This window comes from Mustela erminea, chromosome X (assembly GCF_009829155.1).
Source record: "Mustela erminea isolate mMusErm1 chromosome X, mMusErm1.Pri, whole genome shotgun sequence".
In the NCBI taxonomy this organism is placed as follows: Eukaryota; Metazoa; Chordata; class Mammalia; order Carnivora; family Mustelidae; genus Mustela; species Mustela erminea.
Window position 1 is genome coordinate 114,066,699 of NC_045635.1, and position 72,089 is coordinate 114,138,787.

General features: G+C 44.9%; 1 protein-coding gene across 3 annotated transcripts; it reads right to left on the minus strand.

Moving 5' to 3' along the window:
• Positions 1–12,654: 12,654 nt before the first annotated feature.
• On the minus strand, positions 12,655–25,627 carry LOC116583267 (integrator complex subunit 6-like). 3 transcript variants are annotated; one of them, XM_032331335.1, is made up of 5 exons: positions 25,556–25,627; positions 15,540–15,720; positions 13,769–13,891; positions 13,303–13,396; positions 12,655–12,923 (listed from the first exon to the last, which is right to left on the minus strand). In XM_032331335.1, exons 2-5 carry the CDS (start codon positions 15,712–15,714, stop codon positions 12,824–12,826), a joined length of 492 nt encoding a protein of 163 aa, XP_032187226.1. In that variant the 5' UTR covers positions 15,715–15,720; positions 25,556–25,627; the 3' UTR covers positions 12,655–12,823. The 3 variants fall into 3 exon arrangements, with proteins under 3 accessions (XP_032187226.1, XP_032187225.1, XP_032187224.1); XM_032331334.1 differs by lacking the exon at positions 25,556–25,627 and adding an exon at positions 16,750–16,853; XM_032331333.1 differs by lacking the exon at positions 25,556–25,627 and adding an exon at positions 16,602–16,732.
• Positions 25,628–72,089: the final 46,462 nt, after the last annotated feature.

A 72,089-nucleotide genomic window follows, 5' to 3' on the forward strand; every position in this document is an offset into this window, starting at 1 on the left:
CCAAACTGTGTTTCAACAATGTAGCCCCCTCACCCTCTAATAATTCTGATGCACTCTGAATTTGGAGAAGAGCTGATGGAGACTTTTTGGCATATCTATGCCCAAAAAGGAACCCAGCTCAAACTCCCTAGCCTGGGCTGAGAGGAGAGCTTGGTGCACAGGAGGAATCCTGGTCTTTGGAATGTGGAGAACCATTCTTTGGTTCCCAGGGGACCAGGCAGCCAGCATTTGCTGGACATTAGACAGGTATGTTATGGAAGTCTGAAGTGCCTTTTCTTGGCCCAGACCAGATGAGCTTTACTCCATCTTGTGAACTGTCAGAAGCAGGAAAATCTATGAAATCATTCTCTCATGCTTTGTGCAGAATAAGAGTTACTGCCATATCTTGTTAACACCTGCAGCTGCTGGAAAGAGAGGGTTATTGCTACCAGTCACCAAGCTCTCACTCCCCAGTCTCCAGTGAGTTGTTTGCTGTCTTGGTTTTCCGGGAAACACAGTAACCTGGAACTGCTCCCACAGGGCCCTTGCATGCCTGAGTTTATAGTGAAAAATGACCAGAAAGGCAGAAGCATCACTGTGTTCTTTTATTCCTTCTGTCCTCATTCATTTGGGCAAATGTTTCTTAGGTGCTGTCCGTGCACCAGGCCATGTGTCACATGCAAACCAGACAGAAAGCTGCCTCCAGGATGCTCCTCTTGCAACATGTCTGTGGAAATTCAGAGCCCCGGGAGGGTCATGGGAAACTTAGCCCCCCATCATGGCTCTGTTCTCTCTAAAATGAGAAGATCAAGAAAATATATCCTACCCGGAGCCATGCCCACCAAGGTGCTGATCACATCCGAACTATCTTAGCCACAAGAGATGTTAGCAGGACTGGGAAGGACTTAGGATGGATAAGTGTGCCCAGGACCCAGTGACCTGCCATCTAACAGGACTGAGGTTGCTAGCCTGTGGACCCTTGGGGTGTCAGCAATGGCCACACAGTTTCCTAAGTAGATCGCTAAGGGCCCCAAAAGTGGACTTGCTGGGGGAGTCCAATACAGTTGGTGACCCTGGGCCAGTCCCTTCCAAAAAAGAGGGAAGAGAATATGACATATAAAAAGCAGGTTTGGGTCTTTTATGGAAAAATACATGCAAGGTTTCGTAGACTCCATGTTTCATAGGGCCCTGAGTGCTGGGCAGGGAAACTGAATCAGAAGGGCAGTAACATAGACCTGGACCATTTCCAGAAAAAGAGTCTTTAGGGACTGCTGGGAGTAGGTTAGGCTGCAAGACCCACCCCATGCGGCAGATGCTGGAGAAACTGGAAGGGATCATGGGCCTCTGCCCTGATCAGGCCTGCCTCTAGGATGGGCAGGGAGAACACTGTGGGTAGAGCCCAAAAAACATACCCATGAACCATTCAGCTACGACAGACTGACAAGTGCAATCACAGAAGGGGCAGTTGAAAAGAGCCATGCATGTGTCCAAGCATACTCAGGACCCCAGCGCTCCCCCCATCCCCGTGCTGCCGCCATCCCGGCCTCCTGTTTCCCTGCACGGGGCAGCCCATGCCCATTCGGGAGCCTTTGCAGCTGGACTTCCCACTGCTTCAACTCCCCTTCCCACGTCCTGTCACCTTTCCCCTCTCTCCCTAAATGCCACCTCCTCATTGAGGTGCTGTGTCACCCCATCTAAAGTAAAAGTCTCTGTAGTTCCCCCCTCCGCCCTTTTTCTGTCAGTGATATGACAACATGCAGACAACGGGTCCACTTCCTGGTTCTGCGTGGGTTCTGCGTGGGGAGGGACAGCCACCTGTCCACGCATGCGCACTTCCGTCTCCTCCTCACTGACGGAATCCTGACTTTGTCATGGGTGGCCATCCTTCACCCTATTGTGGGTGTCTGTCCTTCAATAAATACGCCCCTTCTCAGACTTCTTTCCTTTGAGAGATGGCCCTTTGACACTGTTCTGGACAATAAGATGTCAGCTGAGAATGGTCAGGGCAATCTCTGCTTTCAGAGCTTACATCTGCCTATTTCCATGGAGGAGTCCGGGTATCTGGAAGTGGAGAGCCCGAATTCCCCGTGAGCCGGTCATATCACAGCCTGAGGCTCAGAGAAGGTATGTGCCCCTATGTACATGTTTTATGAAATTTTATCATAATTATTTTTTCCCACAACATCAAAGTTGTTGAAAATACATTGGAAAAGTTGAAAATTAGGTGTACCTAAATTCACATTATTATTTTCAATTTAAATATTTTTTGTACCCTAAACAGAATTGATTCCAATTTTACGTTCTGATTTTCATAGTATTTTCAACATATACTTTGTCCATCTCATTTTTTAAAGTAGGATCCACACCCAGTGCAGAGCCTAATGTGGGGCTTGAACTCACAACCCCAAGATAAAGATCAAGAGATCAAGAGTCGGTAGCTCATCCAACTGAGTCACACGTCTCATTTTTGATGAGAGAATTGCCACCTGAGACAAATTTTGCCAAGTGATGAACTATAATGATTTCTAAGATATTTATTTTTCTTTCTTTTTTCTTTTTTAAAAATTTCTTTTCAGTGTTCCAGAATTCATTGTTTATGCACCACACCCAGTGCTCCGTGCAATACATGCCCTCCATAATACCCACCACCAGTCTCACCCAACCTCCCACCCCCCTCCCCTCTAAAACCCTCAGTTCCTTTCTCAGAGTCCAGAGTCTCTCATGGTTCATCTCCCCCTCCAATTTCCCCAACTCCCTTCTCCTCTCCATTTCCCCATGTCCTCTGTGTTATTCCTTATGCTCCACAAATAAGCAAAACCATATAATTGACTATGCTTGATTTACTTCACTCAGCATAATCTCTTCCAGTCCTGTCCATGTTGATACAAAAGTCGGGTATTCATCCTTTCTGATGGAGGCACAATAGTCCATAGTATATATGGACCATATCTTCTTTATCCACTCATCCGTTTAAGGACAACTTGGTGCTGGGAAAATAAATGGTGCTGGGAAAACTGGACAGCTATATGTAGAAGAATGAAATTCGACCATTCTCTTACACCATACACAAAGATAAACTCAAAATGGATAAAAGGCCACAACGTGAGGGGAGGGGGGTGGGAGGTTGGGTGAGCCTGGTGGTGGATATTATGGAGGGCATGTAATGCATGGAGCACTGGGTGTGGTGCGTAAAAGTTACACCAAGGAAGTAGAAACAATCATCAGAAGTTATTATCAACAGTTATATGCCAATAAGCTAAGCAACCTAGATGAAATGGATGCATTCCTGGAAAACTCTAAACTCCCAAAATTGAACCAGGAAGAAATTGACAACCTGAACAGACCAATATCTAGTAACGAGATTGAAGCAGTCATCAAAAACCTCCCAAGAGGAGTCAAGATGGCGGAGAAGTAGCAGGCTGAGACTACTTCAGCTAGCCGGAGATCAGCTAGATAGCTTATCTAAAGATTGCAAACACCTGCAAATCCATCGGCAGATCGAAGAGAAGAAGAACAGCAATTCTGGAAACAGAAAAACAACCACTTTCTGAAAGGTAGGACCGGCGGAGAAGTGAATCCAAAGCGACGGGAAGATAGACCCCGGGGGGAGGGGCCGGCTCCCGGAAAGCGGCGGAGAAACGGCGCACAAAATCAGGACTTTTAAAAGTCTGTTCCGCTGAGGGACATCGCGCCAGAGGCTAAACCAGAGCGAAGCCCACGCGGGGTCAGCGTGGCCTCAGGTCCCGCAGGGTCACAGAAGGATCGGGGGTGTCTGAGTGTCGCAGAGATTGCGGGTATTGGAACAGGAAAGCCGGCTACAGAGACAGAGCCGACAGTAAGCTCACAGCTTGGGGTTACCTTGAACCGGTCGCAGGCTCGGTGAGTTCGGAGCGCGGCCGGAGGTCAGGCAGACGGGAGTAACTGGGCGCTGTTCTCTGAGGGCGCACTGAGGAGTGGGGCCCTGGGCTCTCGGCTCCTCTGGGCCGGAGACCAGGAGGCCGCCATTTGTATTCCCGTCCTCCGGAACTCTACGGAAAGCGCTCAGGGAACAAAAGCTCCTGAAAGCAAACCCGAGCGGATTATTCACCCCGGCCCCTGGTAAGGGCGGTGCAATTCCGCCTGGGGCAAAGACACTTGAGAATCACTACACCAGGCCCCTCCCCCAGAAGATCAACAAGAAATCCAGCCGATACCAAGTTCACCTACCAAGGAGTGTGGTTTCAATACGAAGGAGAGCAGCAGAATTCCAGAGGAGGAGAAAGCAAAGCACGGAACTCATGGCTTTTTCCCTGTGATTTTTTTTTAGTCTTGGAGTTAATTTAATTTTTTTCTTTTTCATTTTTTGTTTTTTTTCTCGCCTTCTGGTAAATTTTTTTTTAACTTTTACCTTTTTCTTTTTTAACGTTTTTTAACTAGTTTATCTAATATATATATTTTTTCTTTTTTATATTTTTCTTTATTTTTCTTTATTTTAATTCTTTTCTTTTTTTCTTTTTTCTTTTTTTTTCCTTTCTTCCTTTTTGAACTTCTTTTTATCCCCTTTATCCCCCCTCACGATTTGGGATCTCTTCTAATTTGGTTAAAGCATATTTTCCTGGGGTTGTTGCCACCCTTTTAGTATTTTACTTGCTCCTTCATATACTCTTATCTGGACAAAATGACAAGACTGAAAAATTCACCACAAAAACAAGAACAAGAGGCAGTACCGAAGGCTAGGGACCTAATCAATACAGACATTGATAATATGTCCGATCTAGAGTTCAGAATGACAATTCTCAAGGTTCTAGCCGGGCTCAAAAAAGGCATGGAAGATATTAGAGAAACCCTCTCGGGAGATATAAAAGCCCTTTCTGGAGAAATAAAAGAACTAAAATCTAACCAAGTTGAAATCAAAAAAGCTATTAATGAGGTGCAATCAAAAATGGAGGCTTTCACTGCTAGGATAAATGAGGCAGAAGAAAGAATTAGTGATATAGAAGACCAAATGACAGAGAATAAAGAAGCTGAGCAAAAGAGGGACAAACAGCTACTGGACCACAAGGAGAGAATTAGAGAGATAAGTGACACCATAAGACGAAACAACAATAGAATAATTGGGATTCCAGAAGAAGAAGAAAGAGAGAGGGGAGCAGAAGGTATACTGGAGAGAATTATTGGGGAGAATTTCCCCAATATGGCAAAGGGAACGAGCATCAAAATTCAGGAGGTTCAGAGAACGCCCCTCAAAATCAATAAGAATAGGCCCACACCCCGTCACCTAATAGTAAAATTTACAAGTCTCAGTGACAAAGAGAAAATCCTGAAAGCAGCCCGGGAAAAGAAGTCTGTAACATACAATGGTAAAAATATTAGATTGGCAGCTGACTTATCCACAGAGACCTGGCAGGCCAGAAAGAGCTGGCATGATATTTTCAGAGCACTAAACGAGAAAAACATGCAGCCAAGAATACAATATCCAGCTAGGCTATCATTGAAAATAGAAGGAGAGATTAAAAGCTTCCAGGACAAACAAAAACTGAAAGAATTTGCAAACACCAAACCAGCTTTACAGGAAATCTTGAAAGGGGTCCTCTAAGCAAAGAGAGAGCCTACAAGTGGTAGATCAGAAAGGAACAGAGACCATATACAGTAACAGTCACCTCACGGGCAATACAATGGCACTAAATTCATATCTCTCAATAGTTACCCTGAATGTTAATGGGCTAAATGCCCCTGTCAAAGGACACAGGGTATCAGAATGGATATAAAAACAAAACCCATCTATATGTTGCCTCCAAGAAACTCATTTTAAGCCCGAAGACACCTCCAGATTTAAAGTGAGGGGGTGGAAAAGAATTTACCATGCTAATGGACATCAGAAGAAAGCAGGAGTGGCAATCCTTATATCAGATCAATTAGATTTTAAGCCAAAGACTATAATAAGAGATGAGGAAGGACACTATATCATACTCAAAGGGTCTGTCCAACAAGAAGATTTAACAATTTTAAATATCTATACCCCCAACGTGGGAGCAGCCAACTATATAAACCAATTAATAACAAACTCAAAGAAACACATAAACAATAATACAATAATAGTAGGGGACATTAACACTCCCCTCACTGAAATGGACAAATCATCCAAGCAAAAGATCAGCAAGGAAATAAAGGCCTTAAACGACACACTGGACCAGATGGACATCACAGATATATTCAGAACATTTCATCCCAAAGCAACAGAATACACATTCTTCTCTAGTGCACATGGAACATTCTCCAGAATAGATCACATCCTCGGTCCTAAATCAGGACTCAACCGGTATCAAAAGATTGGGATCATTCCCTGCATATTTTCAGACCACAATGCTCTAAAGCTAGAACTCAACCACAAAAGGAAGTTTGGAAAGAACCCAAATACATGGAGACTAAACAGCATCCTTCTAAAGAATGAATGGGTCAACCGGGAAATTAAGAAGAATTAAAAAAATCATGGAAACAAATGATAATGAAAATACAACGGTTCAAAATCTGTGGGACACAACAAAAGGCAGTCCTGAGAGGAAAATATATAGCAGTACAAGCCTTTCTCAAGAAACAAGAAAGGTCTCAGGTACACAACCTCACCCTACACCTAAAGGAGCTGGAGAAAGAACAAGAAAGAAACCCTAAACCCAGCAGGAGAATAGAAATCATAAAGATCAGAGCAGAAATCAATGAAATAGAAACCAAAAAGCAATAGAACAAATCAATGAAACTAGGAGCTGGTTCTTTGAAAGAATTAGTAAAATTGATAAACCCCTGGCCAGACTTATCAAAAAGAAAAGAGAAAGGACCCAAATAAATAAAATCATGAATGAAAGAGGAGAGATCACAACTAACACCAAAGAAATACAAACTATTATAAGAACATACTATGAGCAACTCTACGCCAACAAATTTGACAATCTGGAAGAAATGGATGCATTCCTAGAAACATATAAACTACCACAACTGAACCAGGAAGAAATAGAAAGCCTGAACAGACCCATAACCAGTAAGGAGATTGAGAGAGTCATTAAAAATCTCCAAACAAACAAAAGCCCAGGGACAGACGGCTTCCCGGGGGAATTCTACCAAACATTTAAAGAAGAACTAATTCCTATTCTCCTGAAACTGTTCCAAAAAATAGAAATGCAAGGGAAACTTCCAAACTCATTTTATGAGGCCAGCATCACCTTGATCCCAAAACCAGACAAGGATCCCATCAAAAAAGAGAGCTATAGACCAATATCCTTGATGAACACAGATGCGAAAATACTCAACAAAATACTAGCCAATAGGATTCATCAGTACATTAAAAGGATTATTCACCACGACCAAGTGGGATTTATTCCAGGGCTGCAAGGTTGGTTCAACATCCGCAAATCAGTCAATGTGATACAACACATCAATAAAAGAAAGAACAAGAACCATATGATACTCTCAATAGAGGCTGAAAAAGCATTTGACAAAGTACAGCATCCCTTCCTGATCAAAACTCTTCAAAGTGTAGGGATAGAGGGCACATACCTCAATATCATCAAAGCCATCTATGAAAAACCCACCGCAAATATCATTCTCAATGGAGAAAAACTGAAAACTTTTCCGCTAAGGTCAGGAACACGGCAGGGATGTCCATTATCACCACTGCTATTCAACATAGTACTAGAGGTCCTAGCCTCAGCAATCAGACAACAAAAGGAAATTAAAGGCATCCAAATCGGCAAAGAAGAAGTCAAATTATCACTCTTCGCAGATGATATGATACTATGTGTGGAAAACCCAAAAGACTCCACTCCAAAACTGCTAGAACTTGTACAGGAATTCAGTAAAGTGTCAGGATATAAAATCAATGCACAAAAATCAGTTGCATTTCTCTACACCAACAGCAAGACAGAAGAAAGAGAAATTAAGGAGTCAATCCCATTTACAATCGCACCCAAAACCATAAGATACCTAGGAATAAACCTAACCAAAGAGGCACAGAATCTATACTCAGAAAACTATAAAGTACTCATGAAAAAAATTGAGGAAGACACAAAGAAATGGAAAAATGTTCCATGCTCCTGGATTGAAAGAATAAATATTGTGAAAATGTCTATGCTACCTAAAGGAATCTACATATTTAATGCAATTCCTATCAAAGTACCATCCATCTTTTTTAAAGAAATGGAACAAATAATCCTCAAATTTATATGGAACCATAAAAGACCTAGAATAGCCAAAGGGATATTGAAAAAGAAAGCCAAAGTTGGTGGCATCACAATTCCGGACTTCAAGCTCTATTACAAAGCTGTCATCATCAAGACAGCATGGTACTGGCACAAAAACAGACACATAGATCAATGGAACAGAATAGAGAGCCCAGAAATAGACCCTCAACTCTATGGTCAACTCATCTTCGACAAAGCAGGAAAGAATGTCCAATGTAAAAAAGACAGCCTCTTCAACAAATGGTGTTGGGAAAATTGGACAGCCACATGCAGAAAAATGAAATTGGACCATTCCCTTACACCACACAAAAAATAGACTCAAAATGGATGAAGGACCTCAATGTGCGAAAGGAATCCATCAAAATCCTTGAGGAGAACACAGGCAGCAACCTCTTCGACCTCAGCCACAGCAACATCTTCCTAGGAACAACGCCAAAGGCAAGGGAAGCAAGGGAAAAAATGAACTATTGGGACTTCATCAAGATCAAAAGCTTTTGCACAGCAAAGGAAACAATTAACAAAATCAAAAGACAACTGACAGAATGGGAGAAGATATTTGCAAACGACATATCAGATAAAGGATTAGTGTCCAGAATCTATAAAGAACTTAGCAAACTCAACACCCAAAGAACAAATAATCCAGTCAAGAAATGGGCAGAGGACATGAACAGACATTTCTGCAAAGAAGACATCCAGATGGCCAACAGACACATGAAAAAGTGCTCCATATCACTCGGCATCAGGGAAATACAAATCAAAACCACAATGAGATATCACCTCACACCAGTCAGAATGGCTAAAATCAACAAGTCAGGAAATGACAGATGCTGGCGAGGATGCAGAGAAAGGGGAACCCTCCTACACTCTTGGTGGGAATGCAAGCTGGTGCAACCACTCTGGAAAACAGAATGGAGGTTCCTCAAAATGTTGAAAATAGAACTGCCCTATGACCCAGCAATTGCACTATTGGGTATTTACCCTAAAGATACAAACGTAGTGATCCAAAGGGGCACGTGCACCCGAATGTTTATAGCAGCAATGTCCACAATAGCCAAACTATGGAAAGAACCTAGATGTCCATCAACAGATGAATGGATCAAGAAGATGTGGTATATATACAAAATGGAATACTATGCAGCCATCAAAAGCAATGAAATCTTGCCATTTGCGACAACATGGATGGAACTAGAGCGTATCATGCTTAGCGAAATAAGTCAAGCAGAGAAAGACAACTATCATATGATCTCTCTGATATGAGGAAGTGGGGATGCAACATGGGGGCCTAAGTGGGTAGGAGAAGCATAAATGAAACAAGATGAGATTGGGAGGGAGACAAACCATAAGTGACTCTTAATCTCACAAAACAAACTGTGGGTTGCTGGGGGGGAAGGGGGTTGGGAGAAGGGGGGTAGGGTTATGGACATTGGGGAGGGTATGTGCTTTGGTGAGTGCTGTGAAGTGTGTAAACCTGGTGATTCACAGACCTGTACCCCTGGGGATAAAAATATATGTTTATAAAAAATAAAAAAATTAAAAAAAAAAAACCTTCCAAAAAACAAGAGCCCAGGACCTGAGGGATTCCCTGGGGAATCTGTCAAAGAAGAAGAAATAAACCTATTCTCCTGAAGCTGTCAAAGAAGAAATAACACCTATTCTCCTGAAGCTGTTTCAAAAAATTGAAGCAGAAGTAAAACTGCCAGACTCTTTGTATGAAGCCAGCATTACCCTGATCCCCAAACCAGGCAAAGACCCTACCAGAAAGGAGAATTTCAGACCAATATCACTGATGAATATGGATGCTAGGATTCTAAACAAGATCCTAGCAAACAGGATCCAACAGCACATTAAAAAGATTATCCACCATGACCAGGTGGGATTCATTCCTGGGCTACAAGGATGGTTCAACATTCGCAAATCAATCAATGTGATAGAACAAATCAATAAGAGAAGAGAGAAGAACCACATGGTCCTCTCAATTGATGCAGAAAAAGCATTTGACAAAATCGAGCATCCGTTCCTGATTAAAACGCTTCAAAGTATAGGAATAGAGGGAACATTCCTGAACTTCATAATCTATCTATGAAAGACCCACAGCAAATATCATCCACAATGGGAAAAAACGTGCAGCCTTCGCGTTGAGATCAGGAACAAGACAAGGAAGCCCACTCTCATCACTCTTGTTCAACATAGTATTAGAAGTCCTAGCAACGGCAATCAGACAACAAAGAGAAATAAAAGGTACTCAAATTGGCAATGAAGAAGTCAAACTCTCTCTCTTCGCAGATGACATAATTCTTTACATGAAAAACCCAAAAGACCCCACGCCCAAAGTACTAGAACTCATACAGCAATTCAGTAACGTGGCAGGATACAAAGTCAACGTACAGAAATCAGTGGCTTTCTTATACACTAACAATGAAAATACAGAAAGGGAAATTAGAGAATCGATTCCATTTACTATAGCACCAAGAACCATAAGATACCTGGGAATAAACCTAACCAAAGAGGTGAAGGATCTGTACTCGAGGAACTACAGAACACTCATGAAAGAAATTGAAGAAGACACAAAAAGATGGAAGACCATTCCATGCTCTTGGATCGGAAGAATACACATTGTTAAAATGTCTATACTGCCTAGAGCAATATATACTTTTAATGCCATTCCAATCAAAATTCCACCAGTATTTTTCAAAGAGCTGGAGCAAATAATCCAAAAATTTGTATGGAATCAGAAGAGACCCCGAATCGCTAAGGAAATGTTGAAAAACAAAAATTAAATTGGCGGCATCATGTTACCTGATTTCAAGCTTTACTACAAAGCTGTGATCACCAAGACAGCAAACCAGACACATAGACCAGTGGAACAGAGTAGAGAGCCCAGATATGGACCCTCAACTCTATGGGCAAATAATCTTCGACAAAACAGGAAAAAATATACAGTGGAGAAAAGACAGTCTCTTCAATAAATGGTGCCGGGAAAACTGGACAGCTATATGTAGAAGAATGAAACTCGACCATTCCCTTACACCATACAGAAAGATAAACTCAAAATGGATAAAAGATCTCAACATGAGACAGGAATCCATCAGAATCCTTGAGGAGAACACAAGCAGTAAACTCTTCAATATCAGCCACAGCAACTTCTTTCAAGAAATGTCTCCAAAGGCAAAGGAAACAAAAGCGAACATGAACTTTTGGGACTTCATCAAAAACAAAAGCTTCTGCACAGCAAAGGAAACAGTCAACAAAACAATGAGGCAACCCATGGAATGGGAGAAGATATTTGCAAATGACAGTACAGACAATAGGTTGATATCCAGGATCTATAATGAACTCCTCAAACTCAACACACACAAAACAGACAAGCATATCAAAAGATGGGCAGAAGATATGAACAGACACTTCTCCAATGAAGACATACAAATAGCTATCAGACACATGAAACAATGTTCATGATCACTAGCCATCAGGAAGATTCAAATTAAAACCACATTGAGATACCAACTTACACCAGTTACAATGGCCAAAATTAGCAAGACAGGAAACAACATGTGTTGGAGGGGATGTGGAGAAAGGGGAACCTCTTATACTGTTGGTGGGAATGCAAGTTGGTGCAGCCACTTGGGAAAATGGTGTGGAGATTCCTCAAGAAATTAAAATTACAGCTTCCCTATGACCCTGCCATTGCACTCCTGGGTATTTACCCCAAAGATACAGATGTCGTGAAAAGAAGGGCCATCTGTACCCCAATGTTTATAGCAGCAATGGCCATGGTCACCAAACTGTGGAAAGAACCAAGATGCCCTTCAACGGATGAATGGATAAGGAAGATGTGGTCCATATACACTATGGAGTATTATGCCTCCACCAGAAAGGATGAATACCAAACTATTGTAGGAACATGGATGGGACTAGAAGAGATTATGTTGAGTGAAATACGTCAAGCAGAGAAAGTCAATTATCATATGGTTTCACTTATTTGTGGAGCATAACAAATATCACGGATGACAAGGGGAGATGGAGAGGAGAAGGGAGTTGAGAGAAAGTGGAAGGGGAGGTGAACCATGAGAGAATATGGACTCTGAAAAACAATCCGAGGGTTTTGAAGGGGCAGGGGTGGGAGGTTGGGGGATTCAGGTGGTGGGTATTAGGGAGGGCACCAATTGCATGGAGCACTGGGTGTGGTGCAAAAATAATGAATAGAGTTACGCTGAAAAAATTAAAAATTAAAAAAAATTAAAATATATATTTTTTCCTCTCTTTCTGCTCCTCATGGCCCTCCCTCTATTAAAAGAAAGAAAAAAAGAAAGAAAGAAAAAGAAATGGCTGGTATAGAAGATGACAATAAATACCAAATACATACTTGTGACCTGCAGAGAACCTAGGATGTAGTGTACCCTCATGACTAAACAGAAGGAAAACAAACAAACAAACAATGCATTGAGACAAAACGCTTAGGGCAAAAGGCCAACTTTTACTAATAGAAACTTATAACATGAAAGTTGCAACGCTTTTCCTTAGCCCCAAGAAGACGATTTCTTAGCTAATCATGCTAGGAGCCATCAACAATATCTGGTCGCATTCCAGGACAGCCAATTGGCTCTGCTTTCTCATTGATGATTGCGATAACGGGATTAAAAGCTTGGGGAGCCATCACCTTTGTTGAGAAACTGGTCGCGTTCTATTTTCTCTAGTACCTTCTCAAGGTGACTTATTAAGCCTTCTCTTTTAAATCTGAAAATAAAGAGACAAGCCGTTAACCGAATGATACCCAAAGAACCCATGTTGTAGGACACACTGTGCAAAATACAGAGAGAAGCTCAGTTTACTGGAGAACAGAAAACACATCTGCATGGTATGGGACAATCCAGTAAATACAGAGTGCCAGTTCAAGGTCAAGGCCCACCTCAAACTCGGGTGTGAACAGAAGGTTCCTTGAGCTTGCAAGAATGAGTGAGACTCAGATAATATCAATCAAAATAAGTGGAGACAACATGGACTCTGAGTGAGGATCAGGGTTTGAGAAAAGTCAGGCAGGGCCCAAACCCACCCCTCACCCAGCAGCCCACTGGCCCCGCCATGAAACATTCTGAACACGTCCTCCTACACTCACTTTGCCGCTTCCTTCATGGCATATACAGCAAATTTTTTGTGCACTTCCGGAGGTCCTTGCACTCCCTCAAGCAATTTGAGGATTTTTTCATATTCTGAAGATATTTAGAGAGAAAAAAAAAAACCCTTCAGTATTTCTAAAGTACAAAGAGGAGACAGAACTCAGTCTTGGAGACTCGGTGATCATTCAAGGGCTAGAATGTTACAGAGTACCTGTGCGTTCCATCCTTACTTTCAGACATCCGAATATATCCACCAACGGAATCTAGTACACAATAACCAATTAAGAAATACAAAAGAACAAGAGAAAAAGGTTTACTGGGACATTTCAGTCAAAATAAAGACGAACGATTCTAATTGGGAAAACCCAGTTCTGGCAAAGGATGAGGTCAGTGGAATCTAGTCTGGATCAGGGAATGGGAAAGACTTCCTGTGGTTTCATGGACAGAAATGGTTACTCGACTTACTTCCTTCAAAATATCGGATTTCCTTCTTCAATTGCAGTTTTATTTCCATATTGATTTTCACTGGTATTGGCAGTTGATCTGGCACATCTTCCAACACAGACGTTGCTGTGCCCTTGGGCTCATCTGCAGAGAGACAGCTGGGAAAGATTCCTCCCACCAGGGCATCACTACCAGGTCTGTAAATCGGCCCACCCCTTGTTGACCCTGGCTAAGTCAGGACACAAAGAATCTAATTGTGTGGAATACCGTCTCCTGCCACGCTCACAAGCTCTGGAGATCAGATTTTGACCAGAAGCCATCAGGTGGGGATTGACCACTTCCCCTCCCCGCCCCGTGCATACTGTGAATGGCAGGTGCCCCTGGAAGCCTCACTGAATGAGGAGCTGCAATGATGGGCATTTCAGCAACCCCATACGCACATCCATGTGCTTCACAGTCTCTAATATTTCTTTTCGCAGCAGGACAATACACCAGCTAGATGTATCAGTACTGAAAATTTGACCTCATGAAAAATAATACAACAGAGAAGCCTCTTCTATTCTGGTCACTACGCATACACACAGAAACAGACTTGGACAATACAACTAATCAACAAACATTCACAGAGCCCTGGGACTCAGGATTCAATGTTCCCTTGATGCACTCTACAAGGAGAAGAGCTGAACGTGTCACTTGATGTCACTTGATGTCACGATGCCTGATATTGGCACTAAATCACTAGAGATCCCAGTCAGTAAATGATCTTCCTCATCTGGCTTTTTTTTTTGTCTCAGGAGATATATATATATTTTTTTTTACTCCAAGTCTGACACATCTACTTCATTCACTCATGCTCCTCTGTGCCAAGCATCAAGCCAGGAGTGGGGATCAGCAGTGAACCAGACAGAAGAACCCTTTCCTTTTAGAAGTTACAACCACTGTGGACATCAGAGAGTACATGTACAATGGGCAAAGGGAATAACATGGTTTGATTTTGTGTTAGGAAGAAGTCAGCAGGGATGTGAGCCAGAGTGGGAGAGGAGGCCTCCATGATGCGTGGTCGGGCAGGGCGGTCTGAAGAGGTGAGCCCTGGGCAGAGCCAGGAGCAGGAGACAGAGCCGGCCCGTGCACACACAGCGGAGGCGGCCTGGCTGCCATGAAGGCCATGCACTGCCTGTGCAAGGGGACAAGCCTGGGCCACAGAATAAGGGTCAGACGCAGAGAGAGCAAGGATGACACGGAGAGGACATGAGATGGCAGGAGAGGATGGCAGGGTCAGGAGGTGCACGGTCTGGAGACCAGCGTCAGGAGCTGAGACTCTGTTCCGAGCGCTTGGGGAATTAATGATGGGTTTCAGGATATGCATGTGATGATCTGATTTCTGTGTGGACACGGTCACCCTGGGTACACGGCAACAAATGGGCAACACACGTTCAGGCGGGGAAGCAGGACGCGAGCTCAGAAGCTCTGGAACACCTTGCTGAGTGATGAGGCAGTGTGGAATGAGGGACGGTATAACGGTGGGACTCAGGAACTGCGACAGTCTTAAGAGGAGAGAAAGGAGATCAGAAAGGAGAAGAACATCTGTAGAATGCAGAGTTTGGGGAGCCAGGAATGTCTCCATGAAGGACAGAGTGATCACCTGGTCCAGTGTGGCTGGGAAATTAATGGCAGCCTCACCCAAAGCCAGTGACCTTGATCAGAACTGACCCCGAGGCATGGAGGAGCCAGAGGCGGGGCTGCCCTGGGCCAGGTCAGGGAGAGGAGGGCAGGACGGGCAGGGCATCCTCACCATCTTCCGAGGACACGGCTGAGGCCCCAGGCTGGGATGATCCCTCTCCGTCCTCTCTCACTGACAGCAGCGGCATGCTCAGCCTTTTCTTAAATGGAGGCGGAGTGATGGATTTTCCAGAACGTTTCACTTGGCTTTTGGGCCCAACGGCGGACTCCTCTGCTTTATCACTCATCACTTCCTGAGGAGCATTAAGAAACATGTTCCATTAATGACAAAAAAAACAACCACTCTGAAAGAGGAAGGAGGTATCTCAGGACGTTACCATAGAACTACGTGATGACCCAACATTTGCAGTACCAGGTATTTACCCAAAGAACACAAAAACTGATTTGAAGGGGTACCTGCACCCCGATGTTTACAGCAGCATCGCCGACAGCAGCTGAACTCTGGGAAGAGCCAGACTGGTGACTGACTGATAAATGGAAAAAGAAGACATGGTGTATGTACGTCTACAGCAGAATAGTACTCTGCTGTCAAAAGCAATGAAATCTTGCCATGCACAATGATGTGGGTGCAGCTAGAGAGCAGAATGCTAAGCACAGTAAGTCCGTCAGAGAAAGGCAAACAGCAAACGAGTTTGCTCACATGCAGAATTTAAGAAACAAACAGATGACCACGGGGCGAGGGAAAGAAGGGCAAACCAGAAAACAGACTCCTAAGCGCAGAGAACAAACTCAGGGTCCTGGAGGGGAGGTGGGCTTGGGGACATGTGTGTGACAGGGATGAGGGAGGGCCCTTGTGTGATGAGCACTGGCTGTTGTACAGACGTGTGGAATCACTCAGTTCTACACCTGACACTAATAGCATCTCTGTGTTACCTAACTGGAGTTTAAAGAAAAATGTGAGAAACCATGCCAGCATTCCACCCGTCCAGACCGGCTCTCACAATCTTGCACCGTCCCTCCTCCACAATGTGTCCTGAGCCATCAGCCAGGCATTTCTTCAGCATGCACGTGGCTCCTTTGGGGGCTCTCTGCCTACACCCACAGTTGGATTGCTTCCTCTGCTGTCTAGGAGTGGCCTCCCTGTAGAAAGGTCCAGACCCATGTCTCCGCTCACCTGGCCTCTGGCCCCTGAGAGCTCGCTGCTGAGCATCTGGGCGAAATCAGCCACTGGCCCCTGACAGGGAAGACAAGGACAGACCACGAAGGAGGCAGGCCACTCCTGCTGGGTCCTGGCGGGTCTAAGAAGCAAGGAGCATACATACCAGGCTGGTCCCGGGCGGCCCCACGAGGAGATCTGCGCACTGCCAGGCAGGGCCCTTCCAGTTTATATAGTCGCCTGCGTGGGCTTCATCCCAGGCACTGTCCAGATGGGCCCAACAACACTCCCTCTGAAGCTGGAACTGTGTGACAGCTCCCACGACGGAGAGGAACTTACGTTCAAGGACAGGGGAAGGGATGAGGGCCTTCCGATAGCCCGCGGCCAACTTGGGGTCAACAGGAGGCCACGTGCTCTCAGAAACTCCCCCAACCAAGGCAGAATTCTGGCAAAAACTGGATACAAGCTAAGGAAGGGTAGGTGTGGGGCTCAGGAGCAATCAGCCAGCACAAAGATTCCCATGAAGGGTGGCGGCCAGGCGCAGGTGCCTTCTCCCGCCTCACTAGCCCCCAGCCTGCAGTACCATCCTTCATCAAAATGCCTTTACTCGGCAGAGGACCATCTCACGAAAGCGACGAGATGAGGGAGGGGCAGGTCACGTTAAGAGGGGTCAGAAGGAGGACCGAGGGACACTGAAATCCGTGGCCTGAGCCCCCAACAGCTGTGTTCCCCCACATTCACAAGGAACCACGAAGCAGGAGCCACCAGTGGAAAAGCAGTGCGGTCGGCTTGAGGCTACTTCCCTCATCCCACAGTGCTTCTTTATCTGTCTGTGTCTTCTGACCTTGCTGGGTGTGAATCCATTTTTTCTGAGAACTATCGCCCCCTGCCAACTTCCTCAGTAACATTTTAACTACAAAAGTTTCATTGCATTTCCCTTTACATGCAACATTTTCTTTGCACTGGAACCAGAAATGTTGATGGTCGGGGCCTGGACTAATGTGAGCACGTGAGGGTTGAGCAGCACAGGAAGCTGATTCGTCCTCAAAGCTGAGTCCGCTCCAGCCCAGGAGCCGCCCCTCCTTTAGTTTCCCAGGCTTCCCTCCTGGCATCCTCCATGGTACCCATCTACAGAAGGGCAGAACGAGCCCTTCTCCTTCTCACAGCTGCTCTGCAGGCTCTGAATTGTGAAAAGTGGAGCCTGTGCACCCTGGGGGAGCATTGGCAAATGGGACGTTTTTCACACTGAGATCCAAATCTAACAAGAACATTGCCGTTTTATGAGGAGAAGCCAAGCTTTGGGCATACTGAATGTGAAAAGTGGTTGTTGCCAGCTGGTACAATTTCTTCCATTCCCAAATGTGTCTTGTGTTTTGCTCTTTTGCTTGCCACCATGAACACTGTTTTGCATAAGGTGCTTTCAATCACAGGGCCACAAACCTCTCCTGTTTTGGCTAAAATGATACAAGAAGCCAACAGCTAAGTGGAGGTTACCATCAAATGAGCTGAATCCTGTATCAATAATATGACCAAGGGCCTGGTCCCTTCCCCAGGTTTCTCTTCTGCATTTTGAAGCCACGTCATCCGAGTTCTGGCTCCTCCTCATGATTGCAAAGTGGATGCCAGGGCTCCTCAGCTACCTGCTACTCAAGTCCTGTGTAGCAGAAGAATGAGGTTACATCCTCCTGTCGCATTCCCACAGGAAGTCCTAAGGTTTGCTGTGATGGAATCCTTCTGTGCACATGTCTGCCTCCAACGATCATTTTGCTCTACGGGGGGGCATCAATCAGAATGTGACAATTTCCTCGGCTCAGGCCCCAGACAGCAAATGCATAGATCGAAAGATACCACCCCTGATAGGGTTGACCATGGCCTCACATAGGATCCTGTATTCATTAATCAGAATATAATTTCTTTGATGAAGTCCCCAAAGTTTATTTTCGCTTTTGTTTCCTTTGCCTTTGGAGACATATCTTGAAAGAAGTTGCCGTGGCTGATATCAAAGAGATTACTGCCTATGTTCTCCTCTAGGATTCTGATGGATTCCTGTCTCACGTTGAGGTCTTTTATCCATTTTGAGTTTATCTTTGTGTACGGTGTAAGAGAATGGTAGAGTTTCCTTCTTCTACATATAGCTGTCCAGTTTTCCCAGCACCATTTATTGAAGAGACTATCTTTTTTCCACTGTATATTTTTTCCTGTTTTGTCGAAGATTAATTGACCATAGAGTTGAGGACCCATATCTGGGCTCTCTACTCTGTTCCACTGGTCTATGCGTCTGTTTTTATGCCAGTACCATGCTGTCTTGGTGATCACAGCTTTGTAATAAAGCTTGAAATCAGGTAACGTGATGCCCCCAGCTTTATTTTTGTTTTTCAACATTTCCTTAGCGATTCGGGGTCTCTTCTGATTCCATACAAATTTTTGGATTATTTGCTCCAGCTCTTTGAAGAATACCGGTGGAATTTTGATTGCAATGGCATTAAAAGTATATATTGCTCTAGGCAGTATAGACATTTTAACAATGTGTATTCTTCCGATCCAAGAGCATGGAATGGTCTTCCATCTTTTTGTGTCTTCTTCAATTTCTTTCATGAGTGTTCTGTAGTTCCTCGAGTACAGATCCTTTACCTCTTTGGTTAGGTTTATTCCCAGGTATCTTATGGTTCGTGGTGCTATAGTAAATGGAATCGATTCTCTAATTTCCCTTTCTGTATTTTCCTTGTTAGGGTATAAGAAAGCCACTGATTTCTGCACATTGACTTTGTATCCTGCCACGTTGCTGAATTGCTGTATGAGTTCTAGTAGTTTGGGGGCGGAGTCTTTTGGGTTTTCCATATAAGAATCATGTCATCTGCGAAGAGAGAGAGTTTGACTTCTTCATTACCAATTTGGATACCTTTTATTTCTCTTTGTTGTCTGATTGCCGTTGCTAGGACTTCTAATACTATGTTGAACAAGAGTGGTGAGAGTGGGTATCCTTGTCTTGTTCCTGATCTCAACGGGAAGGCTGCAAGCTTTTTCCCATGGAGGATGATATTTGCTGTGGGTCTTTCATAGATAGATTTGATGAGGTTCAGGAATGTTCCCTCTATCCCTATACTTTGAAGCGTTTTAATCAGGAACGGATGCTCGATTTTGTCAAATGCTTTTTCTGCATCAATTGAGAGGACCATGTGGTTCTTCTCTCTTCTCATATTAATTTGCTGTATCACATTGATTGATTTGCAAATGTTGAACCATCCTTGTAGCCCAGGGATGAATCCCACCTGATCGAAATCAAAAGCTTCTGCACAGCAAAGGAAACAGTCAACAAAACAAAGAGGAAACCCATGGAATGGGAGAAGATATTTGCAAATGACAGTACAGACAATAGGTTGATATCCAGGATCTATAATGAACTCCTCAAACTCAACACACGCGAAACAGGCAAACATATCAAAAAATGGGCAGAAGCTATGAACAGACACTTCTCCCATCAAGACATACAAATGGCTATCAGACACATGAAAAAATGTTCATCATCATTAGCCCTCAGGGAGATTCAAATTAGAACCACATTGAGATATCACCTTATACCAGTTAGAATGGCCCAAATTAACAAAACAGGAAACAACATGTGTTGGAGAGGATGTGGAGAAAGGGGCACCCTCTTACACTGTTGATGGGAATGCAAGTTGGTGCAGCCTCTTTGGAAAACAGTGTGGAGATTCCTCGAGAAATTAAAAATAGAACTTCCCTATGACCCTGCCATTGCACTCCTGGGTATTTACCCCAAAGATACAGATGTCGTGAAAAGAAGGGCCATCTGTACGCCAATGTTTATAGCAGCAATGGCCATGGTCGCCACACTATGGAAAGAACCAAGATGCCCTTCAACGGATGAATGGATAAGGAAGATGTGGTCCATATACACTATGGAGTATTATGCCTCCATCAGAAAGGACGAATACCCAACTTTTGTAGCAACATGGACGGGACTGGAAGAGATTATGCTGAGTGAAATAAGTCAAGCAGAGAGAGTCAATTATCATATGGTTTCACTTATTTGTGGAGCATAACAAATATCATGGAGGGCAAGGGGTGGTAGAGAGGAGAAGGGAGTTGGGGTAAATTGGAAGGGGAGGTGAATCATGAGAGACTATGGACTCTGAAAAACAATCTGAGGGGTTTGAAGTGGCGGGGGTGTGGGAGGTTGGGGTACCAGGTGGTGGGTATTATAGAGGGCACGGATTGCATGGAGCACTGGGTGTGGTGAAAAAATAATGAATACTGTTTTTCTGAAAATAAATAAATTTTTTTAAAAAAGAATATAATTTCTTCTCAAGCAGGCAAACATTGGCAATGGTGACACCGAAACCCCAATCCTTAATTTCTTGTAGACTATGATATCTAAACAAAATGAAATTAAAGAAGTACTTCTTGCCAACACAACAAAAGGTACTCCAAAAGTTTGTAACATACTTCTAAATCAATACTCACTATTGAAGTCTAAGAAAACATCACATGACTGATTCTGTGGGACACATGAAATGGCGGGGGGGGCAGCTTACAACTTCACATTCTGTTAGAAAAGAAACATTGCTGCAAATAAATGAGGTCTGTCCCTGGAGGAAGAGGCAAAAAGACTATAGTGAGAGCTATGCTGTGTTTTGACACTTGTGTCTCCCCAACAGCCTGTGTTGAAATCCAACCCCCCAGGGAAGCTGATATCAGGAGGCATCCGGGTCCTTTGGCGGGTGCTGAGGTGCAGACAGTGGCCCACTCCTGAGCTGGATTAGTGCTTCAGAAAGGAGGCTGCAGAGACCCCGAGCCCTCCCACGGGGCAGAATGAGGGCGCCTGACTCTGAACTAGGCCACGGACCTCCCTACATCTCCCTGGTGTCGGCAGCCTGGTCGTGGTGCCCCAGCCTCCCCAGCTCTGGACAACACATTTCTGTCCCAGTCACCTTCCCAGTTTCTGCCGTGGTGCTATGGCAGCCTGAACAGACCAAGATGGCTCCTTGGCATGATTATCAAGGACAACTTAGCCACAGAATAACAGTACTGTCCACCAAGCAGGAGACCGAGCCCTGTATCCAGAAGGGAGCTCTGTGAAAGACAGTGGGAACACCCAGAGTGACTTTATAGTAAATTTGGGAACTGAGACGACATAGACACTGTCCTAGAGCAAGGAAACATTCCAAAAGTCACCAAGAACAAACAGAAAATCTGAACACCCCTGTATGTGGTCCAACGTTTAGTACCAAATGATGAGCCTTTCCATTCTAAAGGCTTTCCTGGGGAGTCCCTCAAACATTCAGGGGGGATATAATACCAGTCTTACGCAAACGCTTTCGGAGAAGAGAAGAAAGGGTGCGAGTTCCCTACTCATTTTGTGACGCCAAGATAAATGTGTTACTAACATCTACCAAAAACACTGGAAGAAAAGGAAAGCAAAAGACCCAGATCGCTCTCCTGAATATAGACCCACCACTCCTAAACAACTCGTTAGCAAGTAAAATTAAACAGGACATTAAAAACAAACAAACAATCAAACCCTAAAGGTCATGGTGTAGTTGGGTCTATTGCTGGAAGGAAGACTGGTTTCACCCTGGGAAATTTATTCGTGAAATGTGCTACATAAACAGCAAAAACCGGGCAAAACGCACAGTGCCATTGTAATAAGTGGGTTGATGCTGGATACTTATTCACAGTAAAAATCCTCAGCAACTTTGGATGAAAGGCAACTTCTTTAACCTAAGAAAGCTTATCTTCCCCCCCTCCCCCACCCCCTGCAAAATGCACACAAGAGCTGTATTTAATGGTGACATGCCCAACTCTTTCTTCTTGAGTTTGAAATAAGACATGGTGTCCGCTGTGTTTTCAAGAACATACTGGAGGAACTGAAAACTGTCAGTAAACAATAATAAGTATACATTTTGGAGAAGAAGGACTGAGGCTGTCATTGTTCACAGTGGACATGTTCTATATGTAGAATATCCAAAAGGATGTAAAATACCGAGAATTAATAAGTGTACAGTAGCCAAGTTACTGGATGCAAGAGCAAGAATCAAAAAACCTGTGTATTTCTGTGAAATAACAATCCGATTAGAAAAAGATATTCAAAATACCATTAGAACAGTGTCAAGCACATCTAGGGGCACCTGGTTGGCTCAGTCAGTGGATGGTGGGACGGTTGATCTTGGGGTTGTCTGTTCAAGCCCCATGTTGGGTGAAGAGATTACTCACAAATAAAAAAATTTAAAAAAAAATCAAAACCTATAGAATAAAGCTAACCACAGGTGTGCCTAAGCACTACCCATGAAACATAAACCTGATGGACAGAAATCAAAGGCCTCAGTAAATGGGCCGTGTGGATACATACATACCGTGTGGATGGGAAGACGCATTATTAAGTCATTGTTGCCAATTCTGCCCAGAATAATTATTGCATCATGCTTAAATGTAAGTAATTTTTTATTTAAAACTTTAAAATCTCCCTGTTAATATTGGGGATAACTCATGAGCTGATACTACAGAGTATATGGATATCGAAGGGCCTAGAATAGCTGAGACCCTATTTAGGCAAAAGCACCAGGTTGGAAGATGCACACGGCCAGACAGCAGACGTAGGAGCCATGACAACGTTGTGGAGTTGGAGCAAGGGTGGGCGGATACACCAGTGCGACAGGACAGGGAGTCTAGACATAACTCGGGAAATCTAGCGGGTGCTAGATTGCTGACACTGGGGCCTTCAAGCCTTTGTGGTCCATTCAGTAAGTCCACCTGCTCCCTGCGGAGAACAGCAATTCTGCTCTGATCCCCTTCCTGTCCATATAACATTGATCTCCCATGAATAGGAGAGATAGAAGGACACGTAGGATATTACGTTCATGGTTTTAAAAGGTAAAGCTTTTAAAAAGAATGAAATCACTGACCATGATGAATCGGTTGACTAATTAGACTTAATTAAACTGAGAATTTCGGTGCATCCAAAATATACTAAGAAGGCAACGACTTAGGGCACCTGTGTGGCTCAGTTGGTTAAGCATCTGACACTTGACTTTGGATAAGGTTATGATCTCAAGGTGGTGAGATTGAGCCCCAACCTGGACTCCAACGGGGGCTCTGTGCTGGGTGGCCAACCTGCTTATGATTCTCTCTCTCCCTCTCCCTCTGTCACTCCCTGCTTTTTGTGTGCATGCCTTCTCACTCCGTCTCAAAAAAGAGAGTGACAAAACAAAACAGATCAGCAGAAGACACAGAAAATTATATTTTTAAGTATATGTATAAATATAAACATATGTTGAACAGCAAATCAATTTTAAAACTACAGATATCTCATAATTCAAGCAGAGGGAGTCAATTATCATATGGTTTCACTTATTTGTGGAGCATAACAAATAACATGGAGGACATGGGGAGATGGAGAGGAGAAGGGAGTTGAGGGAAATTGGAAGGGGAGGTGAACCATGAGAGACTATGGTCTCTGAAAAACAACCTGAGGGGTTTGAAGGGGCGGGGGTGGGAGGTTGGGGGAACCAGGTGGTGGGTATTAGGGAGGGCACCGATTGCATGGAGCACTGGGTGTGCTGCAAAAACAATGAATAGTGTTAAGCTGAAAAGAAATAATAATAAAAAAAAAAACTACAGATATCTCAGTAAGATGTGGATGCACGTCCTGGAATGTCTCTTCAAAAGACATACAGAAATGGCCAGTAAAGCACATTAACCAGTACAAAATGCACATGTAGAAGAGATAACGAGAGGCCCCCGCACACCCACCAGGGCACTGAGATTGAAGACGCCCTATAGCAAGTGTTTCTGAGTATGGAAAGCAGCCAACTCTTACATACTGTCAGCCCCAGATTCCCACTTTGATGACCACGGTCACGCATAGAAGGTTAGATAGAACCCCTGAGAGACTGAGATACAGAAACCCAGGGAAACTACCCCACCCCGGGCTGAGACAGAGCATCCAAGTAAGAGCAAACCACCCAAAGTGCCCGAGAGCCCCCGAGTAAGAATTCACCCCAAAGGCTGAGTGAGACAGACCACACGAGGGAGAGTGCAGCCCCTGAGCAGAGCCCCCAGAATGCCCCCCGGCAACGGCTGAGACAGGGCAGCCGAGGAAGAGCCGCCCAGGTCCATAAGGGGGACCAAGTGCCCAAGGAACCCTCCACCCAGGGCTGGGAGGGAGCACTCAAGGAGAACCCCCCTTCTGGGCAGAGATGGACCTTCCGAGGAAGAGCCTCGGCTCCCCAGACGGCAGCGGGAGCGCCAAGAAAGAGCCCAAACCCCCAGTGCCGAGCGAGCACCCAAGGTGAAGTTCTCTCCCGGCCACGCCCGGCTCAGACGGAGCCCCCCGGGGACAGCTTCCCCATCGTCTTAAACCATCGGAGGAACGGCACCCCCATAGGAGGGGACAGAGCCCCCACGGAAGTCTCCCCAGGACTACGAGTCCCCACCAGGGACCAGCAGAGCACCACGGAAGCCCAGGCCCACCATGGCTGCGACAGAGCACCCCGGGAAAATGCCCCCTCGTGCTGAACTGCACCCCAAGGCGAGTGTCTCGCAGGCTGAGGTAGAAGCCCTCAGGGACAGGAATCCGAGGGCTGAGCTGGTGCAGCCCAGGAAACATCCCCTCACAGAGCTTGAACCGAGAGCCAGGAACCACTCCCCCCGTCCCTCACGTAGGACTGAGGGGATCACCCAAAGACAAGTCCCCTCGCCAGTGCTGAGAGAATTACGTAAGCAGAGTCCCTCACAGAACTCAAGACACCACCAAGGACTGCCTCTTCTCCAACATGGCTGAGACAAGCTGCCCAGAAAATGCCTCCCTTGTGCTGAGGTCAGAACCCACCCACGTCTCTCCACAGAGCTGAGGTAGATCCCCTCAGGAAGACACCACAGCCAAGGGAGAGGCACTTTCAGGGCCCAGGCAGCGCGCCAGGGGACAGAACCCACTGTCCCAGGGTTAAAATCCTGACCTCGTTCCAGGCGCCTGGAAACAAGAATGGCAGGGACGTCGTGGTGCCTCTCAGGTGGGACCGTACAGAAAGGTGCCCCCTGGGAAACCTCGGGACATCCGCCCCCTAGGGGACCTGGGAGCGGTGCGCACACACAGCTGTCTGGCCAGAAGGCTGATCTACTTATTTTTACTGCCCCGGGGAGGTGTAAGGGCGTTTACACGACTTGGCGGGCTGTTGGCCACACTGCCCTGCAGCAGCCCGACCCCCCGAGAAGCTGTGTGCGGTGCGGAACCAGGTGCTGGAGAAGCCTGTTGCCCCCCAGGGGCCAGCTGTGCCCGCTGCCCAGAACCAGGAAGCAAGTCTTTCGGGCCGCGGCTCAGGCGCCCCCTACAGGCAGAACTCGGCCACACAGACCAGAAGAAAAGGCGTTTCTAGGAACCAGAATTTTTTTTTTTAAGATTTTATTCATTATTCATTTGACAGAGAGAGAGAGAGAGAGAGATCACGAGCAGGCAGAGAGGCAGGCAGAGAGAGAGGAGGAAGCAGACTCCCGCTGAGCAGAGAGCCTGTTGTGGGGCTCGATCCCAGGACCCTGAGATCATGACCTGAGCCGAAGGCAGAGGCTTAACCCACTGAGCCACCCAGGCGCCTCGGAACCAGAATGTTTTTCCCATAATAGGTGAGAGGCTTGTTGTGTTTAAAGCTGAGAGTGCACAAATAAAAGGTGGCCCATTGTTTTAACAGAAACGGAGGGGGATTATTTCGTCATCGTAATCCTGAGGAACACTTAAGAGCATTTGGTAAAAATTTGTCTACACACTTCTGCTTTGCAGGTTTTTCTTGGAGGAGAAACATTTCAAGCACTTCTTGCACATGAAATGAAAGGAAGACAAGACTGCTCACCGTCATCCCTTCTATTCAACACTCCCTGCAGGGCTCCTGCCTGGCACCTTAAGATGGCGACAGGGCTGTGCCCACAGAGAGAGCTCTAGACTGTTCTGTGTTGGTCGAGTCCCAGGAGCGGTGCTTTTCAGGGAGTCACCAAGCACATTAAATAGTAACAATTGTGTGGGAACAGAGATTTGCGGGGAGCTCCCATCAGTTTAGTCATCTCCAGTGGCTGACTGTCGCTGGTGTTCCGAGCTACTGTGGACGTGAGGTCCTTGGTTTCAAGGCCACCCCGGAGCTGAGGACAGGGCAGTAGGAATAGCGCTCCTCACAACGGCCCAAAGCCCACTGTCCCCAGTGGGACGGAGCCATCTTTCCGGAGTGAACGCACTTCCGGTTCTTGCCGAGCGCGGATTGACTGATGCACGGCTCTGCAGCCGGTTGATTCGGCAGGATTGGCCCGTGTTCTCCTTGCCTGTACGCGGGAGTGGATTCTCGCGGGCCCTGCCTCCACCGACCCAGACATGCCTCCTCGTATAGGCTGCGTCTTATACTAAGTATCACTCCAGTGTATCCGACCGTCAACTATTTACACTGTTTCCCTTTTTTGTTCTGGAAGGAAACTCGTAGAGGCGGTGCCTGCATCTTGCGAAAGGCCTCCCGTGGCCCCTCGAAGGCAGGGTTTGCGTATGAGGAAGAAAGGGCTCAGGAACACGGGCGAGGGGATCGCAGTCCCTCTCCACGCAGAACCCACGCAGCACCAGGGAGCGCACCCGTTGTCTGCACGTCGTCGTAGCGCGGACGGAAAAGGGGCGGAAGGAGAACGACGGAGGCTCTCACTTTAGATGGGGTGACAGGCACTTCAGTGAGGAAGTGGCATTTGAGGAGAGAGGCGAAGGGCGACAAGACCTGGGGAGCATAACTGAGGCAGCAGGAAGCCCAGCTGCAAAGACCCCGGAAGGGCTGGGGCTCCGGCTGCCAGGGCAGGGAAGTCGGAAGCTGGGGTGGCTGCAGAGCAGGGATGGGGGAAGCGCTGCGGGTCCCAAGGGTGCCTGGACAGTTACACCGCTCTTTTCTTTCTCTTTCTCTTTTCTTTTTCCTTTTCTTTTTATTTATTTATTTATTTGGCCAAAATCAGATGTTTATTCAAAAGATTTGCATTGAAAATCAGTCTAAAGACACACATTATTTATTTGCAGAATAAGTGCTTATGACCCATAAGGGATCCTTTTTCGTTCACATATAAGACTTACTTCTAATGTTGCGGCAGCCTATCAGCTCTTTTTCCTTTTTAAAAAATTTTTTATTTCATTTCCTCAGTGTTCCAAGATTCATTGTTTATGCACCACACCCAGCGCTCCATGCAATCCATGCACTCCTTAATGCCCACCACCAGGCTCGCCCAACCCCCCAGCCCCTCCCCTCCAAAACCCTCAGTTTGTTTCTCAGAGTCCACAGTCTCTCATGCTTCGTCTCCCCCAATTACCCGCCCTTTTCAAGCGCTCCTTGCGTGACTGCACTTGGCAGTCCTTCCTGGCTGAATGGCTAAGCTGTTTGAAATAGCTTAAACTGTTTAAAACGGTTTAAAGGCAAGTATATACAGCCCACTACGGACTGCATAGACAACTTTTTCTAGAAGCCTTACGTGCTTGTCTTGAACCGTGGAGGGAATCTTGCTGTACATGGACATGAAAGGGGGGTCTTGCCATGCACTCTATGAAACTTATAAAAACGTACAAAAAAAAAAAAAAAAAAAAAAAAAAAGACCTATAAAGCATAAGGTCACCAAACTGGATTCAAGGGGGGCCACTAGGGGGAGCACTGAGGCGCTACCCCTGGTTATCCATTGCACACCCATAGGGGGAATTTACCATGCAAGTCCATTCTACTTCAGCTGCTCCCTTACTATCCCAGCAGGAGGAAGAAAGATTTTCCTCCTCCCCCAGCAACAGCCCAGACAAAGTGGAACACTCACAGCTCAGCCAATGAGAAGCTGCTATACATTCAAATCCCAGTTTACTGCAGTGGACTTTTCTTTTGTAACAGCCTTCCAAATGTCCATTCTCCTCTAATAAAAGAGCCTTCTCCTTTGATCTCCAGACTTGCCAATGGTTCTGCTGTAACTTCTTTGTTCTTTTTTTTTTAAGATTTTATTTATTTATTTGACAGAGAGAGATCACAAGTAGGCAGAGAAGCAAGCAGAGAGAGAGAGGGGGAAGCAGGCTCCCTGCTGAGCAGAGAGCCCGATGTGGGGCTCGATCCCAGGACCCTGGGATCATGACCTGAGCTGAAAGCAGAGGCTTTAACCCACCGAGCCACCCAGGCGCCCCAACTTGTTTGTTCTTGATTGCAATTCTCTGTTTTCTCCAAATAAATGCATTTTGTTGGCACAATAACTGACAGTTCTATTTGTTTTAAGATTTTATTAATTAATTTGAGAGAGAGCGAGAGAGAGAGCATACGCATGAGCAGCGGGAGGGTCAGAGGGATAGGGAGTCGCAGATTACCCACCAGGCATGGATTAAACTGGGCTTGACCCGAGGACCCCAAGATCATCCCAGGCCATAGTCAGATGCTTTAACCTCGGTGCCTGACAGATTCATTTTTAAGGCTCACAACTTCTTCGCTTGGGAAGGGAAAGTCCTAGCACCTGTTAGTCTGTAGATCTCAGTTTAGCAAGGAATCCAGGTTTCCTGTGTGAAGCAGGGGCATGGTGCTGTACCGTTCTCAAGGGCACACACCATGGACTGAGGGACACTGGGATTCCCTCTGGCTTCAGCTCCCAGCCAGCTGTCAGACCTGGAGTAAGGACAGGCTCTCTAGGGGATTGATGTCCTCAGATGTTAAGTGGAAATCATGGCCTCTGCCTCATTAGGTGGCTGTGGTGGTTGTGGTGAGGAGGATGGTAAGAAACCAAAGCCCACCCTGGCACGTTTGAGGTGCTCTGGAAAGGTTCTGCTCGGGCTTGGTGCTGCCTCTAGGAGACAGGCATGACCCAGTACCTCAGAGAGGCTACAGGCTCTGGGCCAGAGAGAAGTACAGGGTGGGCCATTCACTGGGGGCCAGTGATCTCATTTGGGGAGCACACAGACAGCAGACTCCCCTGTGGACCAGGGACTGGCGGAGGGACAGAAGTTTAGCCCAGTCTGACAGGATAGATCTTCCTGGGAATCCTCAGAGCTGAAGAGCTAAGGGAGAGCCTGAGGCAGGTGAAAGCAAGACCCCCCTCTTCTGGGAGCTCCTGTCAGGGAGGGAGAGTGAGCAGAGAATGCCCCAGATCCAGGGTCAGATGACAAATAAGGATCAACAGAAGACTTTGGGCCAGGGGTAGCCAGGGGCTGTGGAGTCTGGGGGCAGCCCTGGAGGAGTGGAAAGAGCTTGGCCCAGTAATGGGTATTAAGGAAGGCACATTTTTGGATGAGCTGAAATAATGAATTGATGAACACTATAACAAAAACACATGATGTACCATACACTGGTTAAGCGAACATAATTTTTAAAAAAGAAAAGAAAAAGGAATTGAAGAAAAAATAAATTTAATTAGAAAATAAATAAATTGAAGAAGAAGAAGAAGAAGAAGAAGAAGAAGAAGAAGAAGAAAGAAAGAAAAAAAGAAGAAGAAGAAGAAGAAGAAGAAGAAGAAGAAGAAGGAAGAAAGAAAGAAAAAAAGAAGAAGAAGAAGAAGAAGGAGAAGAAGAAGAAGAAGAAGAGCTTGACTTCAAGCCAGAGCTGGCTCTGAGAGGTTGCTCCAGGTCCGCCCTTATTTGCCCATCACCTGCGGCGATGTACCTAACTTCTGCGCATTCTACATCCTCTCCAGCAAGCTGAGGCTCCCGACAGCATCAACCTCCCAGGCTGGTCGTGAAGATTAGAAATAATTCATTTGTATTCTGTAGAAACTAAGTGGCCACTGCTTATCTAGGCGGGGATAGAATAGTGAATGAGACATTCATTTCACGGATCTTCCATTAGACACTAGACAAGCAGAGCAACTGTCACAGAGTGGTAAGTACTCTGCACAAAGCAGAAGTTGGATGGAGAGATGCAAATGGGTGGACAGTAGTATTAATGGGTAGTCAGGGAAGGCCTCCCTGAGGAGGAGACATCTAACGTGAATCAGAGTAAAGAGCTTTGGCAGTTAGTTCTTTGGGAGGGTCCTGGCCTCTACCAAACACCCTCTTCCCCAAGGTGGAAGGACATGTACAACTCATGGGCATCAGTAGGTCATTGTGGGGCATGAGGCTCATGTCCATGGCTTCCAACCTGCTCCTGGCCCCTTGTTCCTGAATCCCTGCCCTGCTTCAGCATCAGACGAGGATGTGGTCTGACAGAGACTGCCAAAACAGAAAGGACCATTGCATGAAATCCTTTCCCTGGAACAAACCCACACTAACACACACATCAACACGTGTGTGCATGGACACACACAGACACACGTCCATATCGTCTCCTACCGGTTTTCTTCTTCAGGCTGAAGCCTGTCTGATACAGATTTGATGCTGAGAGTGGTTCCAGAGAAACAGAATCTTAAACATGAGTTGTTTCTGGGTTTCTGCAATTCGTTCTCTAATCTGATTCATTGAAAGGCACCATTGACCCATCTTCCAGCGGCAAATGGCACTGGTAGCCAATGGCAAGAAATGACAATGGAGTTTCTCAAAGGATCACATGTAGAGACCTAAAGTCAAGGTCAAGGGCCTGGGTGACCAAGCATGTGGTTGCAGTGAGCATTGTGGTCAAAATGAGGAGTATAGTGGAGATGAATCGTTGCTTCTAAATGTGCTGAAGAACTTGGGGGACAAAATTCCCATGCTCAGGTCCTTAAAGTCCCAGCTCAACATGCACAGAAAGGACCTGAAATAGTCTGTGATTGCCTTGAGAACAAAGCCTTCTCTCCTGTAGCTTAAGGGCTGAGATTTGGGGAAACCCAACAAAAAAATCTCATCCTACCGGTGGCCGAGACACAACACACATTCTATCCCAACTTCACATGGCCTTTCCATTAATGCGATGGCACCAACTGGGAAGAAATGGGATCCTGGAACTTCTAAAGGGTCACATGTGCAGACTCTGGTGAAACTGGGTCTCCCAAACCCCAAAATTCTCTGAGATGTCTTTTCAAGGAGAAACATTCTTTCCAGTCCTGTCTGAAGAGGTTATTTCCCCTATGTCTGCAGACACTGATGGTCTCACCTGAGGTAAGTGCCATGGGGGGCACTGCTGACCCCGCTCCCAAGCTACACCCAACTCCTCCCAGTCATTCAAAACCCTCCAACTACACTCAAGTTCCCACATGCCCCAAAAGTGAAGTACAAAATGTGACCCACTGAGGAGTGGCAATACTCACTGAAAGAACCACATGATTTTTACTAGTGTTTATGGTAATGCATGCAGAATTTGTGTGGAAAAAATTTTAAGAGTAGTATGTGAAGGTAGAAGGCATATGATTGTGAATGAGATCAAATACATGTATATAGGATCCTGGAGGGAGGACATGGATTCAAAGTTTTCACTTTTGAAGTTAGGGATGCCTCTCATAGTTAGCTTGGTCGGTTGACTGAAAGATGTCCAAAGACGGCCTATTGTAGGGGCACCTGGGTGGCTCAGTGGGTTAGGCCTCTGCCTTCAGCTCAGGTCATGATCTCAGGGTCCTGGGATCGAGCCCCACATCGGGCTCTTCGCTCAGCAGGGAGCCTGCTTCCCCCCTCTCTCTGCCTGCCTCTCTGCCTACTTGTGATCTCTCTCTCTCTGTGTCAAATAAATAAATAAAATCTTTAAAAAAAAATACGGCCTATTGTAAATTATGGAGAAATGCCAAAAACTTCCTTGGTGGACTGCAGAGGAGTATATCATTAAGCAGACTAGAGTGATAGCGTGAGTTCGTCACAGAGAAGTACTCACCTGGGTTGGAATTTCCACATTCACCAAGGCAGTGATACAATGTTTCCTAAGGAGAGCCCAGGCATCTGTAAAGAGCTCTGTGTGGATCTTGTCTTCTCTGTTGGTCAGAAATTACTGTGGCCTTGTCCTTGAGGAAGGACTATGGTGCACTGCCATAGTTTTATGCTGTTCATTGTTATCTCATCCTTCCCCCAACTGACCTGTGGCCAAGTACTGGCATGACAGTGCATGGTGGAAAGCGTAGTAATCAGAATTCTTGAAGATTATTCAATACTGGATCAGAATGACACTGATTCCAGGAGACCCAAAGTGTCACTGTGGTCCGTCAGGCACAGAGAGGGCCCTGGAGGTCAGGTCATTAATGGAATTTTACCTCAGTACTGTCTCTCAGTGGCCTCAGGTTTTCCCCTAATCTACCCTGTGATGATTGCTGGCACCATCAAGAATTTGGAAGGTGCAGGGTGGTAATTGTAAACACGTACCCTTCATCTTACCTACTTGGCATGTGCAGCACTTTTAGATCTTGGAGAATGACAGCAAATTATAAATTTAGTTGGTTGTTGACTACATTTACAATGGCCGTGTCACTTGTGGCTCTGTTATGTTAGCCATCAACACATTCCTGGCATCTGGTATATCTATTTGGTTGAGCAAATGCTTTTTTTTTTTTCTATTATAGGAAATATCGCCAGAAAGAGTTTGCCTTCAGATGGAAAGAGCACCATCACTTCCTACCTCGGGCTTATATCAAATCTCTGAGCTAATGGCAGAAACTGTTCCCTAGGGACCTTGATCACCTTTCCCTTCCAACGGTCACTACATTATTCCTTTGCATTCAACATTATTCTGATGGAGAAGTAGAAACTAACAGACACGTTGGCAACACACTTGAAAGACAGAATGGAGGAAATAACTCCCACACAATATCAGAGGCATTGCAACTTAGTCAAATGTTTAGAGACTTAGTATTCTGGGACAGGACAAGATTGTGCTTCTACAGTGAAGAGCAAATCAAAAAACCTCAGCTTTCTTACCCTTAAAAAGGGGACACAGCAAAGAGTTCACCTACAAGGTGCTGGTGCTGGTGCTGGTGCTAGCACATATGGTTATACTTTTGTGGTACTATGACGCCCTGACAAGTGACCTGAGAACTGGCTAGCTTGGAGTGGGGCCCAGAACAATAAAGTTCTCTGACCCTACACCTATGGCCTCATGGGGAGTGCCCTGTGACCCTGTGACTGAAAAAGAAAAAGCATCATGCCTGATTTTCAGCTGGGACCATCCGATATGCAGGCACTTGTCCCTATTAGTTTTCTAATAGTACATAATATGCTACCCCATATTTAGCAGTGTGAAATGACACAAATATATGATCAAGGAGCTCCATAAGTCAGAAGTTCAGGCAGGCTCGATTGCGTTCTCTGCCTAGGGTCTCACGCAATTGAACTCTAGGTGTTGGGCATGCTGGGTCATTAAACGGAGACTTAGAGAGAAACTGCTTCCAAGCCCTTCTAGGTAATTGGCAGCTCTAGTTTCGTAAGGCTCTAGGGCTAAGGTCCTTTTTCCTTGTTGTCTGTCAGCTGAGGCCACTCTGAGCTCCTAGGACCACCCCCATACCTCCCTAGGTGCACCCCTCCATCTTCCAAGCAGTAATGTGGCATCACGATCATGAAAGCAGGGATGCAGATTATGCAGGACCACAAACATGAAATTCCACTTAGCAAGACTGACAGTGTTGCCGATACTACTGACTGCTCCTCCATCTGCCAACAGCACAGACCAACACTGAGCTCCCGACATGGCACCACACCCCCAAGTGGTCAATCAGCTAATATCAGTAGGCAGATGTGTTATTTTGATCTCCTTTCATCAGGGAAAGGAAGCTCTTTGTACTCATACAGCAGACACTGATACTGGAAATGGATCTTCCTTTCCACTCATAATTGTTTAGAAAAACCAACAACATTCATGGGATTTAGAAAATGCCTTATCCACTGTTACGGTACTCCACAAAGCATCACTTGTGAACAAGGAAATTGCTTCTCAGGGCATGTGTTCCTCAAATTCAGTGGGCGTATTAGAGTAGTAGCAGGTGTATGTAGTAGGTGTACCTCAACATCCTGACGTGAAGGTCTCAAGAATGTCCTGGAATGATCTTTTAAACCCACAGTTATGGTTCTAACTTGGCAGCAGTACCTTGAGGGGCTGGGATAATATGATTGAGAGGATATCAATCCTCTACCTCACTGGCCAGTGTATACAGATGTCTCTCCCATAGACACGATTCACACCTTTACTAATGAAGGGATGGCAGTGTGAGGGACTCCTCTCACTATTACTCTTATGTATCCAGTGGCCAAATTTTGCTTCTCGTCCCCACAACCTTGGGCGTCCCTGAACCGTCTTTATCCAAAGGAGAAATGCTTTCCACAAGAGCCCTAGCAATGACTCCACTGAGATGGAAACAGTCTCTGCCAAGGCGTCAGGCAGGAGTGTTCCCCTCCCTCAATCATCAGGCAATCCTGATGGGATCCTACACAGTGTGGGGAGATGGGACCTGACTAGTAAGGACACGGGACTGCCATGACACAAAATCCTGAGGAGGACTATGTCCACGATGTTTGGGTTCTTCTCAGCACTCTCATGTTGGTGATTAAAGTCAAAGGAAAATTAGAGCAACTCAGTGTGGGCAGGACATCTAAGGGTCGGGTCCATCAGTATTTAAGCTGTGAATCATTCCCTCAGGCCATATGACCAGCTGAGGGGCTGTCTCAGGCAAAAGGAAAAGAAGTGGAGAATGGATGGGGCGATGGCTGGCTCAGTCAGTGGAGCACATGATTCTGGATTGTGGGGTTGAGTTTGAGCCCTCCACTGGGTATAGAGATTACTTAAAATATAAAATTTTTTTAAAAAAAGAAGAAGAAACTGCTAGTGTAGAAGATGGGTATAAATACCAACTACAGCCCTGTGACCAGCTGGGGAGCTAGGATATACTGTAGGCTGTGAGATTCAGAGCACTTCCCCCCACTTCAGGGGGAAAACAAACAACAAATTATCCTTTCAATGCATTGCTAAAACCAAACTTTACTAACAGAAATTTATAACATTAATAACATTAAAGTTCCAATGCTTTTCCTTAGCCTCAAGAGGACAGTTTTCTTAACTAACATGAGCTAGAAGCCATCTATCTGGTTCCATTCTAGGAGAGCAAACTGGTTCAGGTTACACATCGATAACTTGATAACAGAATTACAACTTTGAGGTGTGATTATCTTTCTTGAGGAGGAGGTCAGGTTTAATTTTTCTAGTGCCTTCTGCAGGTGCCTTTTTTTTATTAGTTTCTTTAAAAGGTTTTATTTATTTATTTGACAGACAGGGATCACAAGTAGGCAGAGAGGCAGGCAGAGAGAGAGAGAGAGAGAGAGAGAAGCAGGCTCCCTGCTGAGAAGACAGCCTGATGCAGGGCTCGATCCCAGAACCCTGGGATCATGACCCAAGCCGAAGGCAGAGGCTTTAACCCACTGAGCCACCCAGGTGCCCCTGCAGGTGCCTTATTAAGTCTCCTCTTTTAAATCTGAAAATAAATAGACAAATCATTAGCCAAAGACTCCCAAAGAACCCATAATGTGGGAGGCTCCATAGTGGGTAGAAGGGGGAACTTACAATCTATACGGAATAGAAAACGGACCCTCGTGGTAAGGGACAATACAGGAAATGCAAAGAGTATCAGTTCAGGACCAATGCCTATACCTCAAACTCCGGTGTGAATAGAAGTCTCCTTGAATTTGGAAGCCTGAGTGAGACTCAGGTAATATCAATCTAAATAACAACACGGACAATAGGAACTCTGAAGACCAGGGTTGAGAAACTGCAGGCAGGTCCCATCCCACCCCTCAGCCTGCACCACACTGGGCTCCACTGTGCTGCAGTGTTTCTCTCCATACTCACCTTGCTGTTTCCTTGATGGACAATCAAACAAAAATTTTCCCGCAACTCTAAAGATCCTTCCATTACTTCAAGCAATCTGAAGACTCCTTCATATTCTGGTGATATTTAGTGGGGGGGGCGGGGGAACTTCAGAGTTTCTAAAGTACAAAGAGGAGGTAGAACTCAATCTTGGTGTCTCAACAATCAATCAAGGGCTAGAATGTTAACAGAGTACCTGTGTTTTCCATGGTTACTTTCAGATACCCAACAGATTGACCAATGGAACTCTGGTACACAATAACCAATTGATGCAAAGAAATTAATGCAAAGAAAAACAACAACAACAAAAATGTTTGACTGGGACATTTCAGTAATAACACAGAGGACATGGGGATGTGGAAACACAAATCTGGGAAAGAATGAGCCTCTCAGGTCCATCGAATCTAGTCTAAATCATAGAATGGGAAAGAATTCCTATGATTTCAGTGATAAAAATTTTATTCTACTTACTTTGTCTAAATTGTTGAATTTCCTTCTTTAATTGGTATTTCATTTCAGCACTGATCTCCACTGGTATTGACAGTTGATCTGGCACATCTCCTGACACAGGCATTGCTGTGACCATGGGCTCATCTGCAGAGAGACAGCTGGGAAAGATTCCTCCTACCAGGGCATCACTATCAGGTCTGTGAATCAGCCCACCCCTTGTTGACCCTGGCTAAGTCAGGACACAAAGAATCTAATTGTGTGGAATACCGTCTCCTGCCACGCTCACAAGCTCTGGAGATCAGATTTTGACCAGAAGCCATCAGGTGGGGATCAACCACTTCCCCTCCCCGCCCCGTGCATACTGTGAACGGCAGGTGCCCCTGGAAACCTCACTGGATGCGGAGCTGCAATGATGTTCATTTCAGCAACCCCATACGCACATCCATGTGCTTCACAGTCTCTAATATTTCTTTTTGCAGCAGGACAATACACCAGCTAGATGTATCAGTACTGAAAATTTGACCTCATGAAAAATAATACAACAGAGAAGCCTCTTCTATTCTTGTCACTACGCAGACACACAGAAACAGACTTGGACAATACAACTAATCAAAAAACATTCACTTGGGATTCAATGTTCCCTTGATGCACCCTACAAGGTGAAGAGTTGAACGTGTCACTTGATGTCACGATGCCTGATATTGGCACTAAATCACTAGAGATCCCAGTCAGTAAATGAGCTTCCTCATCTGGCTTTTCTGTCTTAGAAGATCACTTCTTTTTCTACACCAAGTCCGACACCTCTACTGCATTTACTCCTCCACCTTTGTGCCAGGCATGTGCCCCAAACTGGGAGATTGGCAGGGAACCAGACAGATAGAACAGACAAAGACAACCCCAAACCTTAAGGAATGCACATCCTCACGGGGAAGGCAGACAGTACATATAAAAAAGATAAAGTTGACTTTGTGTTAGGAAGGAAGTCAGCAGGGATGAGACCGAGAGCAGGAGGGGAAGCCTCCATGACTTGAGGCTGGGCAGGGTACTCTGAGGAGGTGACCCCTGGGAAGAGCTTGGAGCGGGAGCAGGAGTTAGAGCAGGCTTATGCACACCCATGTGGAGGAGTTCCAGCTGTTGTGAGGGCCATGCGGGGCCCCTGGGAGGGGATGAGCTGGGTCGGTGGAGCAAAGGTCAGAGGCAGAGAGAGGAAGAAGGACATGGGGAGGACACGTGATGGCAGGAGAGGATGGCAGGACCAGGTCACGCAGGGCATAGAGACCAGCACTGGGAGCTCTGCCTCTGTTCTTAATGTTCAAGGAGTTGAAGACAGGTTTCAGGACGGGCATGTCACAACCCAATTTCTGTATGGACATGGTCACTCTGGGTGTATGGCAACATGCAAGCTCAGAATCTAGCAGAACAGCTTGCTGAGTGATGAGGCGGTGTGGAATGAGGGACAGTATAACAGTGGGGCTCAGGAATGATGACAGTGTTAAGAGGAGAGAAGGAAGATCAGAGAGGAGAATGAAGGCATATTCCATGGGGAGAAGGAAACCAGTAGAGTGTGGAGTTTGGGAAGCCAGGAATGTCTCCATGAAGGGCAGAGTGAAGACCTGGTCCAGTGTGGCTGAGAAATTAATGACAGCATCCCCCATAGCTGGCGAACGTGATAGGAATTACTACCATGGAGTAGTGGAGACAGAAGCAGGTTTCACTGAGTCAGGACAGGAAGGGGAGGGGAGGAGAGGCATCGTCACCATCTTCCAAGGACATGGCTGAGCCCCCAGGGTGGGATGCACCTTCTCCTTCCTGTTCCAATGGCAGTAGCACCATGCTCAGCATTTTCTTAGACGCTAGAGGACTCGTGGCTTCTCCATGACTTTTCATTTGGTTTTCAGGCCCAACAGCAAACTCCGCTGCTTTATCACTCTTCCCTTACTAAGGAGCATCAGGAAACAAGTTCCATTAATAACAAAAATGTAGCCACGCCCAAACTGTATTCCACATTTGTGTAGGCAACATGCATCTGCATCATTTATATGAGCTTTCTCAGGGGCCAAGGTTTACCATGCCCACAAACACTCCGTAGGGGAAAACAGAGGAAGCGAGTATACCAGTGTAGTCCAAAGCAAATACTGTACATGATGCATTGGATGGCTTGCAGAGGGGAGATAGTCCAAGATGGTGGAGGAGTAGAAGATGTTTTGTCATCCAAGGTATTCAGCTAGATAGCTGTCACATTTTTCTGAACACCTGGAACTGAACCAGAGATCTAAGAACAGGATAGCAGCAACTCTACAAATAGAAAAGCGACCACTTTCTGCAAGGTGGGAGGTGTTAAGTGAATCCTAGGCAATCTATGGGAAGATAAACCATGGGGGAAGGAAGCCTCAGGTGGTGAGGTGGAGCAGAACCCTAGGTGGCACAGTGTGGTCTCAGGATCCTCAGGGTCACAGGGTGACTGGGGGTGCCTGTCTGTGTCAGAGTTCCCAGTCATCAGAATGGGGAATCCAGCTGCAATCAGAAAGCCCAGGAGTGGGCTCTCAGATCTGGGTTGCCATATACCACGAACCTGCATGGTTGGGGACCTGATCCCTGAGCAGTGGTCCAGTGAATGGAAGAACTGCAAAAGGACCCTCCTCCATCCTCCAAGAAGGAATGGCACAGGTGTACTCCAAAGGAGCCAGCAGGGTTTGGAGACCCAAAAGGGGGTTGTTTGCCTGAGATAGAAATACTCGGTCACAGGCTGGGTGAGCATGGAGTGCAGATGGAGACCAGGGAGACAGGACTGACTGACTACTTTTCCCTGAGCGCTCACTGAGGAGTGGGGCCTCATGTTCTCCTCTCTGGGGCTGGAGAGTGGGAGGCCGCCAGTTTCATTCCCATGCATAAAGGCCATGTGCAAAGTCTTCAGGAAACAAAAGTCACGTAGAGCAAAATGGAGCCGCTTACTTAGACGGTCTTCCCCAGGCAAGAGCAGTACAATTCCACGCAAGGCAAAGACACTTGAAAACCAGTACAACAGCTCTCACCCCCTAGAATATCAGGAAGAACAATGGCCAAGACAAAGTTTACCAATAATAGAGAACTGCAAATCCCTAGCACTAGTGGAAAATAGGATGTAGAATTCACGCTTTCTTCCCCGCAAGATTCTTTAGTCTTTCAACTTTAATATTTTTTCTCTTCCCTTTTGAGCCAATTTCTTTTTTATTTTTTTTACTTTATCAAAGCCATTCTTTTTTTTTTTCAGCGTAACAGTATTCATTGTTTTTGCAGCACACCCAGTGCCCCATGCAATCTGTGCCCTCCCTAATACCCAACACCTGGTTCCCCCAACCTCCCACCCCTGCCCCTTCAAAACCCTCAGGTTGTTTTTCAGAGTCCATAGTCTCTCATGGTTCACCTCCCCTTCCAATTTCCCCCAACCCCCTTCTCCTCTCTAACTCCCCGTGTCCTACATGGTATTTATTATGCTCCACAAATAAGTGAAACCATATGATAATTGACTCTCACTGCTTGACTTATTTCACTCAGCATAATCTCTTCCAGTCCCGTCCATGTTGCTACAAAAGTTGGGTATTCATCCTTTCTGATGGAGGCATAATACTCCATAGTATATATGGACCACATCTTCCTTATCCATTCATCCATTGAAGGGCATCTTGGTTCTTTCCACAGTTTGGCGACCGTGGCCATTACTGCTATAAACATTGGGGTACAGATGGCCCTTCTTTTCATGACATCTGTATCTTTGGGGTAAATACCCAGTAGTGCAATGGCAGGCTCATAGGGAAGCTCTATTTTTAATTTCTTGAGGAATCTCCACACTGTTTTCCAAAGTGGCTGTACCAACTTGCATTCCCATCAACAGTGTAAGAGGGTTCCCCTTTCTCCACATCCTCTCCAACACATGTTGCTTCCTGTCTTGTTAATTTTGGCCATTGTAACTGGTGTAAGTTGGTATCTCAATGTGGTTTTAATTTTAATCTCCCTGATGGCTAGTGATGATGAACATTTTTTCATGTGTCTGATAGCCATTTGTATGTCTTCTTTGGAGAACTGTCTGTTCATATCTTCTGCCCATCTTTTGATATGATTGTCTATTTTGTGTGTGTTGAGTTTCAGGTGGTCTTTATAGATCCTGGATATCAACCTGTGCTCGAGGAACTACAGAACACTCATGAAAGAAATTGAAGAAGACACAAAAAGATGGAATACCATTCCATGCTCTTAGATCGGAAGAATAAACATTGTTAAAATGTCTATACTGCCTAGAGCAATATATACTTTTAATGCCATTCCAATCAAAATTCCACCGGTATTTTTCAAAGAGCTGGAGCAAATAATCCTAAAATTTGTATGGAATCAGAAGAGACCCCAAATCTCTAAGGAAATGTTGAAAAACAAAAATAAAACTGGTGGCATCACGTTACCTGATTTCAAGCTTTACTACAAAGCTATGATCACCAAGACAGCATGGTACTGGCATAAAAACATAGACCAGTGGAACAGAGTGGAGAGCCCAGATATGGACCCTCAACTCTATGGGCAAATAATCTTCAACAAAACAGGAAAAAATATGCAGTGGAGAAAAGACAGTCTCTTCAATAAATGGTGCCGGGAAAACTGGACAGCTATATGTAGAAGAAGGAAACTCGACCATTCTCTTATCACAAAGATAAACTCAAAATGGATAAAATACCTCAATGTGAGACAGGAATCCATCAGAATCCTAGAGGAGAACATAGGCAGTAATCTCTTCGATATCAGCCACAGCAACTTCTTTCAAGATATGTCTCCAAAGGCAAAGGAAACAAAAGCGAAGATGAACTTTTGGGACTTCATCAAGATCAAAAGCTTCTGCACAGCAAAGGAAACAGTCAAGAAAACAAAGAGGCAACCCATGGAATGGGAGGAGATATTTGCAAATGACAGTACAGACAAAAGGTTGATATCCAGGATCTATAAAGAACTCTTCAACCAATTTCTTATTTAAAAACGTTTTAAAGTTATTTTTAATTTCTTTTCAGTGTTCCAGAATTCATTGTTTATGCACCACACCCAGTGCTCCATGCCATTTCCATTTTTACAGCCACATTCTACTCTTTCATCATATTTAATTTTATTTTTGTATCTATCTATCTATGTATCTATCTGTATATGTTTTCTCTTTACAGTTTTCAGATATAGTTTTCTAACAAGCAGATCAAAATGCACACAAGATCCAGTATATAGCTCTGTTCTGTTCACCTATTTATATCCCCCCCCCCCCAGTTTCTGGTGTCCTCCGATGTGTTTAGTGAATATTTCTCTAGCGTCATTGCTCCCTATTTAGTATTTTGTTCTCTCATTCATCTATTCTCTGGACAGGACTACAAGATGGAAAAACTCACCTCCAAAAGGAGTATGAGAGGTACCACTGACTGCCAGGGACCTAATCAGTATGGATATACATAAGAGGTCAGAACTGGAGTTCAGAATAACAAATATAAAGATACTAGCTGAGCTTGGATAAAGCACAGAAGGCACTAGAAAATCCCATTCTGGAGAAAGAAAAGAACTAAATTTAACCACGTGGAAATCAAAAAGACTATGAATGAGAGGCAATCAACATGGAGGCTCTAAGTGCTAGGGTAAATGAGGCGGAAGAGAGTTAGTGATACAGAAGACAAAATGGTGGAGAATAATGAAGCTGAGAAAAAAAAAGAGATAAACAGCTACTGAACCATGAGAGGATAATTGAAGAGATAAGTGATACCGTGAAGTGAAACAATATTAGAATAATTGGGATCCCAGAATAAGAGGAAAGGAGGGGAGAGGAAGGTATATCGGAGCCAATTATAGCGGAGAACTTCCTTAATCTGGGGAACAAAAGAGGCATTCAAGTCCAGAAAGCACAGAAAACCCCCCTCAAAATCAATAAAATAGGCAAACACCCTAACACATAATAGTGAAACTTGCAAATCTGAGAGACAAGGAGAAAATCTTGAAAGCAGCTTGGGACAAGAGTTCTGTAGCTTACAAAGATAGAAACATAGGAATGGCAGCAGAACTGTCCACAGAGACACGGAAGACCAGAAAGGACTGGCAAGATATATTCGGGGTGCTAAATGCGAAAAATATAGAGCCAAGAATATTTTATCCAGCTAGGATATCATTCAAAATAAAAGGAGTGATAAAAAGCTTCCAGAAAAACAGAAACTAAAAGATTTGGGGTCCACTAAACCAGCCCTACCAAAATATTAAAAGGGGTCCTTTAAGGACTGAGGGAGCCCAAGTAGAACATATACCAGAAAGGAATAGAGATAATACATAGAAACAGTGATGTTAGGTAATACAATGGCACCAAATTCATATCTTTCCATAGTTACTGTGAATGTAAATGGGCTAAACACTCCAATCAAAAGACACAGGGTAGCAGACTGGATAGAAAAGCAAGACCCATCAGTATGTTGTCTGTAAGAGACTCATTTTAGATCCAAAGACAACTCCAGATTGAAAGTAGGGGGGCTGGAAAACCATCAATCATGCTAATGGACATCAAAAGAAAGCTTGGGTGGCAATCCCCCTACCAGGCAACTTAGATTTTAAACCAAAGACTGTAATAAGACATGAGGATGGACACTATATCATGATTAAAGGGTCTATTCAACAAGATCTCACAATTATAAATATTTATGACCTTAACATGGGAGCAGCCAATTATATAAACCAATTAATAACAAAACTAAAGAAACACATCAATAATAATACGATAATAGAAGGGACTTTAACACCCCGCTGTGTACAATGAGCAGATCATCTAAGCAAAAGATCAACAAGGAAACAAGGGCTTTGAATGACACAGTGGACCAGATGGATGTCATAGATATATTCAGTTCCATCCTAAAGCATCAGAATACACATTCTTCTCGATTGCACATGGAACATTCTCCAGAATACATCACATACTGGTTCCCAAATCGGGTCTCCACTCGTACCAAAAGATTGGGATCATTCCCTACACATTTTGGGGCCACAGTGCTTTCCAACTGGAACTCAACCACAAGAAGAGATTTGGAAAGAACTCACACACATGGAGGCTACAGAACATCCTACTAAAGAATGGGTGGGTCACCCAGAAATTAAAGAAGAATTTTTAAAATTAATGGAAAAAAATTAAAATGAAAACACAGTCATTCAAACCCTTTGGGATGTAGCAAAGACAGTTTAGAGGGAAGCAGACAGCATTACAAGCCTTTCTCAAGAAACAGGAAAACGTCTCAAATATACAACCTAACCTTTCTCCTAAAGGAGCTGGAGAAAGAACAGCAAAGAAAGCCTAATCCCAGCAGGGGAAGAGAAATAATCAAAGTTAGAGAGCAAATCAGTGAGCTAGAAATCAAAAGAAAAGTGGAACGGAACAACAAAACTAGGAGCTTGTTCTTTGAAAGAATTAGTAAGATCAATAAAGCCCTGACCAACACATCAAAAAGAAAAGAGAAGCGACCCAAAGAAATAAAATCATAAATGAAAGACGGGAGATATTGGCTTATTTCACTCAGCATAATCTCCTTCAGTCCCATCCATGTTGATACAAAAATTGGGTGGAGGGCGTCAATTATCATATGGTCTCACTTACCTGTGGAGCATAGGGAATAACACGGAGGACATGGGGACATGGAGAGGAGAAGGGAGTTGGGAGAAATTGGAGGGGGAGATGAACCATGAGAGACTGTGGACTCTGAGGAACTAACTGAGGGTTTTGGAGGGAAGGGGGGTGGGAGGTTGGGTGAGCCTGGTGGTGGGTATTGTGGAGGACACATATTGCATGGAGCACTGTGTGTGGTGCATAAACAATGAATTCTGGAACGCCGAAAAGAGATTTTAAAAATAAATGAAAATATTTTAAAAAGGAAAAATAAATAAATACATACATACATAAAAATAATAAAAATTAAAATTAAAAAAAGAAAAAAAATGTTAAGAACATCAAAACCCAGGGAGTAAACCTAATGAAAGTTGTGTTGGAGCACTCCATGTAAAACAGAAAACCTCACCAAAATATGCTAAAGGCTTCAGCAGTGGTGAGTTAGAAATTTTGCATGGATTGCAAGACTCATTATTAAGTCATTCTTGTCATCTCGGCCCAGAATAATTATTGCATCGTACTTAAAATGTAAGTATTTTTAATTTAAAATTTAAAAATCCCATCCTGTTAATATTGGAGATAATTCATGAGCTGATACTAAGGAGTATATGGATATCAAAGGGCCTAGAAGAGCTGAGACATCTTCAAGCAAAAGCACCAGGTTGGAAGACACACATGGCCAGACAGCAGATGTAGGAGCCAGGACAACACTGTGATGTTGGATTAAGAGTGGGCAGATATGCCAGTGAGACAGGATGGAGAGTCTAGACATAACTCTGGAAATAGCAGGTGCTAGACTTCTGACATCGTGGCCTGCAAACCTTTGTTATCCACTCAGTAAGTCCACCTGCTCCCTGTGGGGGACTGCATCTCTGCTCTGATTCCCTTCCTGTCCATACAACATGAATCTCCCATGAATAGGAGAGCTAGAAGAAACTTAGGACATTACCTTCATGGTTTTAAAAGCTAAAGCTTTTGAAAATAATAAAAGCACTGACAATGCAGAATAGATCGATTAAGTAGACTTAATTAAACTGAAAACTTCTGTTCATTAAAAAGGCACTATTAAGGGTGTGACATGGGGCGCCTGTGTGGCTCGGTTGGTTCAGCACTGACTCTTCATTTTGGCTCAAGTCATGATCACAGGTTTGTGAGATCAAACCCCATCTTGATCTCATACTTGGTGTGACTGCCTGTGATTCTCTCTCTCCCTCTCCCCCTCCCCCACTCACCAGCACACTCTCTCTTTAAGAGAGAGAGAGAGATTGAGAAAACAAAAGAGATCAGCAGAAGACACACACAATTATAGACTTAAATATGTGTAAATATATGTTGAACTACAAATCAATTTTAAAAATACAAATATCTCATTCACATGTGGGTGAAAGTCCTGGAAAGGCTCTTCATAAAACACATACATGAATGGCCAATAAAGCACATTAACCAGTACTAAAGGCACACGTGGAAGAGATAACCAGAGGCCCCTGCACACCCACCAGGGCACTGAGATTGAAGACGCCCTATACTAAGTGTTTCTGAGCCTAGAAGGCAACCAACTCTCATATATTGTCCGCCCCAGATTCCCACTTTGATGACCACGGTCACCCATAGAAGGTTAGATAGAACCCCTGAGAGACTGAGATACAGAAACCCAGGGAAACTACCCCACCCCAGGCTGACACAGAGCATCCAAGTAAGAGCAAACCACCCAAAGTGCCCGAGAGCCCCCGAGTAAGAATTCACCCCAAAGGCTGAGTGAGACAGACCACACGAGGGAGAGTGCACCCCCTGAGCAGAGCCCCCAGAATGCCCCCCGGCAACGGCTGAGACAGGGCAGCGGAGGAAGAGCCGCCCACGTCCATAAGGGGGACCAAGTGCCCAAGGAACCCTCCACCCAGGGCTGGGAGGGAGCACTCAAGGAGAACCCCGCTTCTGGGCAGAGATGGACCTTCCGAGGAAGAGCCTCGGCTCCCCAGACGGCAGCGGGAGCGCCAAGAAAGAGCCCAAACCCCCAGTGCCGAGCGAGCACCCAAGGTGAAGTTCCCTCCCGGCCACGCCCGGCTCAGATGGAGCCCCCCGGGGACAGCTTCCCCATCGTCTTAAACCATCGGAGGAACAGCACCCCCATAGGAGGGGACAGAGCCCCCACGGAAGTCTCCCCAGGACTACGAGTCCTCACCAGCGACCAGCAGAGCACCACGGAAGCCCAGCCCCACCATGGCTGAGACAGAGCACCCCGGGAAAATGCCCCCTCGTGCTGAACTGCACCCCAAGGCGAGTGTCTCACAGGCTGAGGTAGAAGCCCTCAGGGACAGGAATCCGAGGGCTGAGCTGGTGCAGCCCAGGAAACATCCCCTCACAGAGCTTGAACCGAGAGCCAGGAACCACTCCCCCCGTCCCTCACGTAGGACTGAGGGGATCACCCAAAGACATGTCCCCTCGCCAGTGCTGAGAGAATTACGTAAGCAGAGTCCCTCACAGAACTCAAGACACCACCAAGGACTGCCTCTTCTCCAACATGGCTGAGACAAGCTGCCCAGAAAATGCCTCCCCTGTGCTGAGATCAGAACCCAGGTAAGTGTCTCCAGAGAGCTGAGGTAGATCCCCCAGGTAGATACCACATCCAAGGGAGAGGTACTCCTAGGGCACAGAGAGAGCACCAGATAAAAGAATCCACACTCTCAGAGTTACAATCCTGACCTTGTTCCAGGAGCCCGGAAGCAACTCACACAAAATGGCAATGAAGTTGTGGTGCCTCTCAGGTGAAACTTTCTAGAAATATGCCCCCTGGGAGTTGCTGGAAATAGAGCTTCTAGGAGGTCTGGGAGAAGGTGCACAGAGGAAGGTGTCAGGCTAGAATTCTGACATGTTTACTCCTTCCCCAGGGAGGTGTACGTGAAACCGCAGGCACAGCAGGATTCTCGAGAAACTGCGTGTTGTGTGTGTGGAACCTGGTGTTGGAGAAACTTCTGTCTCCCCAGGAGCCTGCTATGCCAGCTACCCAGAAACAGGAAGCAAGGCTTTTGGACCTCGTCTCAGGCGCCCCCTACAGACAGAACTCGGCCACATGCCCCAGGAAAATACATTTCTATAAACCAGATTTTTTTTTTTTTTTTTTTTTTTAGCACGTATCAGGCCATAGAGTTGAGTTTGAAGCTGAGAGTGGATAAGTAAAAAACTGGCCAACTGTTTTAACAGAAAAAGAGGAGGATTACTTAGTCTTCATAATCAAAGGGAAAAATTAAATGAATTTCATAAAATTTGTCTACACAAATCTGCTTTGCACCATATTCCTGGGAGAAATATTTGAAGTATTTCTTGCACATGAAATGAAAGCAAGACAAGATTGCTCATCATCATCCCTCCCTAAAGGGGTCCTGCCTGGCACCGTAGATGGTGAGCAGGGTTGTGCCCACAGAGCAAGCTCTCAGACTGTTCCATGATGGATGTGTCCCAGGAATGGTGCTTTTCAGGGAGTCACCAGCCACATCCAACAGTGATCATCATCTAGAAATGGAGATTTATGGGGAGCTCCAATCAGTTTAGTCCCTTCCAATGGCTGAAGGTCCAATAGCGACCTTCCAAAGGTCGCTAGTGTTCAGAGCTACAGTGGACATGAGGTCATTGGTTTCCTCTGGAGCTAAGGAGAGGGCAGTAAGAATAGTGTTCCCCACAATATTGGAAAGCTCATTGTTCCTACTGGGACGCAGCCATCGTTCTCGAGTGGACGTTCTTCTGGTTGTTGCCGGGCTTGGGTTAATTTGCACCAATCTGAAACCAATTACTTAGACAGGGTTTTCCCATGTTCTCATTGCTTGTATGCTGGAGTCGATTTTCACAGGCACTTCCTCCACAAACCAAGTTGTGCCTCCTCGTATAGGCTACATTTTCAATGAGGTTTAAATGCAGTGCATCTGTGTAAATTATTTATACTGCTTTCTTTTTTGTTCTACAAGGAAGCTAATGTAGGCAGTGCCTGTGTACTGTGAAAATTATCTGTAAGCCAGGCCCTGCAGATTGCTTCTCTAGACAGCTGGTTCTGTGAAACTCACATGAAGACATGGGTGCTGCTTCAGAGTTTATTGGTTTTCAATTTTGCATAACAAATTACCGAAATTCAGTGGCTTCGAAAGTTCCCCCAAACGAGGTGAGTGAAACAACACTCATCTCTTGTTTCTTCTCTCACAGTTCTGAAGCCTGGAATTCTGGATAGTCTTGACTGGTCTCTGTTTCATAGCTTATAAAGCTGACATCACAATTGTGTCCATGTCAAGTTGTTCTGTGGAAGGCCTGGTGTAGCAGTGATCTCCACACTGGTTCAGGATTGTTGGCATACCCCCATTTCCTGCCACAAAAGAGTATCCTCTTTGTTTTCTCATTGGCCATGAGCTTCAGGCCTCTCTCACCTCTCAGAGCCTGACCTTGGGTCCCCTTCATGTGGCCCTGTCATCTTCAAGGTGGTATGGGCACAGATCACATTAATCCCATGCAAAACTCTGTTTTCTCTCACACATTTAGTTTCATACAGTTTGGTTAGCAGAGGTGATCAACGTAGAAAACAAAGCAGTTGAGTATTGTGGAATGAAATTGGTGGTTGATGGGCTCGTGCACAAAATAATACCTCTTAAATGATCCCAGGAAAGGACTGAAAGTCCAAATGCTTTAAAATATTGCAATTGAATTGAATTCATAGGTTGTTATGAAACTGAGACAATATTTCTATTGTATACTGTTGATATAGCTGCTAAATGAACTGATTAAAGAAAACGCTTCTGAGTCATCTTTCTCTTATAAAATTAAAAGCAAATGTTACATGCTTCTAGGAAAATATGTTAAATGTAACTTATTATTGAGAATAAAAGAAGCAAAATGTGTATGTTCTTGCCTCTTGATTGCATACCAAATGTGACTCATCCTGACCAAAATTTCTGATTACTGTGTATGTTCACACTAAAGATGATGTCACAATAGTGAAGAGCTTTATTGACTTGGTTGAAATGAAGAGAAAAAAGTTGAGTATAGCCTAGCAGATAATTTTCATAGATAGTGAGATGATGCCATTGGCATTAAAATGCTCTGGCCAGGGATGCAGTAAGGGACCGAGTATGACAGGTACATACAACTGTGCATAAGGCCATTATGCCTGCAAAAATGATTGTGCCAGATTTGTATCTCGATAGACTCAATTTTTGATGAAAACAACTGGCCAAGTAATATCTTTTATGTCTGTGAGAAAACTATGTTTAAGTGCAAATGGAGACATGATAAAGCATCAGACCAAAGGCAATCAAGTTACTATTGCACACACATTAGAGACTTCCACAGAAATTTTGTAATGTTTCTTTATTTGAGAGAGAGATCATGCATGCTAGCAGGCATGGGGAGGCACCGAGAAAGAGAGAGAGAATCTGAAGACAGACTCCCTACTGTGTCCAGAGCCCATCGTGGGGCTCCATCTCATAACCCTGAGATCATAACCTGAGCCAAAACCAGGAGTCAGACACTGAACTGACTGAGCTGTCCAGGTGCCCTGAGACTTGTTCAAATTTTTGAGAGGTATGATATCAAACGACATAAAGACATTATACCAAAGCAAACCACATCATGAAACGGACTACAGTGTCTTACATACCTTATATATGTGGGATGATATTATGAACAATGAAGAGAAGGGTAATAAATCTCTACAACCATAAACCATGACTGTATACAAAGCCATTTGCTTAAAAGAAGGTCTATTCCCTTGATTACATTAATGAAAGAAAGTAACTTTGAAAGTGTGTTTGATAGCAAAGATGGGAATATATCTTTTGAGTACCCAGTGAAGGGAAGATGAGTATAGAACTTAGATATGCACAAATCACCACATGATAGATTCATTTTTTAAGGGGGGAGTACATATAAAATAGAAATTAGGGAGTTACAAATGTACTAATTTCACATTCAAATGGAGATATTTCAAATTAAATTAAGTGTCTTCAAGGCTCGGAATTTTTAAGGAAAAACATTACTCTGTACGACTACTTCTGATTTACAAAAAGAAGCGACTGCTCTGATTCATAAAGGTGATGACAATATATGTTCTGTAGAAATTTCATTGATAGCAATTTGTTTAAAGCAGAGACAGTATCTGGACTTTATAACACATCAGAATTGTGTTTGAATCTTATAAATCTGACTCATGAATTTACCTTTGTCCACACTTGTCGAAATGTAGAAGTAGTCTTGCAATTTTTTTTTAAGATTTTATTTATTTGACAGAGAGAGAGAAAGATCACAAGTAGGCAGAGAGGCAGGCAGAGAGAGAAGGGGGAAGCAGGCTCCCTGCTGAGCAGAGAGCCCGATGTGGAGCTCAATGCCAGGACCCTGAAATCATGACCTGCGCCGAAGGCAGAGGTTTAACCCACTGAGCCACCCAGGCGCCCCAGTCTTGCGACTTTTATTGAACAACACCAATCACAGCAGCATCCTGCAAAAGAACTTCCGGTAAGCTGAAGTTAAATAAAAATCATTAGAGATCATCAGCTGGCAGGAGAGGTTGGCACATATGGCAATTTGCCTATCAAAAAAGACATTGGCAAAGAAGTATAGTTTGAAAATATGGTTGATCAAAAAAAAAAAGAAAAAAAGAAAATATGATTAATGAGTCTGCTACCATGAAAGCCAGGAAGTCAAACTACAATAAATTCTATTTGGGTACAAAAACATTCAAATCGATAATAATATTGTGACTTAAGGTACACCTACAATTCAATTTCAAAATATCTTTTGAATGACTTTAGATCACTATGCCATCATCAAGTTCCCCCTGACTACTGAGTCAGCCATGAAGAAAATAGAAGACAACAACACACTTATGTTCATTGTGGATGTCAAGGCCAACAAGCACCAGATCAAACAGGCTGTGAAGAAGCTCCAGGACATTGAGGTCGCCAAGGTCAACACCTTAATCAGGCCTGATGGAGAGAAGAAGGCATTCGTTGGGCTGGCCCCTGACTATGATGCTTTGGATGTTGCCAAGAAAATTGGGGTCATGTAAACTGAGTCCAGCTGGCTAAATCTAAAAACAGGTTTTTCATGATATATATATTTTTTTTAAATTTTTTTTACTTACATAATTCCAATATAATTAACACAGTGATAAAGGAGTTCTAAGTTTAGACAGTGATTCTTTGATTCTGATATTACTAACTACTCATCATGATAAGTGGACTCTTAATACCCTTCACGTATTTCACCTACACACCTTTATAGTACCCACAAGTTTCTCTCTAACCTTAAGTGTCTGTTCTTGCTTTGTCTCTTTTCTCTGTGTTCATTTGTTTTGTGTCTTAAATTGTACATATGACAGAAATCATATATTATTTGCCTTTCGGAAAAATGGATAGAAGAAATGTGGTATACTCTACAAAAAGTCTTACTATAAATGGGGTGATACATCACCTCTCTGAGGAAGTGTCATTTCAGGAGAGAGGGGGAAGGTTGAAATGACTTTGGAGGCAGAATAGAGGCAGAGTGATGGCCAGCTGAAAAGGCTTCCAAATGGGCCCAGGCTGCCATGAGCATGGCAACAGAAGCTGGGGTGCTGAGGGAGAGCCCCAGACAAACCAAGGAGGAAGAGACACAGTACGGGCAAAGAGGCACACTCAAGTTCAGGCACAGAGGGACAGGCACACATCAGCAAATGATGGACAGTGACAATTCATCCAAGCATGGACAGGCAGAGCCCAGCCAGTGAGGGACCTTCCCAGGTTAGCCAATGAGAGAGAGTCACCACCTACAGAGTGACAGACTGTCACCAGGAAGGGAGCCAGTGATGGACCGGCAGAACTCAGCCAATGAGGGACAGTTACGGCTGAGCCAATAAGGAACAGCCACCACAAAGTCCCTGAGGGACATGAGTGCTGAATGTTCAGCCAATGAGGGACAGTCGCACTCAGCCAATTAGAAACAGACACAGCCCCGCCAATGAGGGAGTGTCCCAGCCAAGCGAGCAAGGGACAGGTAAGCCCATCCATTAAGGGATCGTATGCTCAGACAACGAGGGACAGTCCCAGCCCAGGCAAGGAGGGAGAGCCCCAGCCGAGCCAACGAGAGGCAGGCGCAGCCCATTCTAAAGGGAGGATCACAGCCTAGCCAACGTGCTACGGTCCCAGCCAGGCCACCGAGGCCACATGACAGTTTCGCCCATGAGCAACAGTGCCACATCAGCCAATGAGGGACACCACCCCCAAGCCCCCAATGAGGCCCAGTCGATTTCAGCCAATGACGGACAGAGATCATGAAGGACCGTGAGAACCCAGCCAAACGGGGACATTCACAGGTTGCGCCAAGAGGGGAAGCCCAAGCCCAGCCAATGAGACACTTTCCTAGATGAACCAATGCTGGCCCGCCAAGCTCAGCCCACAGTGGAGAGGAAGCCTGTGGCAGGGAGACATGGACACACTTCATCCAATGAGGGGCAGTCAGGGCCCAGCCCACGGGGGACAGTCTGAGCTAACCCAGTGAGAGGGGGTGTCATAGCCCAGCCGGTGAGAGACTGTCACAGCTCAGCCAGTGCGGGACAGTCACAGCTCAGCCAAGGCGGAACACTCCCCATTCAGGCAAGGATGGACCCAGCAGACAATGAGGGCTAGGAACAGCATAGCTGTTGCCAGAGAGTCGTAACCCAGCCATGGAGAGACCGTCACAGCCAAGCCGATTGTGGACAGTCACAGCCCAGCTGATGAGGGACAGTCACCCCCAAGTCAACGAGGGACAGTCCAGTGCAAACAAGGAGGGGTGGTCCCAGCTCAGCCAGTGATGGACACTCTCAGCCCAGCCAGTGAGGGACAGCCACAGCTCAACCAATTAAGGACCACAATGTAGTAGGCAACGAGGGATTGTCGCAGCTTAGACAATGAGGAACAGTCCCAGCTCCACCAATGCCCGAGAGTCATAAGCAAGCCAGTTAAAGACAGGCACAGCCCATCGCGGAAGGCATGGTCACAGCTTCACCAGTGAAGAAGACTCAAGCTCAGAAAAGGAGGGACAGCCAATGTGGAACCGGGGGTGCACGGCCAGTGAGGGACATTCACAACCCAGACAATGAGTGACTGTCACAGCCCAGCCAATGAGGGACGGCCACACCCCAGCCCATGACGGAAAGGAAACCTGGGCCAATAAGGGACACGCACAGCTCAGCCAATGAGGGGCAGTCACCATTCCAGCCATGATGCAGAGCGCCAGCCCGGCCAATGAAACGAGGGACACACCCAGCTTAGACAATGAGAAAGGGTCAGAGACCAGCTAAGGAGAGCCTCTCATAGCTCAGCCAGTGAGGCACAGTCCCAGCTCAGCCAGTGAGGCACAGTCCCAGCTTAGCTAAGGAGGGCCCCTCACATCTCAGGCAATGAAAGGAAGTGAAAGCTCAGCCAGTGAGGGACAGTCCCAGCCCAGCCAATGAGGGTCAGGCCCAGCCCGGCCATTAAGGAAGAGTCACAGCTCAGCCAAAGAGGGGCCTTCAAAGCTCAGCCAATGAAAGACAGGCACAGTGCCAGCAATGAGGGACAGTCACAGCCCAGTCAGGGAGATAGAGTGCCAGCACAGCCAAGGAGGGACAGCCACAGCCATGCCAATGAGGGACAGTCATGCTCAGCCCACGAGGGACGGTCCCAGCTCAGCCCAGGATGGACAGGCACAGCCCATCCATTCATGGATAGAGATGCTCAGCCAATCAGGGAGGGTCACAGCCCAGCCAATGAAGGAGAGTCACAGCCATACCAGTGAGTCCCAGGCACAAGCTCTCCTCAAGTGAGAATTCTAGCACAGCGAACGTGGAACAGCCACAGTACAGCCAATGCAGGACATGGACAGCTCAGGCCAATGGGCGACAGTCACACCCCAGCCAGTGAGGGACAGCCACAGCCAAGACAACGAGGGACAACCACTCTCTGCCAAGGAGGGACAGGCACCGATGGGCCAAGAAAGGACCAGAAAGCTCAGCCAATGAGGGACAAGGTCCGTTCAGGACCTGATGGACGGGGCAGGGGTGATCCCAGCCATGAGGACCATTCACAGCTTTCACAGTGAGAGACGGTCACATCCCAGCGAATGACGGACCGTCACTGCTCAGCTGACAATGGGCAGTCGAGGCACAGCCGATGAGGGGCAGTCAAGTTCAACCGATGGGGGAAAGTCAAAGCTGAACCACTCGTGGGCGGTCATAGCCCACCCACCAGGGCAGTCATAGCCCAGTCCATGAGGGAGAGTGTCTGCGAGGCCAACGAGGGTGCGACACAACCCGGCCATTGAGGGATAATCACGGCTCAGCCAAGGAAGGACCGTCCCAGTGCCAACGTGGAGGGACAGTCAGAGGCCAGCCAATGAGATGTAGTTGTAGCCCAGCTATTGAGGGACAGCAACACCCAAGCCAACGAGGGACAGGCATAAAGCAGCCAATGTTGGAATTCAGAACTCAGGCACTGAGGGAAAGTTAACACTCACCGATGAGTGTCAGGCACAACCCACCTATTCAGGAAGAGTCACAGCTCATCCAATGAAGGACACTCAAAGCTTAGGCAATGAAAGACAATCACAGCTCCAACAATGAAGGACAGTTACAACCTAGTCAATGAGATTAAGTCATAGTTCCATCAGTGAGGGACAGCCTCTTCCAGGCTAACGAGGGACACTCATCTCAGCTAAATAATGACTGTTGCAGCTCAGCCAATGTGGTACAGACTCAGTCTATCCATTCAGGGATATACCTTGCTTACCCAGTGAGGGACAGTCAAAACCTAGGCATGAGATTCACATCCAAACCAATGTGAGACAGGTTGTGTCTATCGCTAAGTGATAGCTAATTCAGACAGTGATTGGCAGTCAGAGTCCATATATTCACAGTTTTGACAGTGAGATAAAATCAAAGCCCAGCCAATGAGAGACTGTCACAGCTAAGCCAATGATCGACAGTCATACCTCAACCAATGAGGGATATTCTCAGCCCAACCAATGAAGAACAGTCAAGCTCAGCAAAAGAGAGGCATTTACAACTAAGCCAATTTGGGACAGTCACAGCCTAGACAAGTGAGACATATGGAGTGTAGAGAATGACAGAGAGTCACAGAACAGACAGTGGGGGGATATCCACACCCAAGCCAAAGAAGGACAGTTTACTTAAGCCAATGAGGGATGGTCACAGCTCAGGAATTAAAGACAGTCACCATTTTCCCAAAGATAGACAGTCAGAGTCCAAGTTATGAAGGAAATTCACAGCTTACACAATGAGTGAAAGTTATAGCACAGCCAGTGAGAGACTGTCATTGCTCAACCAATCATGGACAGTCACAACTCAGCCAATGGGAGATAGTCACTGCTCAGCCAATGAGTGATAGTCAGTATTCAATGACAGACAGAGATCAGACAATGAGGGATATTCACAGCATGTCCTATAAGAAAGAGTCGTAGCCCAGACAGTGAGATACTGTCACAGGCCATTCAGTGATGGACAGTCACAACCCAGCTAACGAGGGATAGTCAAGTTCGATGGTCAGTCACAGCTCAGCCAATGAGGGACAGTCACAATTCAGCCATAGAAGGCCAGGCACAATTCAGGCAATGACACACAATCAGAGCCCAACCAATGAGGGGCATTCACAGCTTTGCCAATGACTGAGAGTCATAGCCCAGCCAGTGAGAGACTCACATCTCAGCAAATGATGGTCAGTCACAGCTCAGCTAATAAGGGAGCATCACAGTTCAGCCAATGATGGACAGACAAATCTTAGCCATTGAAGGACAGTTAAAGATCAGCCAGTGAGAGACAATCACAGCCCAGCCAATGAGGGACAGTCACACCCAATCCAATGAGGAATGGTCATGCTCAACCAATGAGGGACAGTCACAACTTGGCCAGTGAGGGACAGGCACAGCCCATCCACTAAGGGATAGACATGCTCAACCCATGAGGTATAGTCAGCCCAGCCAATGAGGGAGATTCACAGTCAAGCCAATGAAGGACAGACACAGTTTATCCTTTAGCTATAATCACAACATAGCCAAAATGGTACAGTCACAACACAGACAAGAGGAAAATGGACAGCTTTGCCAATGAATGACGGTCAAATCCAAGCCAATGACAGTCAATCCAAGCTAGACAGTCAGTCTAGACAATTGAGACATAAAGAGATTAGACAATGAAAGAGAATCGCAGACCCGCCAATGAAGGACAGCCACACCCAAGCCACTGATGGACAGTCACAGCTCAGCCTATGAGAGACAGCCACAATTCAAACACAGACGAACAGCCAGAGCCTAGCCAATGAGGGACATTCACAGCTTACCCAATGAGAGAGAGTCATAGTCAAACCAATGACAGACTGTCAAAGTTCTGCCAATGATGGACAATCACAAGTCAGCCAATGATGGACAAAGATCAGCCAGTGAGGGACAGAATAGAGCTCAGCCAATGAGGAACAGTCACAATTCATCCAATAAGGGACCGTCAGAGCCCAGCCACTTAGGAACCTTTACAGCTTCCACAATGAGAGAGAGTCATAGCCCAGTCAATGAAAGACTGTCATTCTCAGCCAATAAGGGACAGTCAGAGTTATACTAATGAGGGGCATTCGTAGCTTAGCCGTTGAGGGACAGTCACAGTACACAAAAAGAGGGTAAGTCACAGCTCAGCCAATGAGGGAGAGTCACAGCCAAGCCCTGAGGAGACAGGCACAGCCAATACACAAAGGGATAGTTACAACTCAGCCAGTCAGAGACAGTCACAGCCCAGCCAATGATGATCAGTCATGCCTCAGCACTTAATGAAACAGTCACAGCCAAGCCAATAAGGGACCGGTACAACCCATCCATTAAGGGATACTTACAGCTCAGCCAATGAGGGAAAGTCACAGTCCAGCCAATGAAGAACAGTCAAGCTCAGCCAAAGAGACAGTTACAACTGTTAGGGCCCGTAATCAAAGGAACGAGACTGATACAAAGTGAAGGTCAAGCAAAGCTTTATTTCACCCCAAGCATCAAGAATCAAACTGACTGGTCAGGGCCGTCTCTTGCAAAGAGGTGACCCCCTCCCAGCCTCACAGACTAACTTTTATAGAGGTAGTTTAGCCAGGCTATACACAGGTGGCCAATGAGATTGCAATACACAGAGAACACTGCACACTCATGCTAAGTCTGCCACACACAGGAAAAAAAAATGCTAGGAACACACAGGTGGCCAATTGAATTTCAATTTACCCTAGTAGATATATGCGTGCCCCACTGATTGGATGTCTTCACCTGGCCTGACCCGCCCTTGTATCTAGACTTTGCAAGTAAGTTCCTCTGGGAGGGGCGGGGTCAACCTAAGTTTACTGCATAGAGTCAATCTAAGTTCACTACATAAACACAAAATGACTCCCTCTGGCCAACCAGGCCCTTACATTCCCCCCTTTTCTTTGGAGATTAGTCAAATCCTTGACTTTTCAGCCAGTTCTATGTTCTCTGGTTGTAAGAGTTTATATTGAGCATGTAAGCCTAACATTTTTATCACTCTAGTTTTCTTTTGTACAAAAGACACTAGTGCACAGTTGACTGATGAGTTAGCCATTTATCGCTTCATCTAATTTCCTACCTATACTTTACATAAACAGGTAACAATAAGAGCAACAATAAACTCATAGTCTTTTGAGTCTTAGCTTTAGTCCATGGTCAGTGGGGTCCATTGGCTGAGGCTTCCACCTCTGGGGGGCGTCTTCATCCTCGGCTCCTTTGACATGACCCTCATGAATGCAGGCCCTGATGCCTTCTACTTTTATCGCTGTGGGGGTGGTCAGGATGACAGTAAATGGTCCCTTCCAGTGAGGCTCAAAGTTTCCCACTTGGTGGCGCCATATCCAAACCAAGACCCCAGGTTGGTAAGGATGTGGTTCCACCTCTGTCTCTGTCCCAGTGTGGGCAGTCTGGATCCCTGCATGGGCTTTTTTTAAAAGACAGACTGTAATGCCTGCAGTGACTGGAGGTACAGACTGATCTGTCATTTCTGCTAGGGCAACCTCTTGTAGCCGAGGACGGGGTGGGGTGGGGGGGTCTCCCAAACATTATTTCAAATGGGTACACCTTAAATAAGGTGTACATCGTGCCCTGAGGAGGGCGAAGTGAAGGAGATCCACCCACCCAACGCCAGTCTCCAGAATTACTTTTGTCAAGGTCTCTTTAAGAGTCTGGTTCATTCTCTCTACTTGTCCAGAACTCTGGGGCCAATAGGCACAATGTAGTTTCCAATTAGTGCCCACGGCCTTGGCCAATGCCTGTGACACTGAACTCACAAATGCAGGGCCATTGTCTGACCCAGTCGTGAGAGGCAGCCCAAACCTAGGAATTATTTCTTCTAGTAGCCTTTTTGCCTACCACTCCTGCCGTCTCATGTATGGTGGAAAAACCCTCTACCCAGCCTGAAAAGGTATCTACAAAAACTAACATATACTTGTGCACATATTTTCCGGGTTTCATTTCTATAAAATCTATTTCCCAATAAATTCCTGGTTCCTTACCTCTTTCTCTTTTCCCTCTTCCCATTCTAGTTCCTCCCACATTAACTGCCTGGCATTGAGCACATCTATCAACTACATCCTGAACCATACACCACAGGTTTCTAATTTAGAAACCCGGAATTGCTTGCCTATAAGGTCCTTGAGTTTGCGTATCCCCAAATGAGTACCCTGATGTATCTGGTCTACTAACTTCTTACCTAGTCTTCAAGGAAGAATTAACTTTCCTCTTTTAGTCTTAGCCCAGTCCCCTTCGTAGTCTAATTTAGCCCATTTTTTGTAAATACTTTAAATCTTCCTCTGAATAGTCCGGTGTATCTGGTAGGGCTAGAGCCGGGAGTGTAACCAGCTCTTGCACTGTTTCTTGGGCTGCTTGCTTTGAGGCTCGATCTGCTAATTGGTTTCCTTTTGAAATCAGATCAGTCCCCTTTTGGTGTCCTGAGCAATGCATAACAGCCACCTCTTTGGGGTCCCAAATAGCCTGGAGGAGAGCCAATATTTCTCCTCTGTTTTAGTTCCTTTTCCTTCTGCTGTTAATAGGCCCCTTTCTTTATAAATAGCCCCATGTATATGGAGAATAGCAAAGGCATACCTGCTGTCCATATAGACGTTGGCGGTTTTACCTTTGGCCATCTGCAGTGCCTTAGTGAGTGCAATCAGTTCCCCTTTTTGTGCTGAAGTTCCATGTGGCAGGGCTGCTGTCCAGAGTTCCTGCTCAGGAGAAACCACCGCAGCCCCCACATACCTCTTTCCACTGACCATATAGCTACTCCCATCTGTGAACAGAATCATCTCGGCATCCGGGAGGGGAATGTCTCTGAGATCCAGCCTTATTCCTGTGACTTGCGTTAGGACCACCCCACAGTCGTGTGGATGGTCAGCCAACTCCTCTGGCAGCAGTGTGGCTGGATTTAGCACCACCGGGGGCTGGAAGGTTCCAGCCTTGGTTCCTCTTTGAGGAAGAGGGCCTGATACCCTGTCACTTGGGTGTTCATCATCCATCAGTCGGGTGGAGTCTGGAGAAGGCCCTCAATAGTGTGGGTGGTGGTCAAGATGAGATTTTGACCCAAAGTCAAAATTTGCATCCTTGAAAAGTCAAAACTTGCATCCTTGACCAGGAGGGCTGTGGCAGCAATTATGCAAAGGCACGGGGGGGGGAACCCAGCTGCTACTGGATCTAGCTTCTTGCTAAGATAGGCTACTGGCCTTTGCCAAGGCCCCAGAGTCTGAGTTAAAACTCCTTTGGCCACCCCTGCTTTTTCATTCACATACAAGTGGAAGGGCTTGTTAACATCTGGGATGGCCAATGCTGGGGCACTCAGTAAGGCTGTTTGTAATTCCTGAAATGCTCCTTCTGCCTCATCTGTCCACTCTATCATAGTGAGCCCTCCTTTCGCCAGTTCATAGAGAGGTCGGGCAATCTCTGCAAACCACGGTGTCCACAGCCTATAGTAGCCCACCATCCCAAGAAACTCCCTCACTTGTCGGGACATGGTGGAGTGGGGGTATCGGGTGATCACCTGTTTCCTGGACTCAGACAGTGAATGCACTCCCTCGTGGAGATCAAAGCCTAAATAAGTGGCATGGCTCTGACAGAGCTGTGCTTTCTTCGCTGACACCTGATAACCTTTTTCCTGCAGAGTCTGTAAGAGAGCTCTCATCCCCCGCAAACATGACTCATAGTCCTCAGCGGCTACTAGCAAGTCATCACAACTTCTTCACTTGGGAAGCAAAGTCCTGGCACTTGTTAGTCTGTAGATCCCAGTTTATTTTATTTTTTTTTAAAGATTTTATTTATTTATTTTGACAGTTTAGTAAGGAATCCAGATTCCCCTTTGTGAAGCAGAGGCATCGTGCTGTACCATTCTCAAGGGCACACACCATGGAGTGAGGGACACTGGGTTTCACTCTGGCTTCAGCTCCCAGCTGACCTGGAACAAGGACAGACTCTCTGGGGGCTCAGTTTACTCAGGTGTTAAGTGAATATCATGGCCTCTGCCTCATAAGGTGGCTGTGGTGGTTGTGGTGAGGAGGATGGTAAGAAACCAAAGCCCACCCTGGCATGTTTGAAGTGCTCTAGAAAGGTTCTGCTCAGGCTTGGTGCGGCCTGTAGGAGACAGGCATGGCTCAGTACCTTGGAGCGGCTACAGGCCCCAGGCCAGAGCGAAGTACAGGGTGGGTCATTCACTGGTAGTTAGTGATGCATGTGGCAAACAAACAGAGAGCAGACTCCCCTTATAGACCAGGGATTTGCTGAGGGACAGAAGTTAAGCCATGTCTGACAGGGTAGCTCTTCCTGAGAATTGTCAGGACTGAAGAGCTGAGGAAGAGGCTGAGGCAGATGAGAGCTAGGCCCTCCCTCCCCTGGGAGCTCCTGTCAGAGATAGACACTGAGCAGATAATGTCCCCAATCCAGGGTCAAATGACAAATAAGGACCACTAGCAGACTGTGGCCGGGGGTAGCCAGAGTCTTTGGAGTCTGGAAGCAACACTGAAGGAATGGACAGAGCTTGGCCCAGTGATGTGGATAAATAAAAGCACATGTTTGGATGAGCACTAGGTGTTATACCCAAACAATGAATTTCTGACCACCACAACAGAAACATTTGATGTACTATATGCTGGATAACTGAACTTAATTTAAAAAAAAAAAAAAGAAAGAAAGGAAAAGAAAAAAAAAGAAACTGAAGAAAAAAGAAATAAATTTTAAGAATAAAAAATAATTAATTAAAAAAAGAACCTGGCGTCAAGCCAGAGCTGGCCCTGAGCAGTTTCTCCAGGTCTGCCTTATTTGCTCATCTCCTGAGGCTATGTACCTAACTTCTGTGTTTCCACATCCTCTCCAGCAAGCTGAAGCTCTTGACTGCATCAACCTCCCAGGCTGGTCATGAAGATTAGAAATAATTCTCTTACACTGTTGGTGGGAATGAAAGTTGGTACAGCTACTTAGGAAAACAGTGTGGAGATTCCTTAAGAAATTAAAAATAGAGCTTCCCTATGAGCCTACAATTGCACTACTAGATATTTACACTAAGATACAGATGTAGTGAAAAGAAGGGCCATCTGTACCCCCAATGTCCATAGTAGCAATGGCCACAATCACCAAACTGTGGAAAGAGCCAAGATGCCCTTCAACACATGAATGGATAAAGAAGATATGGTCCAGGGGTGCCTGGGTGGCTCAGTGAGTTAAGCATCTGCCTTTGGCTCAGGTCATGATCTCAGAGTCCTGGGGTCGAGTACTGTATCAGGTTCCCTGCTGAGCAGGGAGCCTGCTTCCCCCCTCCCTCTGCTGCACCCCCTGCTTATGCTCTCCCTCCATCAAATTAATAAATTCTTTTTAAAAAAAGAAGATATGGTCCATATATCTATAATGGAATATTATATCTCCACCAGAAAGGATGAATACCCAAATTTTGTATCAACATGAGTGGGACTGGAGGAGACTATTCTGAGTGAAATAAGTCAAGCAGAGAGAGTTAATTATCATACGGTTTCACTTACCTCTGGAGCATAAGGAATAAGATGGAGGACATTAGAAAAGGGAAGGAAAAGTGAATTGGAGGAAATCAAAGGGGGAGACAAAACATGAGAGACTATGGACTCTGAGAAAAAAACTGATGGTTTTGGAGGGGAGGGGGGTAAGGTGGGCCTGGTGGTGGGTATTAAGGAGGACACATATTGCATGGAGCACTGGGTGTGGTGCATAAACAATGAATTCTGGAACACTGAAAAATACATTTTAAAAATGAATTAAAATTTTAAAAAAGAAACTCATTTTAGACATTAAGGCACCTCCAGATTTAAAGTGAGGGGACAGAAAATAATTTACCATGCTTATGGACATCAAAAGAAAGCTGGGGTGGCAATCCTTATATCAGAGAAATTGGATTTTAATCCAGAGACCATAATAAGAGATGAGGAAGGACACTATATCATATTTAAAGGATCTGTCCAACTAGAAGATCTAACAATTTTAAATATATATGCCCCTAACATGGGAGCAGCCAATCATATAAACCAATTAATAACAAAATCAAAGAAACACGTCAACAATAATTAAATAATAGTAGGGGACTTTAACAACACCATCACTGAAATGGACAGATCATCTAAGCAAAAGATCAACAAGGAAATAAAGGCTTTATTTTTTTAATAAACACACAATATATTTTTATCCCCAGGGGTACAGGTCTGTGAATCGCCAGGTTTACACACTTCACAGCACTCACCAGAGCACATACCCTCCCCAATATCCATAACCCCACCCCCCAACCCCCTCCCCCCAGAAACCCTCAGTTTGTTTTGTGAGATTAAGAGTCACTTATGGTTTGTCTCCCTTCCAATCCCATCTTGTTTCATTTATTCTTCTCCTACCCCCTTAACACCCCATGTTGCATCTCCACTTCCTCATATCAGGGAGATCATATGATAGTTGACTTTCTCCGATTGACTTACTTCGCTAAGCATCATACCCTCTAGTTCCATCCACGTCATCGCAAATGGCAAGATTTCATTGCTTTTGGTGGCTGCATAGTATTCCATTGTGTATATATACCACGTCTTCTTTATCCATTCATCTGTTGATGGACATCTAGGTTCTTTCCATAGTTTGGCTATTGTGGACATTGCTATAAACATTCGGGTGCACATGCCCCTTCGGATCACTATGTTTGTATCTTTAGGGTAAATTCCCAGTAGTGCAATTCCTGGGTCATAGGGTAGTTCTATTTTCAACATTTTGAGGAAACTCCATGCTGTTTTCCAGAGTGGTTGCACCAGCTTGCATTCCCACCAACAGTGTAGGAGGGTTCCCCTTTCTCCGCATCCTCGCCAGCATCTGTCATTTCCTGACTTGTTTATTTTAGCCATTATGACTGGTGTGAGGTGATATCTCATTGTGGTTTTGATTTGTATTTCCCTGATGCCGAGTGATGTGGAGCACTTTTTCATGTGTCTGTTGGCCATCTGGATGTCTTCTTTGCAGAAATGTCTGTTCGTGTCTTCTGCCCATTTCTTGATTGGATTATTTGTTCTTTGGGTGTTGAGTTTGCTAAGTTCTTTATAGATTTCGGACACTAGCCCTTTATCTGATATGTCATTTGCAAATATCTTCTCCCATTCTGTCAGTTGTCTTTTGATTTTGTTAACTGTTTCCTTTGCTGTGCAAAAGCTTTTGATCTTCAAGAAGATGTGGTATATATACACAATGGAATACTATGCAGCCATCAAAAGAAATGAAATCTTGCCATTTGCGACAACATGGATGGAACTAGAGCGTATCATGCTTAGCGAAATAAGTCAAGCAGAGAAAGACAACTATCATATGATCTCCCTGATATGAGGAAGTGGTGATGCAACATGGGGGCTTAAGTGGGTAGGAGAAGAATCAATGAAACAAGATGGGATTGGGAGGGAGACAAACCATAAGTGACTCTTAATCTCACAAAACAAACTGAGGGTTGCTGGGGGGAGGGAGTTTGGGAGAAGGGGGTGGGATTATGGACATTGGGGAGGGTATGTGCTTTGGTGAGTGCTGTGAAGTGTGTAAACCTGGTGATTCACAGACCTGTACCCCTGGGGATAAAAATATATGTTTATAAAAAATTAAAAATTAAAAAACAATAAAAATAAAAAAATAAAAAATTTTAAAAAACACAAAAACAAAAACAAAAACAAACAAACAAACAAAAAAAGCTTTTGATCTTGATGAAATCCCAATAGTTCATTTTTGCCCTTGCTTCCCTTGCCTTTGGCGATGTTCCTAGGAAGATGTTGCTGAGGCTGAGGTCGAAGAGGTTGCTGCCTGTGTTCTCCTCAAGGATTTTGATGGATTCCTTTCTCACATTGAGGTCGTTCATCCATTTTGAGTCTATTTTCGTGTGTGGTGTAAGGGAATGGTCCAATTTCATTTTTCTGCATGTGGTTGTCCAATTTTCCCAACACCATTTATTGAAGAGGCTGTCTATTTTCCATTGGACATTCTTTCCTGCTTTGTCGAAGATGAGTTTACCATAGAGTTGAGGGTCTATTTCTGGGCTCTCTATTCTGTTCCATTGATCTATGTGTCTGTTTTTGTGCCAGTACCATGCTGTCTTGATGATGACAGCTTTGTAATAGAGCTTGAAGTCCGGAATTGTGATGCCACCAACTTTGGCCTTCTTTTTTAATATTCCTTTGGCTATTCGAGGTCTTTTCTGGTTCCATATAAATTTGAGGATTATTTGTTCCATTTATTTGAAAAATATGGATGGTACTTTGATAGGATATTCATTAAATGTGTAGATTGCTTTAGGTAGCATAGACATTTTCACAATATTTATTCTTCCAATCCAGGAGCATGGAACATTTTTCCATTTCTTTGTGTCTTCCTCAATTTCTTTCATGAGTACTTTATAGTTTTCTGAGTATAGATTCTGTGCCTCTTTGGTTAGGTTTATTCCTAGGTATCTTATGGTTTTGGGTGCGATTGTAAATGGGATTTACTCCTTAATTTCTCTTTCTTCTGTCTTGTTGTTGGTGTAGAGAAATGCAACTGATTTCTGTGCATTGATTTTATATCCTGACACTTTACTGAATTCCTGTACAAGTTCTAGCAGTTTTGGAGTGGAGTCTTTTGGGTTTTCCACATATAGTATCATATCATCTGTGAAGAGTGATAGTTTGACTTCTTCTTTGCCGATATGGAGACTTTAATTTCCTTTTGTTGTCTGAGTGCTAAGGCTAGGACCTCTAGTACTATGTTGAATAGCAGTGGTGATAATGGACATCCCTGCCGTGTTCCTGACCTTAGCGGAAAAGCTTTCAGTTTTTCTGCATTAAGAATGATATTTGCGGTGGGCTTTTCATAGATGGCTCTGATACTATTGAGGTATGTGCCCTTTATCCCTACACTTTGAAGAGTTTTGATTAGGAAGGGATGCTGTACTTTGTCAAATGCTTTTTCAGCATCTATTGAAAATATCATATAGTTCTTGTTCTTTCTTTTATTAGTGTGTTGGATCACATTGATTGATTTGCAGATGTTGAACCAACCTTGCAGCCCTGGAATAAATCCCACTTGGTCGTGGTGAATAATCCTTTTAATGTACTGTTGAATTCTGTTGGCTAGTATTCTGGTGAGAATTTTCGCATCTGTGTTCACCAAGGATATTGGTCTGTAGTTCTCTCTTTTGATGGGATCCTTGTCTGGTTTTGGGATCAAGGTGATGCTGGCATCATAAAATGAGTTTGGAAGTTTTCCTTCCATTTCTATTTTTTGGAACAGTTTCAGGACAATAGGAATTAGTTCTTCTTTAAATGTTTGGTAGAATTCCCCCAGGAAGCCATCTGGCCCTGGGCTTTTGTTTGTTTGGAGATTTTTGATGACTGTTTCAATCTCCTTACTGGTTATGGGTCTGTACAGGCTTTCTATTTCTTCCTGGTTCAGTTGTGGTAGTTTATATGTCTCTAGAAATGCACCCATTTCTTCCAGATTGTCAAATTTGTTGGCATGGAGTTGCTCATAGTATGTTCTTATAATTGTCTGTATTTCCTTGGTGTTCGTTGTGATCTCTCCTCTTTCGTTCATGATTTTATTTATTTAGGTCCTTTCTCTTTTCTTTTTGATAAGTCTGGCCCAGAGTTTATCAATCTTATTAATTCTTTCAAAGAACCAGCTCCTAGTTTCATTGATTTGTTCTGTTGTTTTTTTTAATTTCTATTTCATTGATTTCTGCTCTTATCTTTATGATTTCTCTTCTCCTGCTGGGTTTAGGGTTTCTTTCTTGTTCTTTCTCCAGCTCCTTTAGGTGTGGGGTTATGTTGTGTACCTGAGACCTTTCTTATTTCTTGAGAAAGGCTTGTACCACTATATATTTTCCTCTCAGGACTGCCTTTGTTGTGTCCCACAGATTTTGAACCGTTGTGTTTTCATTATCATTTGTTTCCATGAATTGTTTCAATTCTACTTTAATTTCCTGGTTGACCCATTCATTCTTTAGAAGGATGCTGTTTAGTCTCCATGTATTTGGGTTCTTTCCAAATTTCCTCTTGTGATTGAGTTCTAGCTTCAGAGCATTGTGGTCTGAAAATGTGCAGGGAATGATCCCAATCTTTTGATACTGGTTGAGACCTGATTTAGGACCGAGGATGTGATTTATTCTGGAGAATGTTCCATGTGCACTAGAGAAGAATGTGTATTCTGTTGCTTTGGGATGAAATGTTCTGAATGTATCTGTGATGTCCATCTGGTCCAGTGTGTCATTTAAGGCCTTTATTTCCTTTATTTCCTTGTTGCTTGGACGATCTGTCCATTTCCGTGAGGGGAGTATTAACATCCCCTAGTATTATTGTATTATTGTTGATGTGTTTCTTTGATTTTGTTATTAATTGGTTTACATAGTTGGCTGCTCCCACATTAGGGGCATAGACATTTACAATTGTTAGATCTTTTTGCTGGACAGATCCTTTGAGTATGATATAGTGTCCTTCCTCATCTCTTATTATAGTCTTTGGCTTAAAATCTAATTGACCTGATATAAGGATTGCCACCCCTGCTATCTTCTGATGTCCATTAGCATGGTAAATTGTTTTCCACACCCTCACTTTAAGTCTGGAAGTGTCTTCAGGTTTAAAATGAGTTTCTTGTAGGCAACATATAGAAAGGTTTTTTTTTTTTTAATCCATTCTGATACCCTGTGTCTTTTGATTGGGGCATTTAGCCCATTTACATTCAGGGTAACTATTGAGAGATAAGAATTTAGTGCCATTGTATTGCCTGTAAGGTGACTGTTACTGTGTATTGTCTCTGTTCCTTTCTGATCTACTACTTTTAGGCTCTCTCTTTGCTTAGAGGACCCCTTTCAATATTTCGTGTAGAGATGGTTTGGTGTTGGCAAATTCTTCCAGTTTTTGTTTGTCCTGGAAGCTTTTAATCTCTCCTTCTATTTTCAATGATAGTCTAGCTGGATATAGTATTCTTGGCTGCATGTTTTTCTCGTTTAGTGCTCTGAATATATCATGCCAGCTCTTTCTGGCCTGCCAGGTCTCTGTGGTAATTCTGCTGCCAATCTAATATTTTTACCATTGTATGTTACATACTTCTTTTCCCGGGCTGCTTTCAGGATTTTCTCTTTGTCACTAAGACTTGGAAATTTTACTATTAGGTGTGTGGACTATTATTTGTATTTACTATTAGGGGTGTGGACCTATTCTTATTGATTTTGAGGGGGGTTCTCTGCACCTCCTGGATTTTGATGTTTGTTCCCTTTGCCATATTGGGGAAATTCTCTCCAATAATTCTCTCCAATATACCTTCTGCTCCCCTTTCTCTTTCTTCTTCCTCTGGAATCCCAATTATTCTAATGTTGTTTCGTCTTATGGTGTCACTTATCTCTCAAATTCTCCCCTCATGGTCCAGTAGCTGTTTGCTCCTCTTTTGCTCAGCTTCTTTATTCTCTGTCATTTGGTCTATATCACTAATTCTTTCTTCTGCCTCATTTATCCTAGCAGTGAGAGCCTCCATTTTTTATTGAACCTCATTAATAGCTTTTTTTATTTCAACTTGGTTAGATTTTAGTTCTTTTATTTCTCCAGAAAGGGCTTTTATATCTCCTGAGAGGGTTTCTCTAATATCTTGCATGCCTTTTTTGAGCCCAGCTAGAACCTTGAGAATCGTCATTCTGAACTCTAGATCTGACATATTACCAATGTCTGTATTGACTAGGTCCCTAGCCTTCGGTACTGCCTCTTGTTCCTTTTTTTTTTTTTTTTTTGGTGGTGAATTTTTCCACCTTGTCATTTTGTCCAGATAAGAGTATATGAAGGAGCAAGTAAAATACTAAAAGGTTGGCAACAACCCCAGGAAAATATGCTTTAACCAAATCAGAAGAGATCCCAAATCGTGAGGGGGGAGAAAGGGGATAAAAAGAGGTCAGAAAGAAAAAATAAAAGAAAAGAAATAATTAAAAAAAGAAAACGAATAAAGAAAATATTTAAAAAAAGAAAATATATATATATATATTAGATAAACTAGTTAAAAACGTTAAAAAAAGAAAAGGGTAAAAGTTAAAAAAAAATTAGCAGAAGAAGAGAAAAAAAATTGAAAAAGAAAAAGAAATTAAATTAACTTAACTGCAAGACTAAAGAATCATGGAGAGAAAGCCACGAGTTCCAAGCTTTGCTTTCTCCTCCTCTGGAATTCCGCTGCTCTCCTTGGTATTGAAACTGCACTCCTTGGTAGGTGAACTTGGTCCTGGCTGGATTTCTTGTTGATCTTCTGGGGGAGGAGCCTGTTGTAGTGATTCTCAAGTGTCTTTGCCCCAGGCGGAATTGCACTGCCCTTACCAGGGGCTGGGCTGAGTAATCTGCTTGGTTTGCTTTCAGGAGCTTTTGTTCCCTGAGCGCTTTCCGTAGAGTTCCGGAGGACAGGAATGAAAATGGCAGCCTCCTGGTCTCCGGCCCGGAAGAGCCGAGAGCCCAGGGCCCCACTCCTCAGTGTGCCCTCGGAGAACAGTGCCCAATTACTCGTCTCCCTGGCCTCTGGCCGTGCTCTGAGCTCACCAAGCCTGCGACCGGTTCAAGGTAACTCCGAGGTGAGAGCTCACTCCTTGGCTCTGTCTCTGTAGCTGGCTACCCCGTTTTAATACCTGCAAGCTCTGCGACACTCAGACACCCCCAATCCTTCTGTGACCCTGCGTGTCCTGAGGCCACGCTGACCCCATGTGGGCTTCACCCCGGTTTAGCCTCTGGAGCAATGTCCCTCAGCGGAACAGACTTTTAAAAGTCCTGATTTTGTGCGCCATTGCTCTGCCGTTTGCCAGAAGCCGGCCCCTGCCCCCACGGTCTATCTTCCCATCGCTTTGGATTCACTTCGCCAGTCCTACCTTTCAGAAAGTGGTTGATTTTCTGTTTCTAGAATTGCTGTTCTTCTTCTCTTTGATCTCCTGTTGGATTTGTAGGTGTTTGCAATCTTTAGATAAGCTATCTAGCTGATCTCCTGCTACCTGAAGTAGTCTCAGCCTGCTACTTCTCCACCATCTTGACTCCTTCCCCCGAAATAAAGGCTTTAAATGACACACTAGACCAGCTGTACATCACAGATATATTCAGAACATTCCATCCCAAAGCAACAGAATACACATTCTTCTCTAGTGCACATGGAACATTCTCCAGAACAGATCACATCCTGGGTCTCAAATCAGATCTCAACCAGTACCAAAAGATAGGGATCATTCCCTGCATATTTTCAGACCACAGTACTTTGAAACTAGAACAAACCACAAGAAGAAAGTTGGAAAAAACTCAAATAAATGGAGGCCAAAAAGCATCCTACTAAAGAATGAATGGGTCAACCATGAAACCAAAGAAGAATTTTAAAAATTCATGGAAGTTTCTGTGGCAGATGTCAAAGAGGTTACTGCCTATGTTCCCAAAGGCAAAGGGAAAAAAGTGAAAATGAACTTTTGGGACTTCATCAAGGTCAAATCTTCTGCACAGCAAAGGAAACAGTCAACAAAACAAACAGGCAACCCATGGAATGGGAGAAGATATTTGCAAATGGCAGTACAGACAAAGGGCTGATATCCAAGATCTATAAAGAACTCCTCAAATTCAACACACACAAAACAGATAATCATGTCAAAAAATAGGCAGAAGACATGAACAGACACTTCTCCAAAAAAGACATACAAATGGCTAACAGACACATGAAAAAATGTTCATCATCACTAGCCATCAGGGAGATTCAAATCAAGACCACATTGATATACCACTGTACACCAATTAGAATGGCCAAAATTAACAAGACAGTAAACAGCATGTGTTGCAGAGGATGTGGCGAAAGGGGAACCCTCTTCCACTGTTGGTGGGAATGCAAGTTGGTATAGCCACTTTGGAAAATAGTGTGGAGATTCCTTAAGAAATTAAAAATAGAGCTTCCCTATGACCCTGCCATTGCACCCCTGGGTATTTACCCCAAAGATACAGATGTAGTGAAAAGAAAGGCTATCTGTACCCCAGTGTTTATAGCAGTAATGGCCATGGTCGCCAAACTGTGGGAAGAACCAAGATTCCCTTCAACACATGAATGGATAAAGAAGATATGGTCCATATGTACTATGGAGTATTATGCCTCCATCTGAAAGGATGAATGCCCAATTTTTGTATCGACATGGACAGGACTGGAAGAGATTATGCTGAGTGAAATGATTCAAGCAGAGAGAGAGAGTCAATTATCATATGGTTTCACTTATTTGTGGAGCATAAGGAATAACATAGAGGACATGGAAAGATGGAGAGGAGAAGTGATCTGGGGGAAATTGGAGGGGGAGATGAACCATGAGTGACTGTGGACCTGAGAAACAAACTGAGGGTTTTGGAGGGGAGGGGAGTGGGGGTTTGGGTAAGCCTGCTCATGGGTATTATGGAGGGCATGTATTGCATGGAGCACTGGATGTGGTGCATAAAAAATGAACTCTGGAACACTGAAAAGAATTTTTAAAAAATCACAGCAGAGGGACTCCTGGGTGGCTCAGTTGGTTAAGCAGCTGCCTTCGGCTCAGGTCATGATCCCGGCATCCTGGAATCGAGTCCCACATCGGGCTCCTTGCTCTGCAGGGAGCCTGCTTCTCCCTCTGACTCTGCCTTCCACTCTGTCTGCCTGTGCTCGCTCTCGCTCTCTCTCTGACAAATAAATAAATAAAATCTTTAAAAAAAATCACAGCAGAACTCAATGAAATAGAAACCAAAAAACAGCAGAACAGATCAACAAAACTAGGAGCTGGTTCTTTGAAAGAATTAATAAGATTGATAAATCCCTGGCCAGACTTACCAAAAAGAAAAGAGAAAGGACCCAAATTAATAAAATTATGAATGAAAAGAGGAGAGATTTAAAAAAAAAAAAAGGAGGATTGCAGACTAATATCCTTGATGAGCATGAATGCAAAAATTCTCATCAAAACCACAGTGAGATACCACCTCACACCAGTCAGAATGGCAAAAATTAACCAGTCAGGAAATTACAAATGTTGATGAGGATGCAGAGAAAGCGGAACCCTCCCATGTAGTTGGTGGGTACGCAAGCTGGTGCAGCCACTCTGGAAAACAGTATAGAGGTTACTCAAAAAGCTGAAAACAGAGCTACCCTATGACCCAGCAATCACACTACTGGGTATTTACCCTATAGATACAAATGTAGTGATCCAAAGGGGCA

Coding starts and splice junctions, on each gene's coding strand:
- LOC116583267 (XM_032331333.1), bottom strand. CDS start 16,637: ATGCTCAGCAGCGAGCTCTCAGGGGCCAGAGGCCAG. Junction 13,892..15,539: donor AGCCGTGTCCTCGGAAGATG/GTGAGGATGCCC, acceptor GTCTCTCTGCAG/ATGAGCCCAAGGGCACAGCA. Junction 12,924..13,302: donor GCCATGAAGGAAGCGGCAAA/GTGAGTGTAGGA, acceptor CTTTATTTTCAG/ATTTAAAAGAGAAGGCTTAA.